Source organism: Dasypus novemcinctus, chromosome Y, assembly GCF_030445035.2.
Source record: "Dasypus novemcinctus isolate mDasNov1 chromosome Y, mDasNov1.1.hap2, whole genome shotgun sequence".
In the NCBI taxonomy this organism is placed as follows: domain Eukaryota; kingdom Metazoa; phylum Chordata; class Mammalia; order Cingulata; family Dasypodidae; genus Dasypus; species Dasypus novemcinctus.
The window spans coordinates 24493124-24565212 of record NC_092216.1 but is presented as its reverse complement, the minus strand read 5'-3'; the positions used below and the strand labels follow the sequence as shown (position 1 = coordinate 24565212).

At 41.5% G+C, this 72089-nt stretch overlaps 1 long non-coding RNA gene across 2 annotated transcripts; it reads left to right on the top strand.

Annotated features, from left to right (window-relative positions):
* The first annotated feature begins 35584 nt into the window (after nt 1-35584).
* On the top strand, nt 35585-41116 carry LOC139438404 (uncharacterized). 2 transcript variants are annotated; one of them, XR_011648066.1, is made up of 3 exons: nt 35585-36121; nt 37459-37543; nt 38998-41116. It is a non-coding gene; the product is annotated as an uncharacterized lncRNA (long non-coding RNA). The 2 variants fall into 2 exon arrangements; XR_011648065.1 differs by lacking the exon at nt 35585-36121 and having other exon boundaries at nt 37382-37543.
* The last annotated feature ends 30973 nt before the right edge of the window (nt 41117-72089 follow it).

The window sequence follows — 72089 nt, the reverse complement described above, 5'->3', positions numbered from 1 at the left end:
GCAGCAAGAGAAAAGAAAACCATCACATACAAGGGAAGCTCCATAAGATTAAGTGCTGATTTCTCATCTGAAACGATGGAGGAAAGAAGGCAGTGGTATGATACAGTCAAGGTACTAATGGAAAAAAATTTCCAACCAAGAATACTCTATCCAGCTAAACTAGCATTCAAAAATGATGGAGAGTTCAAAATATTCACAGATAAACAGAAACTGAAAGAGTATTTCAACAAGAAACCTCCCCTTCAAGAAACTCTTAAGGGAGTTCTGCAGGAAGAAAGGAAAAAAAAGGACAGTCAGAGATGGAAGAGAGTGTAAGAGCAACAAAAAAGACAAAAATAGAAGGGGAAAATAAAATAATACAAACAAAATATAACAAACACAAATCCAACCAAAATATGGCTACCATAAATAATTCTCTGAACGTAATAACACTGAATGTCAACGGCTTAAACTCACCTATCAAAAGATTCAGACTGGGACACTGGATAAGGAAATATAACCCATCTATATGCTGCCTACAAGAGACACAGCTTAGACCCAGAGACTCATGGAGGTTGAAAGTGAATGGCTGGAAAACAATCATACAAGCAAACAACAACCAAAAAAAGGCAGGAGTAGCTATATTAATATCAGACAAAATAGACTTTAAATGCGAAACAATTGTGAGAGACAAAGAAGGATACTATATTTTAGTGAAAGGGACAATCTGTCAAGAAGATCAAATGATCATAAATATTTATGCTCCTAATAAGGGTGCCTCTAAATATGTGAGACAAACACTGGATAAACTAAGTGAAAAAATAGATGCATCTACAATTATAGTGGGGGATTTTAATACACCACTATCAACTCTGGACAGAACATCTCAAAGAGAATCACTAAAGAAACAAAACATTTGAACAGTATATTAGAAGAGCTGGATCTAATAGACATATATAGATCATTACACCCAAACATAGCAGGATATACATTTTTTTCAAGTGCACATGGAACATTCTCCAAGATAGACCATATGCTAGGCCACAAAGAAAGGCTTAATGAATTCAGAAAGATCAAAATCATACAAAACAATATCTCTGACCACAGTGGAGTGAAGATGGAAATTTGCAAGGGAGGGAGGCCCAGACTTCACACAACAATTTGGAAATTAAACAGCACACTCTTAGAAAAACAGTGGGTCAAAGAGGAAGTCTCAAAAGAAATCAATGACTACCTTGAAACAAATGATAATGATAACGCAACATACCAAAATTTATGGGATGCAGCAAAAGCAGTACTGAGAGGGAAATTTATAGCCATAAATTCACATATCAAAAAAGAAGAGCAAAAATTGAAGAACTGCACTTTTGACAGAATTAGAAAAACAACAACAAAGTAACCCAACAGGAAGAAGAAGGAAGGAAATAACAAAGATAAGAGCAGAACTAAATGAAATAGAAAATAAGAAAACACTTGAAAAATAAGCAAGACCAAGAGCTGGTTTTTTGAGAAGATCAACAAAATTGACAAACCTTTAGCGAGACTAACAAAGAAAAAAAGAGACAAGATGCAAATACACAAAATAAGAAATGAGAAAGGTGATATCACCACTGACCCCACAGAAATAAAGACTATCATAAGAGGATACTTTGAAAAACTATATTCCACAAAAATGACAATCTAGAGGAAATGGACAAATTCCTAGAAACACATAAGCAGCCCATATTGACAAAAGAAGAAATTGATGATCTTAACAAACCAATCACAAAGCAAAGAGATAGAATCAGTTATTAAAAATCTACCAACTAACAAGAGCCCAGGGCCAGATGGCTTCACAGGTGAATTCTACAAAACATTCTGAAAAGAACTGACACCAATCCTGCTGAAACTATTCCAAAAAATCGAAACAGAAAGAACATTGCCCAACTCCTTCTATGATGCCAAAATTACCCTAGTACCAAAGCCAAGCAAAGACATCATAAGAAAGGAAAATTACAGACCAATTTGTCTAATGAACCTAGACCAAAAATACTTAACAAAATACCTGCTAATCGTATTCAACAACACATTAAATGAATTATACACCATGACCAAGTGGGATTTATTCCAGGTATGCAAGGATGGTTCAACATAAGAAATTCAATCCATGTGATACACCATATAAACAGATTGAAGGAAAAAAATCACATGATTATATCTATAGATGCAGAAAAGACATTTGACAAAATACAGCACCCCTTCTTGATAAAAACACTCCAAAAGATTGGAATACAAGGAAACTTTTTGAACATGATAAAGAGTATATATGAAAAACCTACAGCCAACATTGTTTACAATGGCGAAATCCTGAAATCCTTCCCTCTAAACTCAGGAACAAGACAAGGATGCCCATTGTCTCCGCTCCTATTTAACATTGTCTTGGAAGTACTTGCTCGAGCACTGAGGCAAGAACCAGATATAAAAGGCATTCAAATTGGAAGGGAAGAAGTCAAAATTTCATTATTTGCAGATGACATGATCCTATACATAGAAAACCCTGAGAGATCTACAACAAAGCTTCTAGAACTCATAAATGAGTTCAGCAAAGTCGCAGGTTATAAGATCAATGCACAAAAATCAGTACCATTTCTGTACACCAATAATGAGCAAGATCAGGAGGAAACCAAGAAACAAATACCATTCACAATAGTAAATTTAAAAAATCGAATACTTAGGAATAAATTTAACTAAAGAGGTAAAAAATTTATACACTGAGAACTATACAAGACTGTTCAAGGAAATCAAGGAAGACCTAAATAAATGGAAGAATGTTCCTTGTTCATGGATAGGAAGACTGAATATTATTAAGATGTCTATCCTACCAAAACTGATCTACACATTCAATGCAATCCCAATAAAAATCAACACAGCCTTCTTTAAGGAACTAGAAAAACTAACTATGAAATTTATGTGGAAAGGAAAGAGGCCCCGAATAGCCAAAGAAATATTGAAAAAGAAAAACCAAATTGGAGGAATCACACTTCCTGACTTCAAAACATACTACAAAGCTACAGTAGTGAAAACAGCATGGTATTGGCATAAGGAGAGACACACAGATCAATGGAATCAAATTGAAAGTTCAGATATACAACCTCAAGTATATAGCCACATAATATTCGATAAAGCCACCAAACCCTCTCAACTGGGAGAGAATGGCCTATTCAACAAATGGTGCCTGGAGAACTGGATAGCCATATGTAGAAGAATGAAAGAGGATTACCGTCTCACACCTTATACAAAGATCAACTCAAGATGGATCTAAGACCTAAATATAAGAGCCAAGACCATAAAGATCTTGGAAAGCAGTGTAGGGAAACATCTACAGGACCTTGTAATAGGAAATGGATTCATGAATATCACACCAAATGCACGAGCAGCAAAAGAACAAATAGATAAATGGGACTTCCTCAAAATTAAAGCCTTCTGCACCTCAAAGGAGTTTGTCAAGAAAGTAAAAAGGGAACCCACACAGTGGGAGAAAATATTTGGCAACCATATATCTGATAAGAGACTTATAACTTGCATATATAAAGAACTCATATACCTTGAGAACAAAAAGATAAACAACCCATTTTAAAAATGGGAAAAAGATTTAAACAGACACTTCTCCAAAGAAGAAATGGCTAAAAAGCACATGAAAAAATGCTCCAAATCTCTAGCTATCAGGGAAATGCAAATCAAAACCACAATGAGATACCATCTTACTCCCATAAGATTGGCAGCTATGAAAAAAACAGAAGAATACAAATGCTGGAGAGGATGTGAAGAAAGGGGAACACTCATCCACTGCTGGTGGGAATGCAGAAGGATCCAACCATTCTGGAGGACAGTTTGGCGGTTTCTCAAAAAACTAACCATAGATTTGCCATATTACCCAGCAATACCACTGCTACGTATATACCCATCCGAACTGAAAATAAGGACACAAACCGATATATGTACACCAGTGTTCATAGCAGCATTGTTCACTATTGCCAAAAGTTGGAATCAATCCAAATGTCCATCAACAGACGAGTGGATCAATAAAATGTGGTATATACACAAAATGGAATACTACTCGGCTGTAAGAACAAATACACTAAAATCACACATGATAACATGGATGAACCCTGAGAATCTTATGTTGAGTGAAGCAACCCAGGCATTGAAGGACAAATACTACATGATCTCAATATTATGAAATAAGCAAACTGCCTCAGAGAGCTAGAGTCTGGAAAAGAGGCTTACAGGAAATCGGGGGGTGGAGGAAGGATGTGAGTTAACGTCGGCAGGGGGGGAATCTGTGATGAGCTGGTGGTAAGTATGAGCACAAAGAAGGGACAAAATGGGGGCAAGGGGTTGCCTTTGGATGGGGCTTTGTGGGTTGGAGGGGGGCTGGGGATGGGCAGAGGGGTAATATTATCCAAAAAATGGGGGGAGGGAGGGGCAACATATGAACATGGGAGAGTGTCAGGTGTTCATTGAGAACAAAATGTTGAAAAACTCGTATCAAAGTATAAGTAGGAGGGTTACCTGTTTAGGATGCTCAGGGGGTTTGGTCTGATGTGGGACGGACTCTGGGGGAATAGCTGAAGGCTCATTATGCCAAGGTGGGTAGTACCATTGGGAAGAGACCCAATAAGTGAGAGTTGGAGTGGACCCACATCCTGGAGAAGACTAATGCCGTCAAATAGAGAGAACTGTATCTCTCGTGAGAAAGGATGGCTCCCAGGGCAACAGGACAGTTGAGAAAGTCAGGCCCTGTATACTGCTGCAAGTATATTGGGACATGGCTTCTTGGGAAATGGAGATTGGCTGGTGTTGTGGGCCCCAAGGGGAGGGGAAAATGGATGTGGAATGGATGGGACCAAGGTAAATATGGGGGCAAGAGAGGAGTTTTGTGAGAGTACACGAGGATGAATATAAAACATGTAATATTACACCAAAAACATATAGGGGATGACAGACTAATAATGTAAACCATAAGGCAAAACATAGGATAACTAAAAAATTTAGAAAACTGTACAACCTAAAGTATGGGCCACATAGTAAGTACAGCTGTCACCTTGTTTTAAAGCTATTGTCTCAGAATCTCTACATCAGTTTCGGGAAATATGATATGAATAAGTTAAAAGATTATCACTGAGGAAGGGAAAAGGTTTTATGGTGGATCTGAGGAAGTACTGTATATTGTATATATGAATTTCGGTGATCTAAGACTCTTGTGAAGCTGACAATATGTTGGGATTCACTTTACAGGAAGTATTGGATCACAGAGTGGTTCAACAATGGCAGCGGACGAATACTGGTATAGGATGTTATTGACAGGATATATAGGGTCGACAGGGAGTTATACAGGGCATGTGCCCAGGGTATATAGTAATGTCTAGATATACTCATAGTGGAAACAATTAAAAACAACAGCTGGGGGGGGTACTGGGCTGCTGGCCGGGGGGTCACTGTTGTGGACCTGGAGGAGCAGCAGCAGTCCCCCAGGTGCAATGGCAAGAACCAGGAAGGAAGGAGGGCCCAACAGTGGGCTCCTGATAACAATGGCTATGCTTTTGAGCCTGTACATCTGCAATAAGAACAAGGCCTAGAGTAGCACTGTGCCTGGGAGTTTCCTCCTGACAGCCTTCATGTTACTCAAATGTGGCCACTCTCACAGCCAAATTTAGCATGTAGATGCAGTGCATTCCCCCCAGCGAGGGACATGACACCCAGGGATGAGCCTCCCTGGCACCGAGGGACCACTACCACATATGAGCTGAAGATACAACTAGAAAATGACCTTGAATTAAAGGTTCAATATGGATCAGCAGAATATCCCTGTCTACATATAATAACATGACTTCAAAATGCTGATTGACCTAATGTAAGGGGGAAATGGATAGGAGAAATGAGATTATAAGGCTATGAGTCTCTAAAAAAGAGTCTGAAGGTTGTCAGAAGGAATGCCCTTATGCACAACTGAGCAGAGTCTGAGAGACAGATAAAGTAGATACAACCCCAGGTATTGGTTCTTTTGAGGGATAAAGAGACCCACGGGTTCTATGGTCATGGCAGATGGGGTTCACTGCCATGTCAGATGGCCCTTCTTTGGAGCTGGTGTTTCTGCATGATGGAATTGGACTCAGAGGGGATCTCTTTTCACAGGACTTCCATGCGACTTTACTGGAATTGTAATAGGTGCTGGGGTTTAAGATATATTTAGGGGATTTGAATGTCTGGACTGATAATATGACACCCAGGCCCAGAGCCTCAACAGACTTCAGCTCCTACACTTTGATTTATTGGACTTACCGCACTCAGCTAACATGGAGTTGAAGAAGGTCAACCACCACACCATGGAGCCTAGAGTGCCTACAACTGAAAGCAGGAGGAGTGCATCCAGTATCCATGTGGAATCTAAGCCCCCACTTGACATAGATGTGCAATAGACACAACTAATCCAATGTCCACAGAGAAAATGTGGAATGGGTGTGGGAAGGGTAGCCATGGTGGCTGCTGGGTTTGGGGAATGGGAGGAAGAGATGAGATGTGGAGCCAGTTTTGGGACGTCGAGTTGTCCTGGGTGGTGTTTCATGGATAATTACAGGACATTGTAGATCCCCCCAGGGCCCACTGGATGGAATGTGGGAGAGTGTGGGCTATGATGTGGATCATTGACTATGGGGTCCAGTGATGCTCAGAGATGTACTTACCAGGTGCAATGGATGTGTCACGATGATGGGAGCGAGTGTTGCTGTGGGGGGAGTGGAGGGTGGGGGCAGTGGGGTTAAATGGGACCTCATATTTTTTGAAAGTAATTTTTAAAAATAAATAAATAATTAAGAAAAAACAGAAAAAAAAAGAGTAATTTCTGAGGGCAGCAATGGAGAAGCAAACCACATACAAGGTATGCCCAGTAAGTTATATATGCAGAAAACTACACGGCAATGCTAAAAGAAATCAATGAAGACCTAAACAAACAGAAAGACATTTCACATTCCTGGGTTGGAAGACTATGATGTCAATCCTATCCACCTGATCTGTAGGTTCAATGCAATACCAATAAAAATTCCAACAACCTACTTTTACAGAAATAGAAAAGGCAAATACCAAATTCTTTTGGAAGGGAATAGCCAAAAGCACTCTAAAAAAGAAGAGCCACAGGGGAGGAATTTCACTGCTTAACATTGAAACTTACTACAAGGTTACAGTCTTCAAAACAGCTCAGTACTGGCATCGATCAGTGGAATAGAGAGTTCAGAAATAAATCCTCACCTCTACAGCCAAATTGTTTTTGACAAAACTACCAAAGCCATGTTAATGGGATGAAACAGTCTTTTCAACAAAAGATGCTGGGAAAACTTGAATATCCATAACCTGAAGAATGAAAGAGGACTCCTTTCTCACTCTCTGTACAAGAATCAACTCAAAATGGATCAAAGGCCTAAATATAAAAGCTGGGACCACAAAACTACTAGAAGAAAATGTAGGGTAGCATATTAGAGACCTTGTGGTAGGTGCTTTATCTTGGACCTTGCACCTGAAGCACACACAACAAAAGAAAAAATAGATGTGGGACCTCCTCAAAATTATTTTTAAACCTCACAGGGCTTTGTGGAGAGGGTGAAAGGCAACTATCTCAGTGGAAGAAAATATTTGGCTCTCAAGCATCTGGCAAGGGTTTAATATCCATGATATAACTCAACAACAAAAAGACAATGCAATTAAGAAATGGAAAGAAGCTTGAATAAATATTTGTCCAAAGAGGAAATATAAATGGAAAAAAAAACCAAGCCATATATGCAAAAATATTCAACAACAGTAACTATTAGGGAAATAAAAATCAAAATTACAATGAGATATCATTTCACACCTACTAGAATGGCCACTATTAAAAAGACAGGAAAACAAGTGGAGAGGATGTGGAGAGTTTGGGACACTTATTTACTCTTGGTGGGAATGTAGAATGGTACAGACCACAATGAAGAACTGTTTGGCAGTTCCTAAAGAAGTTGAATTTGCCATGGATGTGGAGAGTTTGGGACACTTATTTACTCTTGGTGGGAATGTAGAATGGTACAGACCACAATGAAGAACTGTTTGGCAGTTCCTAAAGAAGTTGAATTTGCCATGGATGTGGAGAGTTTGGGACACTTATTTACTCTTGGTGGGAATGTAGAATGGTACAGACCACAATGAAGAACTGTTTGGCAGTTCCTAAAGAAGTTGAATTTGCCATGTATCCCAGCAATATAATAGAACAACAGAAAGCAGATATTTGCACACCAATGTTCATAGCAGCATTATTCACAATTGCCAAAAGTTGGAAACAACCCAATGGATAAACTGGTGTATACACATAATGGAATATTATGCAGCTGTATGAAGAAATTAATTTAGAGGAACTGTGGGAACAGGCCATTGGATTAGGGAGATAAGACAGAGCTCTCACTAAAACAATGGGAAAAGAGCCAAAAGCTACCTTGAAGACAGCTTTGGGGTACCGCAGACCAGGATACTGCTTCACAACTCCCAGGAAAGTGGGTAACAGAAAGACAAAGAAGCCCAAATACCTCACTGTGAGTTATTAAACCTCCCAGTGGCTGAGAAAGGTTCCCCTCTCCCACCCCTGAAATATTAAGCAAGGATAAAACTCCTGGTGAATTGCATCTGAGAGGAGAGCAGACATCTTCCTCCCTTCCAGCTGCTTTGGATATATAGAGAATGGGAAGGTGCTCTAGGAGGGTGCAAAGCTTCCTGGAAGGAAAGGGGCCTGGAGTGTGGGGAGTGGTTTCTTGACAGTGAGTTTGGCCAGCTGAGTCCATCTTTGATTATTGGAAGGGATGCCAAATCAACAGGGAGAAGGGAGGGGGATCTCCTCAGGCAGGCTGTCATGCCCAGCTACCTAGGTAAAGAGAGGAATTAGATTAGAGAGGAGGCAGGGACAGACAGGTGCCTCATCAGCAGGACTCTGGCTAAACTGCAAGGAATCAACCTGCCCAAGGGAAAGGGGACAGCCTTGTGAAAAGCTAACTCCCTGAAGGAGACAGATTAGCTCACTGGAAGCATTCCTGCCTTAAATATATGAGGTCCCTGGTTTGAAACTCCACTGGGTTACCAGGTATCCAGCTGAAACTTCATGACAGGGATCCTACAGACATTCCTTTTATATTAGCTTTTCTTGGATCTCTCTCTCTCTCTTTTTAAGTTTTTTTAAAATTTTTCCTTTTATTCACTAAAACCTGGTTCAAAACTTACAGAGGGCTGATGGCAGGCTGATTAAATGATGAACACCAACAGCCTGAAAAATTCTTAGAGATTTAAGAGGGAAGGCTGTTTTTTTGTTAATTTTTGTTTCTTGTTCTTTTCCTTTCTTTTTAAAAATGTGTTGCTGTCGTGTTGTTTCTTGTTTGTTGTGTTTCTCCTGTTTCCATTTTTTTTGTTTACTGAATTTTTAAAACTACACTATTTCTTTTCTCTCCTGCATCTCCCTGTCTTCTGTTTTCTGTTGTTTCATTTGAATTCTTTTGTTTGGTCTTCAATTTTTCTTGTTTTGATTTCTCCTTTTTTGTTTTTTTTTCTTTTTTACTTTTTTATTTCTCTCTTTTCTTTATTCTTTTCCTCTCTTCTCATCCCAGCCTTTGACTTCCTTCTACATATTTTTCTCTATTCTGTTACTCATTTCATTGTTTCTATCCTAATTCTTTTCCCTCTGTACTTCTTACTCATGTTAATTACTCATTTTCCTAGGTCTTGTATGGTTCCTTTCTTACCTTTTACTATTATTAGTAGTATTATTTCTTTTTCTCTTCCTATCTCTTTCCTCTTCACTGGTCCTATTTTTTTCAAAGGAACATAGACAACAGCAAAGAAAGAGAATAAGAATGAAATGTCAAAGTGAAACCTTACAACACACACACAAACAAAATAAAACCCCAGATAAGAGAGAGAACCTAATCAACTGAATAAACCCATCAAAATAAACAGATGCCTAGATGACAACAAAAAATTACAAGCCATCATAAGAAACAGGAAGACATGGCCCAGTGAAATGAACAAACTAAAATGCAGAAGGAGATGCAGAACATGGAACAACAATCAGAAATATCCAAATAAGTATCACGAGCAGCTTAATGAAGGGAAGGAAGAGATTAAGAATATTAAGAGGACACTGGGAAAACATACTGAAGAAATTGTAAATACACATGAAATAGATAATGGATATGATGGTGATGAATGACACAACCCAAGAAATCAAACATACACTGGAAGCACATCAGATTTGAACAAGCAGAAGAAATGATCAATGATGTGGAACACAGTACATCTGAAATGAAGCAGATAGTAGAACAGATAGGTTAAAAAAATAGAAAAAAATCCAGCAGGGATGTAGGAATTTGAATGACAACATGTAATGCTCAAATATATGTATTATAGGCATCCCAGAGAGAGAAGAGAAAGGAAAGGGGACAGAAAGTGTATTGGAGGAAATGATGGCTGAAAACTTCCCACACCTATTGAGGGAGATGGATGTACATGTCCAGGAAGTGCAGCACACCCCAACTAGTATAAATCATAACAGTCCTACTCTAAGACATACACTTGTCAAATTGTCCAACAGTAAAGACAGAGAATACCTAAAGAAGCAAGAAAAAAGAGATCCATCACATACAAGGGAAGCTTGATAAGATTAAGTGCAAATTCTCATCTGAAACCATGGAGGCAAGAAGGCCATAGTATGGCATAGTTAACATGCTAAAAGAAAAAAGCTGTCAGCCAAAAATACTTTAAACAGCAAAACTGGCATTCAAAAATGAGGGAAAGTTCAAAATATTCACAGATAAACAGAAATTAAGACATTATGTCAATAAGAAACCTGTCTTTCAAGAAATACTAAAGGGAGTCCTCAGGCTGAAAGGGAAAAACAGGAGAGAGAGTTGGAGGAGAGTGTAAGAGCAATAATGTCTCATTTTAAAAAGAGAAATAAAAACAATATGTAGTACATATAAACTTAAAGAAAATATGGATAATGTAAGTAATTCCTTGAGAGTAATAAAATCGAACATGAATGGATTAAACTCACCTGTCAAGACACAGATTGGCAGAGTGAATAAGGAAATATGACCTCTCAATATGCTGTCTACAAGAAATGCACCTTAGACCCAGGGATGAAAGGAGGCTGAAAGTGAATGGTTGGAAAACAATTTTACAAGCAAATAATAACCAAAAAAACAGTGGAAATAGCTATACAAATATCTGACAATTAGACTTTAAATTCAAAGTATTGTAAGAGACAAAGAAGGACACTATATATTAATAAAAGGAACACTCTATCAAGAACAAAGAACAACCATAAACATTTAGGCATCTAACCAGGGTGCATCAAAATACATGGAAAAACTAAATGGAGAAATAGATGTCTTTACAATTATAGTGGGGGATTTTAATACACCATTATCACCATTAGACAGAACATCTTGACAGAGAATCAATAAAGAAACAAAGACTTTGAATTATACATTAGTGGATCTGGATCCAATACGCAATTACAGAACACTACACCCAAATACAGTGGGATATACATTCTTCTTAAGTACACATGGACCATTCTCCAGGATAGGCCACATGCTAGGTCACATAACAACTCTCAGTGAATTCAGAAAGATTTAAGTTATACATAATCATTTCCCTGACCACAATGGAATGATGGTGGAAATCAGTTAAGGGCAGACAACCAGAGTAGGCACAAAGATATACATTTTAAATGACACATTCTTAGACAAGGGGTGGATCAAGGAGGAAGTCACAAAAAATTAGTAACTACCTTGAAAGAATGAAAATAACAACACAATGTATCAAAACCTATGGTTTTGCAGCAAAAGGTGTACCAAGAGGGACATTCATAACCATAAATGCCCATATTAAGAAAGAAAAAACCATAAGTTGCAACACAACAGGAAAAAGCCTGAAGAGGTCTGAAAACCAGAGAATGGAGTTTGGACTTGATCCAATAAGCATGGATCAAGCTACTAACTAAAGATTTTGGGCTAAAAGGAAAGTCATGAGGAGTAAATGGTCCACACTGAATAAAACTGTTACAGACTGAAGAAGGAAGAAATGGAAAGTGAAACGATCACTTACTTTTGTTAATGTACAGTGGTGATGGTAACACAACATTGTGGATATAATTAACACCACTGTATTATATATCTAAATATGGATAGAAGGGGAAATTTGGGGTGGTACATACATTGACAGAATAAAAATTAAAAGTAAACAACCATAAGGTCACACAATACAGTGAACTGTAAAGGAAACTAGGGACTATACTTAATAGGACAATTAAAGTATTCACAATTGCTAAAAGATGGGAAAACCTAAGTATCCATCAACCAATGAATTGATAAGCAAAATCTGATATTTTCATACAGTGGAATATTATTCAGAAGTAAGAAAAAATCAATTGGGGAAGCAAAGACAATGTGGGGGAACATTGAAGATATTAGGTTGAGTAAAAGAACCAGAAACAAAAGGGCAAATATTTTATGGCCTCACTAATATGATCTAAATACAATGAGTAGACTTATGGAGTTGGGACTATGAAATGAATTTTGGTGGGAGATGGAATGTGGATGAAAGGGGAAGATGGTTCTGGGTATATATAGAATGCTTAATCAGGTAAAATGTAAATATATGATGCTTGAACTTGGTGGCAACACATTATAATGAATGTAACAAACACTGATGACTTATGAGCGAGAATGTGGCCAAAAACAGTGTCTAGGAAAATTAACATTAGTTGGAGGACAGCTGGAGGATAATATTGGCAATGTAGAACAATGATTTTGACAGGAGATTGTGGTTAATGAGATAGAAGAATGGACTTCTACTACATGTTAAGAATGTGCTGATACAATGGAAAAATATAAATTATTTGAAACTAAAATTAAGAACACCATTGTAATGATTTTCTAGCAAAAGCAAGATAGATACTACATTAATGCTCAGGGTGAAAAAAAGACAGGAGTTTGGTTTTGTGAAATCTGAATAGAATTAAGCAGTTTTTCTCTTCCTTATTTTTTCATTAATACTGCATAATTATGTTATTTAACTAATCTCTGTATCTTTATGAACACTACAGGAACAACTGAGTTAGAATTTGCAATTAGATGAGATAAAGATGAGAAAGAACTTTTTAGAAGGAATGTGTCCATAACTTGCTGAGCTGCATTCTTATTTTTTTCTGATTTGAAATAAGGTTATAAAAAATAGTACAATGATAATATTTACTCATTGATTGTAACAAAGGTACCACACTAATGTAAAATGTTTAAAATGGGGACCAGAAATAGGAACACTTTATGCACCTTTCTGGAAATCTACAACCTCTCTAATAAATAAATCTTGAAGGCAAAAGATAAAGACCTCTTAATACATGGGGCAATGAAGTGGTACTAAGAATTTTATAAAGGACAGAATTTGCAAAACGCAAGCAAATACTTACATTTTTCAAGGAAGGGATGAGGTGAAGGGTGACATATGAGTTTCCAATCCTAGAAAAGACTTCAAGATCAGTTTCAAAAGGGCAGATGGTTTCACAGAAAGATAAGAAATTACATTTTAGACACAGTACATCAGACCTGAAAAGGGGACATTCATGTAAAAGCTACCAACAAAAAAATGTGGATGCTGGATTCAAACAAATTGATGAAAAACCAATGCTTATGTTGCAGATTTGTGGGTAATTGTATAAAAAGCACAAGTAAATGTGGGTAAATAAGAGATCTGCAAAGGGAAAAAGAGTGGAGGGGATAAAAAGCAAAAATAAAAAGGCTTAAGTACTAATATGAAACTGAGAATATGAAGGAAGTGTAAAGGAGGGAGAAATAAGGTCCCAGGAGAATCTGAACAATGGGGTTGCAGAAATGAAGAAAGAGCAACGATTCAGGAAGAATCTATGTCATAGCAATGGAAGGGGCTTTTTATGACTTTGAAAGTCTGTGACTTTCTAACAACTTTGAGAAACAATGTGATACAGTAAGAAGAAACACTTGATTTTGAATCACTGTTTTGACCCTTAGTTCATTAGAACTATGGAATATTTTCACCAAAAAAAAAAAAAATGTAGGTAGATATAGATAAATGGATGACCACAACTTACAAGTGCATGTAGAAAGATTTACTGGATCATATCAAGGCTCAATATTGTAGCCAAGGGATACTTATTTCTTCTACCAAAATTTTTCCAATAGAAAAATTCCAAGTCCTCTAAATTCATTCTGAGCATTCAAGAAACAAAAACAGAAACAAAAAAACACCAACCACAAAATGCACATTACTTAGAAAGAATAAGAGAAGTGTGGTCCTTCAACTATAACAAAAGAAGGGTGTCATAATAAAATATACCACTAAATGAGAATTAAAAGCATTTCTTTGAAGGTATATAACTATAATTAGCATTATACTTTTAAGTATATGCCCCAGAGACTTAAATATTTGGTCTGTTCATGTGCTGGTTGAGCCCTGAATTTCAGCAGAGTTGAAACAACTACTCTCCAGTTCTCTGGACTCACCTAGGACAACTAACGAGGAGATGATGATGGATGACACCCAACCCAAGGAATAGAGAGTGTGTGCAGAGGCAAGCAAGATGGTTCCATCCATCTGCCCCCACAGGATCTAATCCCCTCTCAATTAGAAACAAGAGTGTGCATCACCATTCCCAAATCCTCAATATTGGGGAGTGAACAGTGGACTAAAGTAGACTTAGTAGTATACAATTAAAGACTTATTGCTATTTTATTCTAGCAATGGAATGACTTTTATCATTGTAAAGGCAGTGGCCACCAGAGATTCTGAGTGGGAGAGAAAGAGAAGAATAGTTTCAACATGGGTGCATTTTTAGGACATTGGAATTGTCCTGCATAACACTGCAATGACAGATACAGCCCTTTACACATTTTGTCATAACCTATAAAGTTGTGGGGAGCAGAGTGTAAACTATAGTCCATGCTTAGTAGCAATGCTTCAATATGTGTTCAACAATTGGAACCAATGTACCATACTAATGAAAGATTTTCTTAATGGAGAAAGTGGGGGAGAGTTTCAGACTCTTGCTGCAGTCAACGATGGCTCAAAATGGTGAGATGTACAATGATATCACCTCCAGACTGGCAAGGTTTCATGGTGCTGAAGGGCACTATGCACCAGGCTGGTGGAATACTGGAGCCTACCTTCCTAGCTTTTCTCTAGAGCCAACGGTGCTGCAACATGTTGGCTGTATAAAGGGCATACCAAGTGGAGCAATGATTACCAGAGATATATAAGTAGAACTGAAACACAATTGACACTATAGCCTTTTCCCATGTAGAGATAACATGTATAGTATTGTAAATCTGGAACTTAGATCTATTAATTGCCACTCCAAAAGAAATATGCATTAGTTGGTGCATTAATTAGTATTAAGTACAGTTCCTATAAGCCTAACAATTATAATGAGACATTTCTGTTCTAGATCATATGCAGAGGGATATTGAACATGTCAAAAGGTCCTGGTAAGCTTCATTTTCTAAGTAGTTAATGAAAGGTATGCTTAACCCAAGTCTCTTCCTAGCCCTTATTCCAAAACCTGTCCCACTCATATCCTGGGGCTGACTGGCAAACCAACATGCCATCCTACCAGGGCTAAGCATTTTCCCACCAGGAAGGAAATGGCAAACAGGTGGCTGCCACAGTGCGAATTTCACAGGGTACAGGTCAAAAGTCTATCTGAGGGCTCCTTTAGAGACACTGTGCCCACACTAACAAAACTGCTTCAGCTTTAAAGCAATTTCATGTTCCATCTATTCTTCCCTACTCCTCCTCTTATGACCTTTGGTAACTACTATTTTATATCAATTTTACAAGTTCTTCAGTAACACATGCTAATAACTACAATAGCAATAAATCTACAGTGGTCCATGGTTGCACTCCCCACTTAAATTTGTTTACCCCTCAGTCTTGAGGTATGGGGGATGACATCCACTCTGCTTAAGAATGAGAGGAGACTTAGATTTTATTTTTTAAAAATATTTTTTAAATTGATTTTGTGAAAATATTACATTAAAAAAATATATGAGGACCCATTCAACCCCACCACCCCCACCCCACCACTCCCCCCCCCCCCCCCAGCAACACTCATTCCCATCATCATGACACATCCATTGCATTTGGTAAGTACATCTCTGGGCACCTCTGCACCTTATGGTCAATGGTCCACATCATGGCCCATACTCTCCCCCATTCCAACTTAGATCTTATTTGGCAGATAGAAGGAATTGTCTTGCTTGAATTTGTATATACCCTTTGGGTTTTTTTGGATGGGGGTTGTCCATCCAAAATTTGAGATACCAAATTTGATAACTGTCATCTGTGTAGAAGTTCCATCACCCAAGTTAAAAATTTTTAAAGTTTCTTACTGACAGGACAAAACAACACCTGTATATGGTTTTATCCATTTCTAATCCTGGAAAGAATTCCTGTACTCTCAGTAGCCCATCCTTACTGAGAAAGCTGCACACTGACAGGTGCTCACTCTGCTCTCCAGCCCTAGCTGTGTACTCTGCTGGCTGTTCTGCAGCAGACTCTCTGGTGACTCTTGCCTCATGGGTTCACACGGAAGTCAGAGAAGGAGGGAAGCTCTCCATCCTGTCTGCCTTTATAACCCAATTTCTCCTCTTAGAACTGGAGGTATCTTCAAGGATACTATAATAGATGGACTATACATTCCATGTGATGTCACTACATCCAACACCACTTAAGAGATAACCTGATTCCTTCTTTTCCAATATCCTTTTGATGTATGGAGAGAAACCACTAGCTTTATCTTCCTATCTCCTATTGCCTCACTCAGCTCTAGTTACATTTCACACATTTATATAATTATATATAATATTTTACAAGCAAAAGCAACATGTCTGGCTTCCTATGGGTTGAGAGTTGCTCACAGTCATGCAATAAATTTAGGACCAGGTCCTAAATACTATCCCAGCATTCCAAACTTACAATCATGTCTTCCTTTTTGTTCAGGTTTCTCTCCAGTGCGTCTCAAAACATGTGCGAGGCTTCCTTTTGAATGAGGTAAGTGCTTGCAGAGCTTAGATGAAAATATACCAAAATGAATGCTCTTGAACAATCAGAAATGCAAAGAATCATAAATAGAAATTGAAATATTCAACCAATATTGTATGAAGAGTTACAAATAAACATAAACAACTGATCTACATATCATTCACTGGAAGGAATTTATATATTTTTATATATTTTATGACCTATGTATGTGGATTTGGGTACCTTGACATTACATGTCTAACATGAGTAAAAACTAAAATATAAAAAAATAAATGCACATCACTCCTTTATTTTTTAATTGACTTTGTAAAAATATTACATTAAAAATATATATGAGGTCCCATTCAACCCCACCATCCCCACCCCACCTCTCCCGCCCCCCAGCAACACTCATTCCCATCATCATGACACATCCATTGCATTTGGTAAGTACATCTCTGGGAACCTCTGCACCTCATGGTCAATGGTCCACATCATGGCCCATACTCTCCCCCATTCCATCCAGTGGGCCCTGGGAGGATTTACAATGTCTGGTGATTGCCCCTGAAGCACCATCCAGGGCAGCTCCATGTCCCAAAGATGCCTCCACCTCTCATCTCTTCCTGCCTTTCCCCATACCCATCAGCCACCATGTCCACTTTTCCCAATCCAATGCCACCTTTTCTATGTGGACATTGGATTGGTTGTGTCCATTGCACCTCTATGTCAAGAGGAGGCTCAGATTCCACATGGATGCTGGATGCAATCCTCCCACTTTCAGTTGTAATCACTCTAGGCTCCATGGTGTGGTGGTTGTCCTTCTTCAACTCCATCTTAGCTGAGTGTGGTAAGTCCAATAGATCAGATTGTAGGTGCTGGAGTCTGTTGAGGCTCAGGACCTGGCTATCACATTGTCAGTCCAGAGATTCAAATCCCCTAAATATATCTTAAACCCCAACATTAACTGCATCTCCAGCACATTAGCATGAAAGTCTTATGAAGGGAGATCCCATCTGAGTCCAGATTCATCACACATAAACACCATTTCCAAAGAGGGGCCATCTGACCTGATAGTTAACCCCATCGGCCATGACCATAACTCCCATGGGTCTCTTTAGCCCTCAAAGGAACCAATATCTGGGGGTTGTATCTGCTTTATCTGTCTCTCTGACTCTGCTCAGTTGTGCATGAGGGCAATCCTTCTGCCAGCCTCCAGACTCTTTTTTAGAAACTCGTAGCCATATAAACTCATTTCTCCTTTCCATTTCCCCCTTACTTTAGGTCAAACAGCATTTTAAAGTCATGGTATTTTATGTAGACAGGGATATTCTGCTGATCTGCATTGAACCTTCTGTACAAGGTCATTTTCCAGTTGCATCATCAGTTGGTAGTTGATAGTGATCCCTTGGTGCCAGGGAGGCTCATCCCCGGGTGTCATGTCCCACGCTGGGGGGAAGGCATTGCATTTACATGCTGAGTTTGGCTTCGAGACTGGCCACATTTGAGTAACATGAAGGCTGACAGGAGGAAATTCCCAGGCACAATGCTGCTCTAGGCCTTATTCTTATTTTAGGTTTATCAGCTCACAAGCATAGTCATTAGCGTCAGGGGCTCACTGTCAAACCCTCACTCCCTCCCGGTCCCCGCCGCTGCACCTGGAAGACTGTCACTGCTCCCCTAGGGACCACGACAGAGCACCACTGGCCAGGAACCCAGTACCCCCCCTGCTGTGGTTTTTAATTGTTGCCACTATGAGTATATCCAAACATTACCATGCACCCTGGACATATGTTCTGTACAGCTCCCTGTCAGCCATATATCACCTGTCAATGGTATCCTATACCAGTATTCCTCTGTTGCCATTGTTGAACCACTCTGTGATCCAGAACTCCCTGAAATTTGAAGCCCAATATAATGTCAGGGTCCCTTACTAGGAAATGGCATATAGCTATGGGTTTAAAGGTTAGATAAAGAATATGTGTTGACTTGGAAAAAATTCTACATCCTATCTTTTTCTTTTTTCTTTTTTCTTTTTTCTTTTTTTTCCCCTAATTATTGAACTTCTCTTCACAGGAGCCCTAGACCACAGCAATGCATATATATAATACACAGCACTCCCATACATCCACCACAAAACCTTTTTCCATCCACAGTGATACTCTTACACCCTATTCACATCATATTTACTTAACGTGATGTACAGAGTCTGAGACAATAGTTTTCAAACAAGGTGACATCTGTGCTTACATTGTGGTGCATACTTTAGGATACACAGTTTTTTAAATTCTTAGTTATCCTATGTTTTACATTATGGTTTACATTATCAGTCTGTCATCTCCTATATGTTATGGTGTAATATTACATGTTTTATATCCAACCTTGTGTACTCTCACGAAACTCCTCTCTTACCCCCCATTTACCTTGGTTCCACACATTTAACATCCATTTTCCCTTCCACCTTGGTGCCCACAGTGACAGCCAATCTCCATTTCCTGAGGAGCCACTTCTAGAGATAGATGGAATAGTGTTCAGGGCCTAACTTGCTTAACTGCTCCAATGCCCTGGGAGCCACCCTTTCTCTCGAGGGATACAGTTCCCTCTATTTGATGGCATTAGTCCTCCCCAGGATGTGGGTCCACCCCCACTCTCACTACTTGGGTTTCTACACCATGGTGTCACCCACCCTGGCAGAATGAGCATTTAGACATTCCCCAGGAGCCCATCCTGCATCAGACCCTCCCCTCTGAGCATTCTGAACAGGTAACCCTCTTAATTATATTTTGATATGATTTTCTTGGCATTTTACTCTCCACCAACACCTGACACTCTCCTGTGTTCATATGCTACCCCTCCCTTCCCCCACTTTTGGGTAATATTACCCATCCGCCCAACCCCAGGCACCCTCAAACCCGCAAAGCCCCAACCAAAGGCAACCCCTTGCCCCCATTTTATCTCTTCTTTGTGTTCATACTTACCACCATCTCGTCTTAAATTCCACCTCTTCAGACATCGGCTCACATCCTTCCTCCACCCTCCAATTTCCTGTAAGCCTATCATTCAGTCTCTTGCTATCTAGGGCAGCTTGGTTATTTCATATCATTGAGGTCATGTAGTATTTGTCCTTCAATGTCTGGGTTGCTTCACTCAACATAAGGTTCTCAAGATTCATCCATGTTATCACATGTGTTTGTAGTGTGTTTGTTCTTACAGCCGAGTAGTATTCCATAGGGAGTATATACCACATTTTATTGACCCACTCATCTGTTGATGGGCATTTGGGTTGATTCCAACTTTTGGCGATAGTGAACAATGCTGCTATGAACATTGGTGTACATATATCGGTTTGTGTCCTTGTTTTCAGTTCTGCTGGGTATATACCCAGCAGTGGTATTGCTGGGTCATATGGCAAATCTATGGCTAGTTTTTTGAGAAACCGCCATACTGTCCTCCAGAATGGTTGGATCCTTCTGCATTCCCACCAGCAGTGGATGAGTGTTCCCATTTCTTCACATCCTCTCCAGCACTTGTATTCTTCTGTTTTTTTTCATAGCTGCCAATCTTATGGGTGTAAGATGGTATCTCATTGTGGTTTTGATTTGCATTTCCCTGATAGCTAGAGATTTGGAACATTTTCTCATGTGCTTTTTAGCCATTTGTATTTTTTCTTTGGAGAAGTATCTGTTTAAGCCTTTTTCCCATTTTTTAAATGGGTTGTTTATCTTTTTATTTTCAAGATATAGGGGTTCTTTATATATGCAAGTTATAAGTTTCTTATCAGATATATGGTTGCCAAATATTTTCTCCCACTGTGTGGGCTCCCTTTTTACTTTCCTGACAAACTCCTTTGAGGTGCAGAAGGCTTTAATTTTGAGGAAGTCCCATTTTTCTATTAGTTCTTTTGCTGCTCATGCTTTTGGTGAGATATTAATAAATCCATTTCCTATTAAAAGGTCCTGTAGATGTTTCCCTACACTGCTTTCTAAGGTTTTTATGGTCTTGGCTCTTATATTTAGGTCTTTGATGCATCTTGAGTTGATCTTTGTATAAGGTGTGAGATGGTAATCCTCTTTCATTCTTCTACATATGGCTATCCAGTTCTCCAGGCACCATTTGTTGAATAGGCCACTCTCTCCCACTTGAGAGGGTTTGGTGGCTTTATTGAATATTATGTGGCTATATATGTGAGGTTCTATATCAGAGCTTTCAATTCAATTCCATTGGTCTGTGTGTCTCTCCTTATGCCAATACCACGCTCTTTTCACCACTGTAGCTTTGTACTATGTTTTGAAGTCAGGTAGTGTGATTCCTCCAATTTTGTTTTTCTTTTTCAGTATGTCTTTGGCTATTCGTGGTCTCTTTCCTTTCCAAATAAATTTCATAGTTAGTTTTTCTAGTTCCTTAAAGAAGGCTGTGTTGATTTTTATTGGGATTGCATTGAATGTGTAGATCAGTTTTGGTAGGATAGACATCTTAATAATATTCAGTCTTCCTATCCATGAACAAGGAATAGTCTTCCATTTATTTAGGTCTTCTTTGATTTCCTTGAACAATCTTGTATAGCTCTCGGTGTATAAGTTCTTTACCTCTTTAAATTTATTCCTAAGTATTTGATTTTTTATTTACTATTGTGAATGATATTTGTTTCTTGATTTCCTCCTGATCTTGCTCATTATTGGTGTACAGAAATGCTACTGATTTTTGCGCATTGATCTTATAACCTGCAACTTTACTAAACTCATTTATGAGTTCTAGAAGCTTTGTTGTAGATCTCTCAGGTTTTTCTATGTATAGGATCATGTCATCTGCAAATAATGAAATTTTGACTTCTTCCTTTCCAATTTGAATGCCTTTTATTTCTGGTTCTTGTCTCAGTGATCGAGCAAGTACTTCTAAGACAATGTTAAATAGGAGTGGGGGACAGTGGGCATCCTTGTCTTGTTCCTGAGTTTAGAGGGAAGGAGTCTAGGATTTCTCCATTGTAAACAATATTGGCTTTAGGTTTTTCATATATACTCTTTATCATGTCCAAAAAATTTCCTTGTATTCCAATCTTTTGGAGTGTTTTTATCAAGAAAGGGTGCTGTATTTTGTCAAATGCTTTTTCTGCATCTATAGATATAATCATGTTATTTTTTTCCTTCAATCTGTTTATATGGTGTATTACGTTGATTGATTTTCTTATGTTGAACCATCCTTGCATACCTGGGATGAATCCCACTTGGTCGTGGTGTATAATTCATTTAATGTGTTGTTGAATATGATTAGCAAGTATTTTGTTAAGTATTTTTGCGTCTAGGTTCATTAGAGAAATTGGTCTGTAATTTTCCTTTCTTGTGATGTCTTTGTTTGGCTTTGGTACTAGGGTAATGTTGGCATCATAGAAGGAGTTGGGCAATGTTCTTTCTGTTTCGATTTTTTGGAATAGTTTCAGCAGGATTGGTGTCAGTTCTTTCCAGAATGTTTTGTAGAATTCACCTGTGAAGCCATCTGGCCCTGGGCTCTTGTTAGTTGGTAGATTTTTAATAACTGATTCTATCTCTTTGCTTGTGATTGGTTTGTTACAATCATCAATTTCTTCTTTTGTCAATATGGGCTGCTTATGTGTTTCTAGGAATTTGTCCATTTCCTCTAGATTGTCATTTTTGTTGGAATATAGTTTTTCAAAGTATCCTCTTATGATAGTCTTTATTTCTGTGGGGTCAGTGGTGATATCGCCTTTCTCATTTCTTATTTTGTGTATTTGCATCTTCTCTCTTTTTTTCTTTGTTAGTCTCACTAAAGGTTTGTCAATTTTGTTGATCTTCTCAAAAAACCAGCTCTTGGTCTTCTTTATCTTTTCAAGTGCTTTCTTATTTTCTATTTCATTTAGTTCTGCTCTTATCTTTGTTATTTCTTTCCTTCTTCTTCCTGTTGGGTTACTTTGTTGTTGTTTTTCTAATTCCTTCAAATGTGCAGTTAGTTCTTCAATTTTTGCTCTTTCTTCTTTTTTGATATATGAATTTATGGGTATAAATTTTCCTCTCGATACTGCTTTTGCTGCATCCCATAAATTTTGGTATGTTGTGTTACCATTATCGTTTGATTCAAGGTAGTTATTGATTTCTTTTGAGATTTCCTCTTTGACCCACTGTTTTTCTAAGAGTGTGCTGTTTAATTTCCAAATCGTGGTGTGAAATCTGGGCTTCTGTCCGTTGCAAATTTCCAGCTTGACTCCACTGTGGTCAGAGATATTGTTTTTTATGATTTCAATCTTTCTGAAATCATTCAGCCTTTCTTTGTGACCTAGCATATGGTCTATTTTGGAGAATGATCCATGTGCACTTGAGAAAAATGTATATCCTGCTGTGTTTGGGTGTAGCGATCTATATATGTCTATTAGATCCAGCTCCCCTAATATACTGTTCAGATGTTTTGTTTCTTTGGTGATTCTCTTTTGAGATGTTCTGTCCAGAGTTGACAGTGGTGTATTAAAATCCCCCACTATAATTGTAGATGTATCTATTGTTTCACTTAGTTTTCCAGTGTTTGCCTCACATATTTAGAGGCACCCTTGTTAGGAGCATAAATATTTATGATTGTTCGATCTTCTTGACAGATTTTCCCTTTCACTAAAATGTAATATCCTTCTTTGTCTCTCACAATTGTTTCGCATTTAAAGTCTATTTTGTCTGATATTAATATAGCTACTCCTGCCTTTTTTTGGTTATTGTTAGCTTGTATGATTGTTTTCCAGCCATTCACTTTCAATCTCCATGTGTCTCTGGGTTTAAGATGTGTCTCTTGTAGACAGCATATGGATGGGTCATATTTCCTTATCCAATGTCCCAGTCTGAATCTTTTGATAAGTGAGTTTAATCCGTTGACATTCAGTGTTATTACTTTCAAGGAATTATTTGTGTTAGCCATATTTTGATTGGATTTGTTCTTGTCATATTTTGTTTGTATTTTTTTGTCTTTTTTGTTGTTGTTGTTGCTCTTATACTCTCCTCCAACTCTGCCTTTCCTGTTTTTTCCTTTCTTCCTGCAGAACTCCCTTTAGAATTTCTTGAAGGGGAGGTTTCTTGTTGGTATACTCTTTCAGTTTCTGTTTGTCTGTGAATATTTTGAACTCTCCATCATGTTTGAATGCTAGTTTAGCTGGATAGAGTATTCTTGGTTGGAAGTTTTTTTCCTTTAGTACCTTGACTATATCATACCACTGTCTTCTTGCCTCCATGGTTTCAGAAGAGAAATCAGCACTTAATCTAATTGAGCTTCCCTTGTATGTGATGGTTTTCTTTTCTCTTGCTGCTTTTAGGATTTTCTCTTTGTCTTGAGCCTTGGATAATTTGATAAGTATATGTCTTGGGGTGGGCCTGTTGGGGTTTATGACTTGTGGAGTGCGCTGTGCTTCTTGGATATGTACCTCTGTCTCTTTCAGTAGATTTGGGAAGTTTTCAGCCATTATTTCCTGCAACACTCCTTCTGACCCCTTTCCCTTCTCTTCACCTTCTGGAATGCCTATAATACGTATGTTTGAGCGTTTTGCATTGTCATTCAGGTCCCTAAATCCTAATTGGATTTTTTCTATCATCTTATTGACCCCTTCTACTATCTGTTTGATTTCTGATGTACTGTCTTCCACATCACTAATTCTCTGCTCTGTCTCTTCTAGTCTGCTGATATTTGCTGCAAGTGTATTTTTGATTTCTTGAACTGTGGTGTTCATTCCCATCATATCTGTTATGTTTTTGCATATGTCTGCAATTTCCCCTCCAAGTGAGGTCTTCATGTTGTTAACCTCTTTCATTACTTCGTCAAATTTGTCGGTGATAAATGTTCTGAGATCTTTCATTACTTGTGCCAAGTTTTGCTCCCCTTCATCGTTTTTGGTTTGTTGATTGAATTCAGCCATGTTTTCCTGATTACTGGTTTGGTTTTTAGACTTTTGTTGCTTTCTGGTCATCTCTTTATCTTGATGGATTTAATCAGTTCCTTAGCTTCTTTGTCTACTCCTGGAGGTTAATTAGCTGTTATTTTTGCATAGGTGTTATATCTTCTCTTTGTAACTTTTTTCTTCTTATTCTAATTTCTTGTTGTTGGTTAGTTCACTTTAAAGGAAAGTATTAGTGTTGGAGAAAGGCAATTGTGTAAGCAAGGGAAAAGTGTAAAGTAGTATTGGTGATATATGTTAACAAAGCAAGAATATGAGATCTGGGAGGATGGAGGTAAGATTCATGTAAATTGTGTAGAGTTATAGCAGTAGGTAGAGTACCTATTATGAGGTAGATGATTGAATATGGGAGGAATATGGTATGAGCTAAAAAGCTATTGCTTTCATGAGAGAGGGAAAGAGAAAAGAAAGGTAATAGTTTCAAGAGTGGATAACAGAAAACAAAACAAAGGTATTAGAAATTAAGACTTAGACCCTTCATGGATCGAAGAAAGGGAGGTGGGAGGTGGAATATAAGAGAGACAGTAGATGGTGGTGAATATCAAGATGTAGGGGAAAGAGGATAGTGTAGGTAGCCTAAATCAGTTCACACAGAAATGAGGCAGTGGAGGATGAGAAAACCCAGCAAATGTGAGGTGTTTCCTGCCGCACCTATTGTATAATTGAGTTAAAATAAACTAAGTAGAATATGAGGGACAAGAGGGAGAGAGACAACAGAAAAAAGAAAAAAGGGGGGGAAGTGACGAGAGGAAGAAAGGAAAAGGGGGTGGACAAAGGGTGGGGAACAGGTAGGGGAAAGAAAAAAAAAACAGATATACACAAACCAGAATTAAACACCCACTACACAACACCTACCACAAAAAAAAACCTTAAATAACTAAATAAAAAAAGACTTTGGGGGATACGCTGTGAGAGAAGACTAGGGGATAATGCGGTGTTAGCAATCAGGACATTGAAAAAATTAAAAAATAAGTCAATGAAAATAAAAACAAAACAAAATGAACCGATAAAGAAAAAATGCTAACGTTGAAGGGTAGGGCATTCAAGGATCTCAGATGGACCTCAGTGTGTGATGGATTCAGGGATGGAAAATCTGAGATATTGAGGACTCAAGAGGTGTGAGTCTCTGTGGTGTGGGCCACCAGAGTATAGGGAATTCAGACCTGGCAACCTCCAATCTGGTCAACAGGAAGCCTGGGAGCCCCACAGTGTAACACAGCCCTCAGGGATCCCCACAGCTGGGTGCCAACCCTATGGGGGAAGAGATCCGCAAACTCTATATTATGCCTGAACCCTGCAATTCACTTACTTAGTAGGGCTCATTAGTGTGGGTATATATCACTTCACCTTTTGGACAGCTCCTGCCCTGTGATTCCAAAACACTGCCACTAGAGGGCGCCTCTACACCGCAGCCACTTTACTGGTACAGATCCAAAGCCCGGCCTGTGACGCCAAAAACAGATTCCAAAACCAGAATTCTCAAGCTTCGCAAAATATTCCCTAATCGGTTTCCAGATGTGTCCCCCTCCTTTGCTGCAGCCTAAAACAACTTTCCGATTATGTCCCTTTATTGCCTACAGCCTATTTGGGTTGGAGATTGGCTGCCGGGCTTTTGGGGGTGGGACTTCAGGCAGAAGCGCTTTTGTTTGTGTCCGCAATCAAAAGTTTCTCCCGCTTCACAACAAAACACTGTCTATCTTCCCAAATCGATCCACAAAGATGACCCGTCGCATCAACCCGCCAACAGCCCGCCCAGGACTCGCGAACTCCTTAGCACCGCAGAGCCATCTAAAAGAGGAGCTGCCGGGCAGGATCACGGCTCCCCCCACCCCCAATAGGGAGGAACCTGTGTGCGGGTCTCACCTGTGGGCAATAGAACCCAAATTATATCTTCTAGACCAATCCTCTCCATTACCTTTCCACCCAATTGATGTCCAGGCACTTCTGCCCTGCAAAAATCCCGAAAAAGCCCCGCCTTGGAGAACCAGCAGCTGCGCCCAGCCATCTCTTTCCGGGACAGACTGCAAAGGCAAGTTCACTCAGTGACCATCTTGCCTCACTCCACATCACTCCTTTAATGATACCAAATGAACCAGTCACATCTGAGACATACATATAAAGAATTACATTAAAAAATCCAATATTAATTGGGTAAAAATAAAAAGATATATGCAGAACTTTAAGAGACTCATATATAGCCATTTTTCCCAACTATTTAAAACATTTACTAGAAAATAAGTTATTTCTTAGTAAATTGTGTTAGTTTGATATAAAAATAGGTATTTATAGTAGCAGTGAATATTATATACTACAAGGTACTTGCTGTCCAAGGAAATTTCCTTATTAAAACTTATTAAAGGCAAAAGATTTATCCCTTTTGTTCCCATGAAACTCTGGTCAGTGTTCCAAGACTACAGGCTAGATTTGTACAAAGTCACTTCAAAATGATACCAAGCAGTGGTTTAAATTGCTTGAGGCATTTTCTTTGGTCACACTCCTTACTCACACCTTCCTCCAAAGCCAGAGATATATTTATATGAGTAAAAGCTTATATCATGGAAAACCATCATACAAATAGCTTATAGATACTTGTAAGTGTCGACTGTGACCAAAAATAATCAGACTATTTGTAGTATGCAAAATAAATTCAGTAAAAGATAAATCCACTTAAAAGTATTCACAATTTTTAAAAGTTTAGAAGTCAGATCACATGTTACTAGATCTACCATTCTATTTTATTCTGGTAAAAATAGTTATGGTAGGACCATGAAGACTTAAATATAAGGATCACAGAACTATGAACTAGTTACTGTGGCAGATAAGATCAAAGGACATTTCAAAAGTTTCATCCCTAGATATGAAAACTAAACATAGAAATGACATAAATAATTCTGTAAAAAATAAGATTTAACATAAATTAGTATAGTATAGCTTTAAAATAGTTTGCTTAAATAAAAAATATTGATTGGGATAGCATTGGTTAGAATGTTTCTTGAATATTGTCTTCTTTAAAAGAGTTTTCATGGGAAAATTGATGTAGGGAACTTGCCTCAATTTGAACATTTTATGAGTTTAATACAATACATAATAAAAATGTAGGAAAAATGGGAGCTTTGGGACACATATCTCCTCTTAAAATGTTTCTCTGTTTCTGAAAATAGTGGAATAAAATGTATTACTTCAACACAAATTCTGACCAGTTTCTGGAAATAATCTTTCACTTAACATCCTATTATTTGAGAGTGCACGCATCACGTTTTATATTGCAAATACCTATGAGTCTATTTAACAATTCAATATTCCGGCATCTTTTTGAGAGTCATGGTTACTCTATTAGTCAGGGTTCTCTAGGGAAATAGAATCAATAGATGATATCTGTCAATACTAAGAGATTTTATAAGTCTCTCACATGACCATGGGTGTCGCAGTGTGGGCTCACCCAGAGGGCCGCTACAGGGGCAGTGTGGGCTCGGGCGGAGGGCTGCAACACATGGAGGGGCCTTCTGAGAAGGCACTCCAGGGCTGGCAAGGTGCAGAGGACACACGGTAGGAAGAAGACTACTGAGGAGACCAGGATCTGTGCGCAAGTCTGATTTATTCAGGAAGTACAGTGGTTAATATAGGGTGAAGATGGGGGAGGGGCAGGGGGCATGGCCGGGGGGGCGGCAGATGGCTGATAGGTTCATGCAGGGGTGCATCACTGGTTGCAGGCAGAAGACGGGGTAGCCAGGGTTCTCGGCGGGAGCAAGGCGGGGCTGTCATGGCGTGGCGGTGGCCCTCAGGGGATAGGCAGGGTTAGGCCACCGAGGGGGAAGCGGGTGCAGCTGGGCAGAGAGGCGGGCAGTACACCTGAACCCCAAGCGGAGGGCCTTAATGCCCGTTCCCGCCACCTGGGTCCGACTCACACCAGCGCCTGGAGACGAGCCAACACTTGCTGTCGCCGCGCTCCCACACGGTGCCACCCTACATTTCCCCCTTTTCTTTTATTAAGTGCCGAAGAAGGTGGAAGAGGAAGGGCCAGCACTCATTTTGTTGGGGGTGGGCCTTGCCAGGCAGCACGTTTGAGAAGCCTGTCTCGGGGTGGGTGAAGGTGGGTGGTGGTGGCCGCCGGGCCCTTTCAGCTTGGGCTAGGTGGAATAGCCGCAGAACTTGTTGGCAGAGAGGGTTGGGCTCGGCATTCAGGGTCATCATGGCCATCCGAGGGGCGAGGTGTCGCTGGTGACATTTCTCTCTCCGGGTCAGGTGGTTCAGCAGTGGCGGGCCGGATGAGGCATCCTGGGATCCAGATGGGCTGGGCGGCATCATCTGGAAAGACACAAGCAAAACCCCTTCCCTGGGCAAGGAGGGGGGCAGGCCCTGACCAGATGTTAGTCTTGGGGTCTTTCCACTGAACAAGGGGGGCCTGTGTGGGCTGGTAGGACAGGCCCCAATGAGCATGTACTGGGGAAAGGCCATCCTCATCGTTGAGATGGCGCAGTAATGCCGTGACGATGGCTTGGAGGCCTCCGGGCATTTCATGTGTCACGAGAAGGTCGTCCATGTAATGAACAATGTATGCAAAGTTCTTTAATGGCTGAATTGCCTTATTGACATAAAGCTGGCAGATGGCCGGGCTGTTTCACATTCCTTGCGGGAGGACTCACCATTGGTAATGCTCAGCTACTTCTTGGTGATTGGTGTACGGGAGTGTGAAGGCGAATTTTGGACGGTCTTTTGGGTGCAGTGGAATGGAGAAGAAACAGTCCTTGATGTCGATGGTGGTGGCGCACCAGTGTCTAGGTATAGCCGTGGGGTGCGGGCACCCCGTTTGGGGGGAGCCCATTGGGCGGATGTGCTTGTTGATCTCACGCAGGTCGTGGAGGAGCCAGTACTTGCCTGACTTCTGAATGACGAACGGGTGAGTTGTACCGACTGGTGGGTGGCTCAATGTGTCCTGCGTCGAGCTGGTCATAGACAAGAGCTTGGAGAACTAACAGTTTCTGGGATGAGATGGGCCACTGCTCCACCCAAATGGGCTCCTCAGTATCCCATTCAAGAGGAGTGGGTGCTGGAGGTGTAATGCGAGCAGTGGCGTATATCATTGGGGGGGAGCCGTGGATAGAATGGCTCCGCAGTTCAAGAGGACATCCCGGCCCCAGAGGATATTGTCGATGCCGGGCAGGACAAGGGGGAAGAAGGTGCCTTGGCGGCCTTCCTTGTCCTTCCAAATAAGATCTCAGCTGGTTTGGAATGAGGGAGCTGTTCTGGTGGCTCCAATGATGCGGGGACTGGGGAGCACACCCCAGTTGTGTGCGGCTGTTTCTGGGAAGCAGGATATTTCTGCCCTGGTGTCAAGGATTCCCTCGAACCATTGGCCTTCAACCTCTAACTCCATTATTGGTTTCTTGGGTCCTAGTGGAACGGTCCACATTACGGCAGGGGGTGGCGGCGTGGATGAGCGGCCTCTTGCTGGCGGGGCTGAGGCCTGCCCCCTCTCACACTTAAAGGCTGCCGTTGGCTGTTGGCGGTGTGGCAGTCACGGGCCCAATGGTATCCTTTGCCACAGCGGGGACATGGGGTGGGAGGCGCGCGTGGTCTGGCTCCTCCGGTGTCTTGAGGCGTGTTCGTGGATGTCATGCTCGGGCGGCATGAGGGCATTTGTTGGCAAAATGTCCAGTTTCTCTGCATTTGAAGCAGTCGGAGGAGAGGGACATGGCCATGGCTATGGCCTGAGCCAGCGCGGTGGCCTGCGGGTCTATGTGGGAGCAGGCCAGGATCCAGTCGTGTACTCCCCTTTCCTTCATTGGTAGGATGGCTTGTCGGCAGGCATTGGTGGCCCCTTCCAGAATGAGTTTCTGGGCAAGGGCTTGTTGAGCACACTCGCCCGGACCTTGCGCTTGCAGGCCTCCTGAACCCGGGATATGAAGTCGGCGAAGTCTTCGTCTTTTCGTTGGACAAGCTTGGCAAGTGGTTCAGGTCTGGTGGCGGAGCAGCTGCGGAAAGCGCATAAAGCCAGCTTGCGAAGTTGGAGCCAGAACTCGGGGGGGGGGGGGCATTGTGATATTGGGCCGGATTGGCGAATTGGCCCGTGCCTGTGTAAGCGTCTGGGGGATGGCAAGCCCCGACACGGGTGTCGTGTGCCACTTGCTTTTCTGACTCTGATGTAAAGTGAGCACGCCAATCAATGAATTGGCTGGGGATTAGGATGGCCCGAGCGAGGGAAACCCAGTCATACGGAACCGCGAGCTGAGTGCTAAGCTCCTCAAGCAAATGTTGGGCGTACGGGCTACCGAGGCCATCCTCTTTAACAGCCTTGCGGAGGTTTTTTATTTTGTCGGTTATAAAGGGGTACCAATCCTGCGGACGGTGACGCGAGGGGGCGGCATTTAGCGGGTATAAGAGTGGTGTCTTATGTGCGGGGGCCTCTGCCCATGGGGGCCAAGTACCCATGGGCCCTCTGGCAGATGAGGGATCCACGGCGTGGGGTGCCCAGGGTGTGGGGCGAGAACATGGTTCGTCCCAAGAAGGTGGCGCCTCACAAGATGGCGGACTGCCCCAGGGGGTAGACGGCTTGTAAGATGGCGGCCGCTCCTCTTCCGGCGGGGGCCAAGATGGCACCGTGGCCGGAGGGGGCAGGTATAGGGGGAGGGACTTCCCTTTATCCTCCCAAGAAGAAGGCGGAATTTCGCCATCTTGGGGCGAGGTAGGCGCGTCCGGTTTGGGCGGGCAAGAGTCCAGGGCGTTGTTGAGGCAGCTGGACAAGGACTTGGTGTCAGAATCACTGTCTGACTGAGACCCCTCTCCCTTGCTCTTACCGCAGGTGCAGTGGAAAGCGTCCCGATTGACGGGGGTGCCCTGGAGGCACGAGCGAATGGCAATGAGCGTGGGGAGAATGTTGGGGGGAAAACGCTTGTTCTCATACTCCATAGCCACCGTGATGCAGTCAATGAGGTTAGTGTACATGTCCCGGTCCCACAGCTGGCAAGTGGAGAGCCAGGGGTTGAAAGACAGCAAAAGGTCCCAGTACGTTTGGAGCTGCTTTACTGAGACATTCATATGATTGGTGTCTAAAAGGCCGGCAAGGGCCCTAACCTGAGGTGCCTGGCAGGAGGAAAGATGGCCACCCATGGCACCGACGGCGGGGCCTAGCTAAGACGGGGGTCCTTACCTTGTGGGCGAGGCGGGTGGGGGTCCAGCCGGGAAGTTGTTGTCCCCACGTTGGATGCCAAATGTCGCAGTGTGGGCTCACCCAGAGGGCCACTGCAGTGGCGGTGTGTGCTTGGGCGGAGGGCTGCAACACACAGAGGGGCCTTCCAAGAAGGTGCTCCAGGGCCGGCAAGGTGCGGAGGATGTGCAGTAGGAAGAAGACTACCGAGGAGACCAGGATCTGTGCGCAAGTCTGATTTATTCAGGAAGTACAGCGGTTAATATAGGGCGAAGATGGGGGAGGAACAGGGGGCGTGGCTGGGGGGTGGCAGATGGCTGATAGGTTCGTGCAGGGGTGCATCACTGGTTGCAGGCAGAAGACGGGGTAGCAGGGTTCTCGGCGGCAGCGAGGCGGGGCTGTCATGGTGTGGCAGTGGCCCTCGGGGGAGAGGCGGGGTTAGGCCACCTAGGGGGAAACGGGTGCAGCTGGGCAGGGGGCGGGCAGTACGCCCAAACCCCAAGCCGAGGGCCTTAATGCCCATTACCGCCACCCGGGTCCGACTCACACCGGCGCCTGGAGACGAGCCGACCCTTGCTGTCGCCGTGCTCCCACACGGTGCCACCCTACACATGGGGATGCATAAGTCCAGGTTCCACAGGCAGGCTGCAAACCAAGGGCTCTGATGAAAGTCCAATGAAGGTCCTTGATGAGTTTCTAGGAGACAGTGGTTGTCCAAAGAGGAGCTGGGAAATTCTCCCAGAATGCTGGAATCACTTCCCCTTTGAAGACATTCAACTGATTGGATAAAGCATTACTCATTGCTGATGGCAATCTCCCTGATTGACATAGATGCAATCAGCAGTAAAGTCACTGGTGACTAAAGTCCATAAATGTCCTTGTATTACAATTAGCTCAGTGCTTGCTTGACCAAACAACTGGGCAGAATTACCTGGCTGTGTTGACACATTAGCCTAACTTTCACAGTTACTCCATTCATTTTGAATTGTGCGTCTTTACAACCAGAAGTTTTTTTCTAATGATTCTCACCGTATCTATGGTCCATCATACATGGGAGCCACTTATATATTTTAATGTAACATTTATTGTGATCTATGTATTTAAAAAAAAAACAAAAAACAAAAAAAATTAAAAGAAGAGGTTCTGATTACCCCACACCCAACCCCACCCCACTCCTCCCACATCAACAACCTCTTTCATCATTGTGACACATTCATTGCATTTGGCGAATACATCTTGGAGCACTGCTATACCTCCTGGATTATAGTCCACATTGAAGATTACACTCTCCCCCAGTCCATTTCATGGGTTATGGCAGGATATTTAATGTCCTGCATCTGTCCCTGCAATATCATTCAGGACAACTCCAAGTCCTGAAAATGCCCCCATATCACACCACTTCCTCCCTCTCCCTGCACTGAGCAACTTCCCTGTACACTATTTCCACATCAATGATACAGTTTCTTCCATTGCTAGAGTCACAACAGTTCTATAGAACACCAATAAGCCCACTCTAACCTATATTTTATTCCACCATCCTGTGGATGCTGGGATAGTGATGTCCACTCCACCTCTAAATCAAGTGGGGGCTTAGATCCCACATGGCTGATGGATGTGGTTCTCCTGCTTGCAGTGTAGATACTCTCAGTTCCCTGGTATGTTGTTTGACCATCCTCATCTCCCTATTAGCTAACCTGGGTAAGCCCAATGAACAAGAGAGTAGGTACTGCAACTCTCTTGAGGCTCAAGGCCCAGCTGGTACTTATTCTAGAGATTCAAGTCTCCTGAGCATACACCAACCCCAGCACCAACCACAGGTTCAGTAAGTGACAGAAGAGGCATGTGTAGAGAGATCACATCTGAGCCCAACTCTATCACACTCAGGAGCACAAATTCCAAAGTAGGGCCCACTGGCAAAGCACTGCCATGACTGTAGAACATGTGTGCCTCTGTAGCCCTCAGGAACACTACTACCTGGGGTTGTATCTACTTTAGCTATCTCTGGGATCCTGCTGAGTTGTATATAAGCGTGACCCCTCTGATGACCTCCCAACTCATTTTGAAGTCTCTTAGCCATATAAACTCATCTGTCTTTACCATTTCCCCCTTTCATTCAAGGTCTTTTTCTACTTGCATCACAAGCTGCTGCTTGGGAGTAATTCCTCAGCACAAGGAAGGCTCATCCCTGGGAGTCATGTCCCACACTGAAGGGAAGGTAACACATTTACATGCTATGTTTGGCTTAGGGAGAGGCCACATTTGAGCAACATGGAGGCTCTCAGGAGGTAACTCTTACCCACCCTGCAGCTCTAGGCCTAGGTGGAATTTCAAACACAGAGGTTCATAAGCTTAGTCATCAGTACCAAGGGCCCATCATTGGACCATCCTTCTTCACTGGTCTTTGCTCATGCATGAGGCCAACTGTTGCTGTTCCACTGGGGAATGTGACAGTGCTCCCCTAGCTAGGAACTCCACAATCCCTCAGTTATTTGGAGAGTTACCTACTATGACAATACCCAATGAATATCCAAACATTTTAATATACCCTATATACATGCCCTGGAGAACTCCCTCCCAACCATCAATGACACCCCATACCACTGTTCCTCCCCTGTAATAGTTGAACCCCACTGTGATTCAAAACTTTCTCAAAAATGAAGCCTAATACATTGCCAAATTTGATTAGTATTGCGACGGTTTGCTCGGTCGGTAGAGGTGGGGTCTGGCTGCGGACGAGGGGTCGGTCCCACTTGGGATGAGGGGTTGGTCCCACTTGGGACGAGCGGTCGGTCTCACAGGGGTTGTGCGGTTCGGCTGACGGGGTCGCCCGGCAAAGCCGGTGATGAAGGGGTCACCAGGAGAAGCAGGCGACGAACTGGGGACAAGGGAGGCCAGGCCCTTGTCGGGGGCTCTCAGGACTGGAGGGCACACGGCAGAAGAACTACCGCGGAGACAAGGTAAACACACAAGTCCACTTTATTGAGGGAGAGGCAACAGTTTTATAGGGGCTGGGGAAGGCTGATTGGTTGAAGCCACACCCTGTTCTGATTGGTTGCTGGTGAAAGGTCAGTGGGAGGTACTGGATGGGGGAGGGGTGGTGATTAGGGATTGGCTGTTGCTGTTGCTGGGGGAAGTGGCAGGGCTTAGTGATTGGTGGCTGCTGTTGCTGGGGTAGAGGGCAGACTTGAGTTTCCCGCCCACGCCTGGCTGTTGCTGCTGTCGGGGGAAGGGAAAAGGGCAGACTGGGTTTTTCCGCCCTGCGCCTGCGCAGGGAGAAAGAAGAAGGGTGTTGCCTCAAAGGCATCATGTGGTGTTATCTGGGAGGAGGGGCGACCATGGAAGCATGGCTGCCAAGAAGGGGAGACCCGAGGGCACTCTGCGCCCATGCTGAGCTCCCTTCAGTGGTGGCGGTGAGTCCGACCAGTGTGGGAAACAAAGGCATGTTGTTTCCATGGAAGCAAGTTACTTCCTTGACCACTGAGTCAAGCTGTCCCTTATGATTATCGGTGCGGAGCACAGTCTTGGCTGGGTAAGCACACCTGCAGGCAGAACAATACATATAGAACAGAACAACCTGGGTAACAGGATTTATGAGTATAGTTACTGATTCTTATAATAATAGTTCCAGTAAAGTTTGTTGGGTTTTCATCAATCACTAGTTAATATAGTATGAGGTAAGGGTAATAGGTAACTTGATTTTGTGCTGAATGTCACGTAGGTTAGGGGTATATATACTAGCCCCTCGACTCAATAAAGTTGTCTGATGAGCTTGAGAAATCAATGCTCTCAGATCCCCTGAACCCAATCTTTCTTTGTCTTTCATTCCCGATACCTCGGGTCACCGAACAAGACTCCGACAGGTGGCGCCCAGACGAGGGGCTCGAGGCAGAGGATTCATCAAAGTACGGCAGCGTGGGATCTTCCACCTCTGGATCGGGAACGCGGAAAGCTGAAAAGCCTTTTTTAAGGTAAGGAGCGTCAAAATTAATTAACCCGGGTAAATTGCTGCTTCATATTATTAAGTTTTGCTTTCCGTTAGCATCAGGGTATGGGTAATCAACCAGGACGCTTGGAAGAATATTCACAGGTTTTGAAAACACTGTTGCACAGTGTAGGCGTCACAGTTAAGACTGCAGATTTGTTAGAATTGTTTGCTTTGGTTCAAAAGCATTGTTATTGGTTTCAACTGCAAGGAAAGAATTTGATGAATGTTAAGCAGTGGAGGCAAGTAATGAAAGAATTGAGGAGAGCATATCAGAAAGGAGAGAATATACCTGTATCAGTTTGGGCCTTAGGACAGCATATTGCTGCTGCATTAGATCCTTTGCAGTCTGATGAAGAGGAAGAGATTGTTCTTTTCTCAAGGGAGGAAATGGCTATGAATGATGCAGGTAAAGATAGGAATTTGGAGGAGGATCAGGAAGAAGAGGAGTTATTTGAAGTTAGAGACACAAATCCGTTCTTAACTAAATCTATGTCAGAGCTAAATATTTCTAAGGTAAACATATATCCTAATTTGACTCATGAGGTTCCTTCTGCACCTCCAGAACCTGGAAAAGTACCTAGTGGACTTTTCTCTACAGACCTGCCTTATGTTCGTAGCAGCTTTAAGCCAAATCCTGTGCCTGTTACTCCATTAATGAAATGTCTTTTACTGGGATCTAGTCAAGGTGAGCCTCTGGCTATGCAAGCTGTAGTCGTTTTTCCTGTAACTATTCAACAAATTCCTCCTGATGCTGGACACTCACAAGGGGGTGTCAAGTTTCATCCTGAGCAGAAAACTTTTAAACTATTGAAAGATTTAAAATGGGCAAAGATACTGAATAATGTCCTTGTTAGTGAAATCAGGCTTGTAAGAAAACTCTCTGCTAAAGTGTTAACTAAGATAAGGAAACTGTTCTGGCAGCAACTCTGCAACCCCCCTGCTGTCTACATGACAATGTAGCTGTGGGCTAGTGGGGGTTAATAGAGTTAAGCCACTGAAAAAAGAGGAAAACATGGCAACATTGGTGTTCTGTTTTATTTCCATGCTAATTCTAATTGGGCTTATTTAACCAAGATAATAAAATTAGTACAAAATTTTTATCAAGGTTTAAAAAGGAATTTTCAGTTTTAAATCAATAGTTTACTCCTGAACTTCAAGTCTCAGTATAGTCTTACAGAGTAATAATCCAAAAATGTGTGTTAACGGTCTGTCTAAACTGCTAAATTACAGTTTTACATTACATTTATGCTGCTCAAGTTATCTTAACTGATTGCTGATAACTAATAAAAATATTTCCAAGCACAAGCTTGCATGTTACAGGTAACATGGATTCCAGAAGAAATCTGAAGAAGTGATATTTAAAATGTGATATAATGGAGAGTTTAAAAGCAGCTATACCAAGAAAGTAAGAATTTTGAGTTAACTGTAAACTGTATGTTTCTGTTACTGTGTTGTGATTGTTCTGTGTTTGTTCATTCAATGTCAGTGTATATTTTGATACCTCCGGATGGTAATATAAATTAATAAAAATTTATAAAAGAGCTCTATTCAAATGGCCAAAAATTAAATAAGCGCTTATATTAATACATAAGTTTAAATGTTAATAAGATCTCTACAATGATAAAAATTGTGAGTCTTGATTAACAAAATTACTATAAGTCTTTATAAAAGGTTGTTCTTGCCTAGATTGAAATGAATAGCTTATTTTTCTTCACAGGATAATATGAAGGATGTAAAACTTAAATGAATATTAAAAAGGTTAAAAGTTTGTGAGAATGCTAATTGAAATTTAATAAGTTTTTGCAAAAAAGTGTGTTTTGCCCTAAAGTAGGATGGCTAATTTTCATAAACTCTTGGAACTTAAATGTATGTGGCAAGTTATAGAAAAAAAAAATTTATAAGTTGAATAAAAGGTGTTTTAAAGTGTTATAAAATTAACAAGTTTTTTCTTTCCTTAATCCCTCTGTTAATTAAAGTTGTATGAGTAAAAGGTTTCTATAAATGCTTAAAAGTGTATAAAGTTACCAGTATTTCAGCACAATATTAGAAAGAAAAGTACAATGTGGTTAATTATGGTTTTAATTATTATAAAAGAGTGTGTGTCACAGAAACAACCTCTTATCATAGATTAAAGTAAGACTGTAGTATGCAGAAATCCCAAACACTGCTAGTTGCAAAAAGTTAATGTCCAGCTGTATTGCTATCACTTTGTTTTAAAACTTGCTAAGACTTTCTTTAGTGTCTTCTTAGACAGATCAAGCCGGCTGCATTCCTCTATCTGTAAAAAATGCAACAATAAACTTTTGCAGTGCTTTTCAGGGCTATGTGCATAGCCCAACTATCTTGTACAGTATTTAATATAGTAATAGTAATAAAAAAGCAGCATACGTTACTTCTTGAAAAGAACAGGCTTGGCAGACTCCATTCACGTCTGCTCAGCGTACTGAACTTGCTGCCATCATTAAGGTGTTAACAATATTTAAGGAACCTTTGAATATTGTCTCTGATTCTGAATATGTATGCCTTACTGTTAAGCATATTGAAATGGCTCATATCTTTGTTACTGATGAATTATCTCAACTTTTTGCTGATTTGCAACATCTCATTAGATTACGACAGCATCCTATTTACATTACACATATACGTTCTCATACATCTTTGCCTGGTCCTATGACAGCAAGTAATGCTCGAGCTGATTTATTAGTGGGGTGTTTACAAAGTGCTCATGATTACCATGCTTTAACTCACATTAATGCTAAAGGCCTGCGAGATAAATATCAAAAGTTAACAAGACTACAAGCACAGGAAATTATCCGTATTTATTCTACCTGTGGACCACTGACAGCAGTGCCTTTTCAGGCTGGAACTAATCCCAGAGGCCTGACTCCTAATCAGTTATGGCAGATGGATGTTACTCACATTCCATCCTTTGGAAAACTACAATATGTTCATGTTTGTACTGACACTTATTCTCACTTCATTTGGGCTACTGCTCAAAGTGGGGAACGGTTTCATCATGTTCGCTCACATCTCTGGTCTGCTTTTGCTGTGATGGGATGTCCTCTAAAAATTAAAACTGATAATGGACCTTCTTACATTAGTAAATCCTTTGCTTCCTTTTGTAAAAATTATGCTATTGAACATGTAACCAGCATTCCCCATAATCCTACAGGTCAAGCTATTGTTGAAAGATGCCATCATACTCTCAAGATTATGCTTTTAAAACAAAAAGGGGGAGATGATGGTATGATATCACCTAAAGATCAATTGGCTAAAGCTTTATTTACCTTCAATTTTCTTAACGTTTATGATTCTATGACACCGGCTGAATGTCATTTTGGACATTCTCAAACATCCACAGAAATTGCAGACTCTGAGAATCAACCAGTATTTTGGAAAGATGTTTTAAGTAATGAATGGAAGAAAGGCAGGGTAAAAGTATGGGGGCGAGGTTATGCTCTTATCATTTCAGAAAATGGAGAAGAAATCTGGCTTCCGGCAAAAAGGATTAAACCTAGGACTGAAGAAGTGGAGTCTTCTACACATATGGATCCTACTGATAGTGAGTGAAACCGGCAATGGTAATTACACATATTGGCCTTATATCCCTAATCCCCCATTACTTTGAGTGTTAACCTGGAAAGATCCTTCTTTTCCTGTCTATTTGAATAAAACTATTATATTTCCTGGACCCATGGATGATAGGTTACCACTTAAGCCACGAGAAGAAGGACAAAGGATTTATAATCTCCTTCCATTTGATTTCTGACCTCTTTGCATTGGCAATTGCCTACCATGTATGGCTGTGAAAAATAGAACTATGATCAATTTTAGCCATAATAATACGAAATCTTTGGTAACTTTATTCCCATCTTATCAATACCAAGAATATAAGTATCCAAGTTATAGTTGTCCTAAGAGGAATGCTGATGATATGCAAAGATGGTATGAATGCCATATGGGAAGAGGATCTGTCATTTTTAATGATTCCTATGGAATAGTTTGGGAAAGTGCCCCTAAGGGGAATCCCAACAAATATAAAGGCAGATTTATTTGGTATGGTATAAATAGCTTGGGACAACAAATTAGTAATATGCAGTATCCTTTTCATGATTCTCTTGATATGGATGAGAAAGTAATCTTTACCAAAAATAATAGTGATTGGAAAAATATAGGGAAATGGGTTCCTTTGCCATGGTGCAATAGCACTGGAATCCATGATCAAAAACAAATATGGAAAGTCTTCTTAGGAGTGGCATCTACTTCTGTATGGAAAGGTAATAAAAGTATGGATGGACAATATTTACAATTAGATCAAATTCATCATTTTCAATCATGTGTCAGAGATCCATATGTGTTTGTGGTAGGGAAGGCTACCATTACTGAAAATGCTTTGTTCTATAAGGATGGCACTTTGTATACTTGCTTGTCTGAGAATATTTTACAGAATGGAGATATTATCACCATGGCTCGCCGAAGATGAGGAGTGTGGATCCCGGTGAAAATGAATCAGATGTGGCAGTCATCACCTGAAAGTCATCTTCTTTTCCACCTGGCTCAAGGACTGTTGAAATGATCTAAGAGATTTTTGGGACTTCTCATAGCTGGCATTCTTGGCCTCATTGGTGTCATCACTGCCACTGCCACTGCTGCTGTTGCATTGCATGAGATGGTGCAGACCCAGCAATACGTGCATGATTGGCACAAGAATGCAAGTGACTTATGGCATAGTCAAGAGCACATTGAGAAGGACTTAATAACAGAGTTAGTGATTTGGAATCTGCTGTTTTACACTTAGGAGATCAAGTTTATAATTTGAATTTGTTAAGAGGATTGAAATGTGATTGGAATGAAAGTAATTTTTGTATTACTCCTTTGGATTATAACATGTCTATGTTTCAATGGAATAAGATCAGAAATCATTTGTTAGGACATAAAGGAAATATGTCATTAGAAATTGAGGAATTGCAGAAAAAGATTTTAGAAATGTCTCATAATCAGATATACGTAGATAGTGATAAGGATATCTTTAATGATTTGATTTCACATTTGAATAAGTTTAATCCTGTTGATTGGTGGAAATCTCAACATTTCTTATCTGCCTTAGGAATAGGGATATGTGTATTAATCCTGGTGCTCATGGTTGTCGCTTGCCTGGGAAAAGGTGTTTGCAAGAGATTGCACCGTGTGGACACCATGGGACAAGCAAACAACATAGTACTTGCTAAAACTCTACAATAGTACCCCGAAGTCAGTGCGCTTGGCTGGTAGTCAGTGACGGGCAACTTGGCTAGCCTTTCAGTCAACCTAAGACAGGGATGTGGCCTTTCACTGCCACACTTCCCCATGACGGGTAAGGCTGATTGCGCGTAGCCTCGACCTAAGACAGACACAGTCACCCTGACTAAAACAAAAAGGGGGAAATGTGGGAAACAAAGGCATGTTGTTTCCATGGAAGCAAGTTACTTCCTTGACCACTGAGTCAAGCTGTCCCTTATGATTATCGGTGCGGAGCACAGTCTTGGCTGGGTAAGCACACCTGCAGGCAGAACAATACATATAGAACAGAACAACCTGGGTAACAGGATTTATGAGTATAGTTACTGATTCTTATAATAATAGTTCCAGTAAAGTTTGTTGGGTTTTCATCAATCACTAGTTAATATAGTATGAGGTAAGGGTAATAGGTAACTTGATTTTGTGCTGAATGTCACGTAGGTTAGGGGTATATATACTAGCCCCTCGACTCAATAAAGTTGTCTGATGAGCTTGAGAAATCAATGCTCTCAGATCCCCTGAACCCAATCTTTCTTTGTCTTTCATTCCTGATACCTCGGGTCACCAAACAAGACTCCGACAGACCAGCCACCCTATTATAGGGGCAGCGGCTTGGCCTGCTGTGGATGCTCCCCCGCCAGGCCAGCAAACCACACTTCAGCCCAAGGGGTGACCGCAAGTATGAAAATGAAATAGTGAGGAGACTTCCGGCAAGATGGTGGCTGAGTGAGCTTGCCTTGCCGTCTCTCCTGGGAAGAGGCAGCTGGGCACCGCTGGAGGTTCTCCGGGACCAGGCTTTTTCAGGATTTTTTCAGGGCAGGAAGTGTCTGGACATCGATTTGGTGGGAAGGTAACAGAAAGGACTGGTCTATAAGATATAAATTGGGACTTTTCAGGAGGGGGAGGCAAGATGGCGGCTGAGTGAACTTCCCGGTTACTAGCTCCTGGGGGGAATTGGTTGGGAGGCATCGGAGACTTTGGGACTGGCTGTTTTGGGATTTTTCCTGGTCCGGAGGTGTCTGGACATTGATTTGGAGGGAAGGTAACAGAGAGGATCCATCTGTGAAATATACACGGAGATCCCAGCTACGTGTGGAGGATTCCCTCCTTGGGTAGGCGGAGCCGAGACAGCTAGCACTGCGCGGAGCCCCGGCGGGCGGCAGCCAGGGTAGCCGATTCCAGCCGAGCCCGGCTGAGCCACGGCGGGTGGGGGGGCGGAGCCCGGCTGAGCTCGGCCGAGCCCAGCCGCGCCACGCCGGTGGCGAGCGGGAGAGCCGCGCCGCGCCGCGAGCGGGAGAGCCGAGCTGCGCTGCGCCGCGGCGGGCGGCGGGCGGGAAAGCCGAGCCTGGCCAAGCCCAGCTGAGCCCAGCTGAGCCGCGGCGGGCAGCGGGCGGGGGACCGGAGCCCAGCTGAGCCCAGCCGAGCCTGGCAACGGGGTTTCTGTTCGTTGTTTTTTTTTAATTTTTTATTTTTTGTTGTTGTTGTTGTTCTTGTTGTTCTTTTTTTTTTTTTTCAATCCTCTCTTTCTTGTCCCCAATATTCTTCTTATACTATTTTACCTTAACAATACAATAGGTCCTACAGGAAATACCTCACATTTGCTGGGTTTCCTCACCCTGCACTGCCTCATTTCTCTGTGAATAGATTTAGCCTATCTACACTATCCCCTTTCCCCTACAACTTGATATCCTCCACCATCTGCTATCTCTCCTATTCTCCATCTCCCTTTCTTTGATCCACAAAGTGTCTAACTCTTAATTTCTAATACCTTTGTTTAGTTTTCCATCTGGTATTCGTCCCTGAAACTATTACCTTTCTTTTCTCTTTCCCTCTCTCACGAAAACAATAGCCTCTTAGTACGTACCACATTCCTCCCATATTCAGTCGTCTACCTCATTATAGGTACTTTCCTACTACTATAACTCTACACAATTTACATGACCTAACCTCCATCCTCCCAGAACTCATATTGTTGCTTTGTAAACATATATCACCAATACTACTTCACACTTTTTCCTTCCTTACACAATTGACTTTCCCCAGCACTAATACTTTCCTTTAAAGTGAGCTTAACTAGCAATAAGAAATTGGAATAAGAAGAACAAAGTGACAAAGAGAAGATATAACACTTACGCAAAAACAACAGCTAATTAATCTCCAAGACTAGACAAAGAAGCTAAGGAACTGATTAAACCCGTCAAGAAAAAATGTTGACAAGACAGCAACAAAAATCTACAAACCAAACCAGTAATCAGGAAAACATGGCTGAATCCAATCAACAAACTGAAAATCAGGAAGGGGGGCAGGACTTCGCACAAGCAATGAAAGATCTCAGAACATTTATCACTGACAAATTTGATGAAGTAATGAAAGAGGTTAACAGCGTGAAGACAACACTCGGAGGGGAAATTGAAGACATGCGCAAAAAAATAACAGATATGATGGAAATGAACACCACAATTCAAGAAATCAAAAATACACTTGCAGCAAATATTAGCAGACTAGAAGAGGCAGAGCAGAGAATTAGTGATGTGGAAGACAGTGCATTGGAAATCAAACAGATAGTAGAAGTGGTCAATAAAAAGGTAGAAAAAATCCAGATAGGACTTAGGGACCTGAATGATAACGCAAAACGCTCAAACATACGTATTATAGGCATTCCAGAAGGAGAAGAGAAGGGAAAGGGGTCAGAAGGAGTGTTGCAGGAAATAATGAATGAAAACTTCCCAAATCTACTGAAAGAGACAGATGTACATATCCAAGAAGCACAGCGCACTCCACTGGTCATAAACCCCAACAGGCCCACCCCAAGACATATACTTGTCAAATTATCCAATGCTCAAGACAAAGAAAAAATTCTAAAAGCAGCAAGAGAAAAGAAAACCATCACAAAGAAGGGAAACTCCATAAGATTAAGTGCTGATTTCTCATCTGAAACGATGGAGGCAAGAAGGCAGTGGTATGATATAGTCAAGGTACTAAAGGAAAAAAATTTCCAACCAAGAATACTCTATCCAGCTAAACTAGCATTCAAAAATGATGGAGAGTTCAAAATATTCACAGATAAACAGAAACTGAAAGAGTATATCAACAAGAAACCTCCCCTTCAAGAAATTCTTAAGGGAATTCTGCAGGAAGAAAGGAAAAAACAGGACAGTCAGAGATGGAGGAGAGTGTAAAAGCAACAAGAAAGACAAAAAAAGAAGGGGAAAATAAAATAATACAAACAAAATATAACAAACACAAATCCAACCAAAATATGGCTACCATAAATAACTCTCTAAACGTAATAACACTGAATGTCAATGGATTAAACTCACCTATCAAAAGATTCAGACTGGGACACTGGATAAGGAAATACGAGCCATCTATATGCTGCCTACAAGAGACACATCTTAGACCCAGAGACTCATGGAGGTTGAAAGTGAATGGCTGGAAAACAATCATACAAGCAAACAACAACCAAAAAAAGGCAGGAGTAGCTATATTAATATCAGACAAAATAGACTTTAAATGCGAAACAATTGTGAGAGACAAAGAAGGATACTATATTTTAGTAAAAGGGACAATTTGTCAAGAAGATCGAACAATCATAAATATTTATGCTCCTAACAAGGGTGCCTCTAAATATGTGAGGCAAACGCTGGAAAAACTAAGTGAAAGAATAGATGCATCTACAATTATAGTGGGGGATTTTAATACACCACTACCAACTCTGGACAGAACATCTCAAAAGAGAATCACTAAAGAAACAAAACATTTGAACAGTATATTAGAAGAGCTGGATCTAATAGACATATATAGATCATTACACCCAAACACAGCAGGATATACATTTTTCTCAAGCGCACATGGAACATTCTCCAAGATTGACCATATGCTAGGCCACAAAGAAAGGCTTAATGAATTCAGAAAGATCGAAATCATACAAAACAATATCTCTGACCACAGTGGAGTCAAGCTGGAAATTTGCAAGGGACAGAGACCCAGACTTCACACGACAATTTGGAAATTAAACAGCACACTCTTAGAAAAACAGTGGGTAAAAGAGGAAATCTCAAGAAATCAATGACTACCTTGAAACAAATGATAATGATAACACAACATACCAAAATTTATGGGATGCAGCAAAAGCGGTACTGAGAGGGAAATTTATAGCCATAAATTCATATATCAAAAAAGAAGAAAGAGCAGAAATTGAAGAATTAACTGCACATTTGAAGGAATTAGAAAAACAACAACAAAGTAACCCAACAGGAAGAAGAAGGAAGGAAATAACAAAGATAAGAGCAGAACTAAATGAAATAGAAAATAAGAAAGCACTTGAAAAAATAAACAAGACCAAGAGCTGGTTTTTTGAGAAGATCAACAAAATTGACAAACCTTTAGTGAGACTAACAAAGAAAAAAAGAGAAAAGATGCAAATACACAAAATAAGAAATGAGAAAGGTGAAATCACCACTGACCCCACAGAAATAAAGACTATCATAAGAGGATGCTTTGAAAAACTATATTCCAACAAAAATGACAATTTAGAGGAAATGGACAAATTCCTAGAAATACATAAGCAGCCCATACTGACAAAAGAAGAAATTGATGATCTTAACAAACCAATCACAAGCAAAGAGATAGAATCAGTCATTAAAAATCTCCCAACTAAGAAGAGCCCAGGGCCAGACGGCTTCACAGGTGAATTCTACAAAATATTCCGGAAAGAACTAACACCAATCCTGTTGAAACTATTCCAAAAAATCGAAACAGAAGGAACACTGCCTAATTCCTTCTATGATGCCAACATTACCCTAGTACCAAAGCCAAACAAAGACACCACAGGAAAGGAAAATTACAGACCAATTTCTCTAATGAACCTAGACGCAAAAATACTTAACAAAATACTTGCTAATCGTATTCAACAACACATTAAACGAATTATACACCATGACCAAGTGGGATTTATTCCATGTATGCAAGGATGGTTCAACATAAGAAAATCAATCAATGTAATACACCATATAAACAGATTGAGAGAAAAAAACCACATGATTATATCTATAGATGCAGAAAAGGCATTTGACAAAATACAGCACACCTTCCTGATAAAAACACTCCAAAAGATCGGAATACAAGGAAACTTTTTGAACATGATAAAGAGTATATATGAAAAACCGAAAGCCAACATTGTTTACAATGGCGAAATCCTGAAATCCTTCCCTCTAAAATCAGGAACAAGACAAGGATGCCCATTGTCTCCGCTCCTATTTAACATTGTCTTGGAAGTACTGGCTCGAGCACTGAGACAAGAACCAGATATAAAAGGCATTCAAATTGGAAAGGAAGAAGTCAAAATCTCGTTATTTGCAGTGACATGATCCTATACATAGAAAACTCTGAGAGGTTTACAATAAAACTTCTAGAACTCCTAAATGAGTTTAGCAAAGTCGCAGGTTATAAGATCAATGCGCAAAAATCAGTAGCATTTCTATACACCAATAATGAGCAAGATCAGGAGGAAATCAAGAAACAAATACCATTCACAATAGTAAATAAAAAAATCAAATACTTAGGAATAAATTTAAATAAAGATGTAAAAAACTTATACATCGAGAACTATACAAGATTGTTGAAGGAAATCAAAGAAGACCTAAATAAATGGAAGAATATTCCCTGTTCATGGATAGGAAGACTGAATATTATTAAGATGTCTATCCTACCAAAACTGATCTACACATTCAATGCAATCCCAATAAAAATCAACACAGCCTTCTTTAAGGAACTAGAAAAACTAACTATGAAATTTATTTGGAATAAAAAGAGGCCCCGAATAGCCAAAGACATATTGAAAAAGAAAAACGAAATAGGAGGAATCACACTTCCTGACTTCAAAACATACTACAAAGCTACAGTAGTGAAAACAGCATGGTACTGGCATAAGGAGAGACACACAGACCAATGGAATCGAATTGAAAGTTCAGATATAGAACCTCATGTATATAGCCATATAATATTTGATAAAGCCACCAAACCCTCTCAACTGGGAGAGAATGGCCTATTCAACAAATGGTGCCTGGAGAACTGGATAGCTATATGTAGAAGAATGAAAGAGGATTACCATCTCACACCTTATACAAAGATCAACTTAAGATGGATCAAAGACCTAAATATAAGAGCCAAGACCATAAAGACCTTGGAAAGCAGTGTAGGGAAACACCTACAGGACCTTGTAATAGGAAATGGCTTCATGAATATCACACCAAAAGCACGAGCAGCAAAAGAACAAATAGATAAATGGGACTCCCTCAAAATTAAAGCCTTCTGCACCTCAAAGGAGTTTGTCAAGAAAGTAAAAAGGGAACCCACACAATGGGAGAAAATATTTGGCAACCATATATCTGATAAGAGACTTATAACTTGCATATATAAAGAACTCATAGATCTCGAAAACAAAAAGATAAACAACCCATTTAAAAAATGGGAAAAAGATTTAAACAGACACTTCTCCAAAGAAGAAATACAAATGGCTAAAAAGCACATGAAAAAATGCTCCAAATCCCTAGCTATCAGGGAAATGCAAATCAAAACTACAATGAGATACCATCTTACTCCCATAAGATTGGCAGCCATGAAAAAAACAGTAGAATACAAATGCTGGAGAGGATGTGAAGAAAGGGGAACATTCCCATCCATTGCTGGTGGGAATGCAGAAGGATCCAACCATTCTGGAGGACAGTTTGGCAGTTTCTCAAAAAATTATCCATAGATTTGTCATATGACCCAGCAATACCACTGCTGGGTATATACCCATCAGATCTGAAAACAAGGACACAAACCGATATATGTACACCAATGTTCATAGCAGCATTGTTCACCATCGCCAAAAGTTGGAATCAATCCAAAAGTCCATCAAAGGATGAGTGGATCAATAAAATGTGGTATATACACACAATGGAATACTACTCAGCTGTAAGAACCAATACACTACAATCGCACGTGATAACATGGATGAACCTTGAGAATCTTATGTTGAGTGAAGCAACCCAGGCATTGAAGGACAAATACTATATGACCTCAATGATATGAAATAAGTTAACTGCCTCAGAGAGCTAGAGTCTGGAAAAGTGGCTTACTGGAAATCGGGGGGTGGAGGAAGGATGTGAGTTAATGTCTGTAGGGGTGGAATCTGTGATGAGCTGGGGGTAAGTATGAGCACAAAGAAGGGACAAAATGGGGGCAAGGGGTTACCTTCGGGTGGGGTTTTCTGGGTTTGAGGGGGGCTGGGGATGGGAAGAGTGGAAATATGGTCCAAGAAATAGGTGGGAGGGAGGGGCAACATACAAACATGGGAGAGTGCCAGAAGTTCATTGAGAACTAAATGTTGAGTAAAACGTATCAAAGTATAAGTAGGAGGGTTACCTGGTTAGGACGCTCAGGGGGTATGGTCTGATGCGGGAGGACTCCGGAGGGAATAGCTGAAGGCTCATTTTGCCAAGGTGGGTTCTACCATTGGGTGGGGTGGACCCATATCCTGGGGAAGACTAATGCCGTCGAATAGAGAGAACTGTATCTCTCGTGAGAAAGGACGGCTCCCAGGGCATTAGATTGGCAGGCGTTGTGGGCCCTAAGGGGAGGGGAAAATGGACGTGCAATGGATGGAACAAAGGTAAATAAGGGGGCAAAAGAGGAGTTATGTGAGAGTACACGAGGATGAATATAAAACAGCTAATATTACACCAAAAACATATAGGGGACGACAGACTAATAATGTAAACCATAAGGCAAAACATAGGATAACTAAAAAATTTAGAAAACTGTATAACCTAAAGTATGGACCACATAGTAAGCACAAATGTTACCTTGTTTGAAAACTATAGTTTCAGAATCTGTACATCAGTTTCAGGAAATATGATATGAATAAGTTAAAAGATTATTGCTGTGGAAGGGAAAAGGTTTTATGGTGGATCTGGGGAAATACTGTATATTGTATATATGAATTTTGGTGATCTAAGACTCTTCTGAAGCTGACATTATGTTGGGATTCACTTTACGGGAAGTTTTGGATCACAGAGTGGTTCAACAATGGCAGCGGAGGAATACTGATATGGGATGTTATTGACAGGATATATATGGTTGACAGGGAGTTATACAGGGCATATGCCCAGGGTATATGGTAATATCTATATATACTCATAGTGGAAACAATTAAAAACAACAGCTGGGGGGGTACTGGGCTCCTGGCTTGGGGGGTCACTGTTGTGGGCCCTGGGAGAGCAGCGGCAATCCTCCAGGTGCAACGGCAAGAACCAGGAAGGAAGGAGGGCCCAACAGTGGGCTCTTGATACTAATGGCTACACTTTTGAGCCTATGCACCTGCAATAAGAACAAGGCCTAGAGTAGCATTGTGCCTGGGGGGTTCCTCCTGACAGCCTTCATGTTACTCAAATGTGGCCACTCTCACAACCAAACTCAGCGTGTAGATGTGATGCATTCCCCCCAGCGTGGGACACGACACTCAGGGATGAGCCTCCCTGGCACCGAGGGATCACTACCACATACCAGCTGAAGAAGCAACTAGAAAATGACCTTGAACTAAAGATTCAATGCGGAACAGCAGAATATACCTATCTACATATAATAACATGACTTCGGGAAGCGGTTTGACCTAATGTAAGGGGGAAATGGAAAAGAGAAATGAGATTATAAGGCTGTGAGTCTCTAAAAAAGAGTCTGGAGGTTGTCAGAAGGAATACCCCTATGTACAACTGAACAGAGTCTAAGAGACAGATAAGGTATACAACCCCAGGTATTGGTTCTTTTGAGGGATAAAGAGACCCACGGGTTCTATGGTCATGACAGAAGGGGTTCACTGCCATGACAGATGGCCCTTCTTTGGAGCTGGTGTTTCTGCGTGATGGAAATGGACTCAGAGGGGATCTCTTTTCACAAGACTTGCATGCTACTTTATTGGAATTGTAGTTGGTGCTGGGTTTAAGATATATGTAGGGGATTTGAATCTCTGGACTGATAATATGACACCCAGGCCCAGAGCCTCAACAGACTTCAGCTCCTACACTTTGACTTATTGGACTTACTCCACTCAGCTAACATGGAGTTGAAGAAGGTCAACCACCACAACATGGAGCCTAGAGTGTCTACAACTAGAAGCGGGAAGAGTGCATCCAGTACCCATGTGCAATCTAAGCCCTCACTTGACATAGGTGTGCAATGGACACAACCAATCCAATGTCCACAGAGAAAATGTGGAATGGGTGTGGGAACGGTAGCCATGGGGGCTGCTGGGTGTGGGGAACGGGAGGAAGAGATGAGATGTGGAGGCGTTTTTGGGACGTGGAGTTGTCCTGGATAGTGCTTCATGGACAATTACGGGACACTGTAGATCCCCCCAGGGCCCACTGGATGGAACGTGAGAGAGTCTGGGCTATGATGTGGACCATTGACTATGGGGTGCAGTGATGTTCAGAGATGAACTTACCAGGTGCAATGGATGTATCACGATGATGGGAGAGAGTGTTGCTGTGGGGGGAGTGGGGGGCGGGGGCGGTGGGGTTGAATGGGACCTCATATATATTTTTTTAATGTAATTAAAAAAATAATAATAATAAATAAATATTAAAAAAAAAAGTCCAAAAAAAAAAAAAAAAGAAAATGAAATAGTAATGACAGGTTTCAAGATTAGAAGCAAAATTCATACTAATTGAGAAAAACTAAAATAAAGTAAAAAATAAACAGATACTAAAAAATGAAAAAAATCATAAAATTTTGGTTTTGATGTTTTGCCTTTCATCATTGTAATAGGTGTTGCCCTGTATGTACAGTGGCAAGGCAATCTCTTCCATTCCTTCCTTAGTACCTATACCCTTTTTTTTTTTAATTTTCAATTTTGTCTTCACAAGACACCTTGATTCTTACTGAGTATCTTGAAAACATGGACATTACTAGGAATTGTGTGAATTGAAACCACGAAAATGTTGGTCTCCTAATGGGGTAACATTCTGGGATTTCATAATTGCACATCCAGGCTTCCTGTACTCTAGGGACATTCTGCTGCTAAGTGGACTATCATTTGTGGAAGTCACTAAACCCTATTCACAGGTCCATATGTAACACCTATTGTGGAATCTCTCTTTTTTCTTTCTTTCTTTTTTAGTCAGGCCAGGAAAAAGATTTTAGTTAGAAATGGGAGGAAGAAGAGAACTTGCTGAGAAATGGAGAGGATGGAAATAAGCACCAATATTGGTGTCAGCTCCTCTAGGCAGAGAAAGTGAGTTCTGGCTTGTGTGGTCACCTTCAAAGCTTTTAATTATTCCTCCCCTTACAAATGCAAATGGGAGGGGCCCAAGCTACTATTGGGTTATCCCACCAATAGTGGGGGCCAAAGTTGGGTAGTTTTTGGAATATGCAGTGCCTCCCCTCAGCCCAGGAGAGAGTCCCAACTGGAACCTGAAAGTCAAGTTCAAGGACTCAGTAGGGTCTCATGGCCACATAGTCTGTTGGCCATGTTGTGACTCATCTCATTTCCCTATACTAAACTGTCTCAACTTGTCCTCAGAGAGTTCATGCCATTATTCTTAAAGGGGTGCTTAGGGGCCAAGGTCATTCTTCTGTAGTTTCTTCCTGCTGGTTAGGGCAGTAGTCTCTGCCTGACAGGGCATGAACCTCTCTCACTAGTCTATTGTGTATGAGGGAAGATGGGTCTGCATCCTGGTTGGAACTGGATGAAATCCCCACATGATTAATAAGCCACTGGTTTATAAGAAATAGACTAAATTCAAAATTTGAAAATCCATGGTCCCAATAAAGAGATAAAGAGGATGGTGGCAAACAGACCCAAAAAGGGGTGTAGTCATGACATACTAGACCACAAGAGTGAGAAAGGTCAGGTACCTTCAGAGGCTGCTCCCTCCCAAAGTTGATGGAAACAGCATTCTTCCTTGAATTTTTATGCTGCTGGTTAACTCCAGGGAGAGACTGTAATAGACCTGCTAGGTTTCAGTATGAACTTCAATCCCAGTTCCTACAGCAGTGGTTATGCTTAGGACAGCTAGGAGAGGTGTGAAGGACTGCCCTAGACATAAATGCAAAGAAACAGTATAGGCAGCAAGATAAGCATATGGCAAAGAAAATAAAGATGGTACTTGAGAAAGCCATTCATTTATCTTACAGCTACATTCCTTACCTACTTATAAAATGAATTAAGTTTACCAAGATTTTTAACATGCTCAAAACCCTTCTGCATATGATCTAGAGTTGAAGATATTATCATATTCATCAGTATGTAGGTAAGTACTTAATACTAATCAATGCACAAATTCCTCTTTGAGCTGTAGTTAATAGATCTAAGCTTCAGGCTTACAAGACCATACATGTTATCTCTCCATGGGAGCAGGCCATAATGCCAATTGTGTTTAAGTTCTACTTACAGTACTCTGATAATTGTTGCTCCACATGGTGAGTCCTTCACACAGCCAGCATGCTGCAGTACAGTTGATCTGAGACTAGGAAGGTAAGGCTCCAGTGTTTCACAAACCTGGTGCACAGTGCCCTTTGACACTATGAAACAGAGCCACTATGGAGGCAATATCCATTGTATATCTCACTATTATCAATCCATCACTGGCTGATACAGGAGTCTGAAGCTGCAAAGTACTCTTCATCCACTTCAGGAGCATAACCAGAGATCAGGTAGTTACCTTTATTTTGTAGAGGTCAGTGACCAACTTGGCCAACAACGCAAATGGAAAGGCAACATGCAGGGTATTTCAGCCAGGTTTGGATACATAAGAGAGTTTAAAAGAGATAGGCTTCAGTATTGTCAATCTTTATATATTTTCTAAATACTTTCAATATAATATATAACATATTAAATGATATTACTTTTACCACAATAATGTAAATGAACAGGTATTTTACTTTAGCAGTATAGGAGAAACTACTTTCTCCAGTATTTTATGAAAACTAAGGGTTCGCAATGCAATCAAGATTATCTTTCCATACCACCACTTTAACATGCAGATTGAGGTGGCCTCTGACAGGTTTCCCTGCTATCAAGTTACCTTTCATTATTAATATCAATTTACATTTCTAATAATGGGTTCCTGGAATTAGTCATTTTTAAATGCTTCAGTTTAGAAGATGTTTTTTCAAACTCCATATAATTTACCATAACCACATGGAATGATATTTTACATTAAAACAAAGCTTATTAAATTACAATTAGGGAGGTATATGTAGCTCAAGTGACCAGGTTCCCATCTACCATATAGGAGGCCCAGTTTCAATTCCCAGGGCCTCCTGATAAAGGCAAACTGGCCTGAGCACCATAGAGAGTTGAAAGTCCATTGACATGGAGAGCTGATAGCCCACATGGCAGAGAGCTGACAGCCCATGCTGCACACAGCTGGTGCAGCAAGGTGACACAACAAAGTGAGACACAGAGGAGAGACACTGAGAGATGCAGCAGACTGGAGAGATGACACAGTGTGTGCAACTGAATGACTCCCACATCAGAGGTCATGGGATGGGTTCCTGGAGCCCCTTAAAGAAAAGCCCCTTAAAGAAAAGACAGCAGATTTGGCCCAGTGGTTAGGGCATCTGTTTACCACATGTGAGGTCTGCAGTTCAAACCCCGGGCCTCCTTGACCCATGTGGAGTTGGCCCATGTGCAGTGGTGATGTGGGCAAGGAGTGCCATGCCACACAGGGGTGTCCCCCATGTAGGGGAGCCCCATGCACAAGGAATGCATCCCTTAAGAAGAGCTGCCAAGCATGAAAGTGCAGCCTGCCCAAGAATGGCACCACACACATGGAGTGCTGACACAGCAAGATGACACAACAAAAAGAAACACAGATTCCTGTGCCGCTGACAAAAACAGAAGTGGACAAAGAAGACGATGCAGTGAATGGACACAGAGAGCAAACAACCAGTGTGGGTGGATGGGCAGGGGAAGGGGAGAGAAATAAATAAATAAATCTTAAAAAAAAAAAAAAAAAGACATGACACGGGAAGCAGATGCGAGTGCAAAAACAAAAAAGGTGGGGGGAATATAGAAATCTTTTTTTAAAAAATTACAATTACCAACCAATGAAGTTTACTTTATTCATTGAAAAGAGGGCAGATCTACATTTCCTCCCTTTAACTTAATCCCATTAAACATGAATTTAGAATTTCATTGTCTTAAAGATAATATAATATTAATTTATTTGTCATTCTATAAATGTAGGGAGATTACACCTAAATTAAATAAAATTGAAATCATTATAGTTTATCCCAGGAATGTTCTTTTTCCTTTCTTTACATAAGGTTTAAAACTTCTCTTCTTTAATAAAATTCTAAAACTGTGAATAATCATAAAAGCATACTGAATGCTAGTCCTGCCATATATAATTGTTTAATTTGTTTTAATTATAATTTAGAAAAGATCTTCCACAGCTTTCAAGGTCTTTTCATTTGCTTCCTGAAATTCATTGATAGGCTTATTTATTTATTTATTTTGTCTTTATTTTTTTAACATTACATTTAAAAAATGAGGTCCCCATATACCCCCACCCCCTCACCAGACTCCTCCCCCCATAACAACCTCCTCAATCATTATGAGACATTAATTGCATTTGGTGAATACATCTCTGAGCACCACTGCACCTCATGGTCAATGGTCCACATCATAGCCACACTCCCACAGTCCACCCAGTGGGCCATGGGAGGACATACAATGTCCAGTAACTGTCCCTGCAGCACTACCCAGGACAATTCTAAGTCCCAAAAATGCCCCTACATCACATCTTTTCCTCCCACTCCCTACCCCCAGCCACCACCATGGCCACTTTCTCCACACCAATGCCACATTTTCTTCAATTACTAATCACAATAGTTCATGAATAGAATACACTAAGCCCACTCTAATCCTTACTCTATTCCTCCATCCTGTGGACCTTAGAATGGTTGTGTCCACTCCACATTTATATCAAGAGGGGGCTTAGATTTCACAAGGATGCTGTGTGCAATTCTGCTTTCAGTTGTAGGCACTCTTGGCTCCATGGTGTGGAGGTTGACCTTTTTCATTTCCATGGTAGATGAGTGGGGTAAGTCCAATAAGCCAGAGTGTAGGAGTTGCAAGTCTGTTGAGGCTCAGGGCCTGGCTATCACATGGTCAGCCCAGAAATTCAGGTCCCCTGGGTATACATAAAACCCCGGCACCAACTTCAATTCCGGTAAAAGTAACAGGAGAGACTTGTGGACAAAGATCACATCTGAGTCCAGCTCCATCACACAGAAACACAAACTCCAAAGTAGCACCAACTGAGATGGCACTGAACTCCATCTGCCATGACCATAGAACCTGTGGGTCTCTGTAGCCCTCAGAAGAACCAATACCTGGGGTTGTATCTACTTTATCTGTCTCTGGGATAATAGGATTATTAACCACCCTTAATTTAAGGCTATTAAAAGGTTTAAATTAGGGAACCATAGGACAAAAATATTTTTAATTCTACAGCCTAGATGATTGTTTTAATCTGCCACACCTAGCTCCTCACTCAGAGCTCTGGCAAAGAGAAGGCCCAGGGGGCTGGGAAGGGTAAAGGGCTCAGGAAAACCTTTCCCTTTCCCAATTACCAAATGTCCCACTCCCTTCCCTTCCCACACTTCCCCACATTAACAACATCCCTCATTAGTGTGGTACATTTGTTACAATTGATGACCACATATTGGAGCACTGCCACTAAGTGGGGATTATACTTTACATTATAGTTTAAATACTCTCCCATACAATTTTATAAGTATGACAAGATATATAAAGGACTGTACCTGACACTACCACATCACTGAGCACAATTCCAATGTCCTGAAAATGCCCCCTTATTATGCCTATACCCTCTCCCTCCCCTCAGAAATTCTGGTGGCCACTGCTTCCTCATCAATGATAAAAGTTCTTCCATTACTAGAATCACAATAAGTCTGTAACAGAATAACAGTAAGTCTACTGTAGTCCATCATTCCTTCCCCATTTGCAAGGATTCTGGAATGGTGATGCCCAGTCTGTCTCTAACTGAGAGGAGGCTTAGATCCCAAGGGGCAGGCGGATGGGACTATCTTCTTGTAGTTGCAGACTCTGTTCTTTGGAATGGCTTTGTCCATTCTCATCTCCTTGTGAGATGTCCTTGGTGAGTTCCATGAACAGGAGAGGTGTTGCAAATTTCTTGAGTTTCAGAGTCCAACTGGCACATAGAAAGCCCAAAACTATAAGTCTCTTGGACATAAACTTATTGATTCTATTACTAACTATAGGTTCAAATACAATGGCAGAAGAGCCATGTGTTTGGAAACCACAACTGAGTCCAACTGTGTCACACTGGGGAGCATAAATTCCAAAGTAGGACCCAATGGTGGGGTGCCAACCTCCTCAAACGTTGACTCAGCCTATAGTGTCTGGCTGTCTCCAGAGCCCTCAGGAACCCAGCTATTGAGGCAATTATTTACTATGGCAGTCAATCAGATCCTGCTAGAATGACCTCCTCACTCACTTTGAAGTCTCTTAACCATATAAACTCATTTGTCTTTACTCTTTCCTCCTTTTGATCAATGTCCAGTTGCATTGCTACTTGGTGCTTGGTAGTAATCCCTCAGTGCAAGGGAGCCTCATATTTGGGCATTATGTCCCATGCCAGGGGGAAGATAGTGCATTTATATGCTGAATTTGGCTAAGAGGCCACACTTGAGCAACAAGGACACTCTCAGGAGGTAACTCTTAGGCAGCTTATAACACTAAGCTTGTTTTCAATTTCAAAAGTAAAGGTTCAAAAGTAAAGTCATCAATATCAAGGGCCCATCAATGGTCCATCCTTTTACTAGTCACTGCCTGTATAATCAGGGGATTCTTGCTGTCCCATTAAGGAATATGGCAAAACTGGAAATTTAATGTTTTTCTGGTTATTGTGTGAATCTTCACCCACTGTGTCCCATGAACATCTGACCACATGCCTTACACATATGCCCCAGGTGAACCTCTTCCCATGAATCCCCCATCACTGACACCCCACACCAATGATCCTCCCCTGCCACAGGTGGAAAAAATAAGGTACAGAATTCTATGTGCAACAATGACAAAAAATAGAAGTGAACTTCATCAGAAGTCAAAAGTTTTGTCAGTCAAAGGACGTTATCAAGAAAGTGAAAAGACCCTACAGAAGTAGATGCAAATCTTATTTCTAGTATGGGTTTAAATAGCCAGTATGTATAAAAGAACACCTACAACTCGACAACAAAAAGAAAAGCAGCCCAATTAAAAATGGGCAAAGGACTTGAATAGATAATTCTCCAGAGGATATATTAAGATTCAATAAGCACATGAAAAGATATTCAAAGTCATTATTCACTAGGAAAATTCCCACAGAACATACAGTATCTGCAGGGTCAGCATTTGTGGATCCATGGAGATTGAAATAATCTGGAAGATGTCAAGAAGACACTGCCAATTTTGGAAATTTAGGTGAGATACAGAACAAATGGGAGGCACCATGGGAACCTGTCATTGAATTTTAGAACCATTTGTAGGCTGATTATTACAAGGTATTTTAGGTTGCCCTTAACTACAATTCTTTTCTTCTATTGTCTTTGCTATTCTTCTTCCAGTAAGAAGGATGGCCCAGCAGCAACTCATACTGTACTTGTTAATCCACAAACTCCACTCTACCTTCCTGCCCAAGGCTAGAATACTACTTGAGTAATTCATGGTTACACATTAGTGTGCTCGCAGATACTCTGTGTCATCCAAGCTCCCAAGGAATAAATGATAGTGGAGCTTCCCAAAGACCAAGAAGATGAGGTAGCCCATCTAATGCTGAGGTGAGGTCACTATTCTTTGTCTAAGATATAAATATAACCCTTTTTGTTTCTTTCTCTTTCCATTGACTTCAGATAAGGATATCTAATTATGTATAATATATTTGATACATACAATTTCCTAGGAGAGGAAAGTATCAAGTGGGGTCCTCTTCAAACTGGCCCCTTCTTTAAAAGGGCATCCACAAAAGGCAGTAGATTATAAACTATGTAGTTGGGGTCTTTACCTCAGCAAAATTTTTCCCTCAACTGATTAAGAATTTTGTAATCACAAAGCAAAATAGGCTTGAGAGATTTATGTTCAAGCTAAGCATGTGCCCTACCACAGATGTCCCTCCACTTGCTTATGGAGTCTTTGACTTGACCACAGTTTCCCATCTGTTCTTCTAAAGCAACAAGGGAACAAAGTACCTGAGGAAACACTACACAGCATGATCCACTATGGAGTTTTCATTTCTGTAATTGGGAATGATGCTAAATGGAAGCAAAAACAGCACATATTCTGGAAGCACTCATGCTTGAGGAAATATCTGCATAAGAAAATCAGAGCATTCTTGCTGGCTTTGTCTGGAGAGTCATTCTGTTTCCATATCCTGGAAGAAATGAGGATTGGGGTATGGTTAATGGGGTATGGTTAATGGGGTCCAGGTAATGAACTAGGTCTTACAAGCATCAGTGTTCCCTTAGGTGGCATGGACTCTGTATACAGGGACTGGGGACTGTCTATGTGCAAGTCTGAGTGGTGTGCTTGTGAATGTGGAGGCAGGGGAGGGGGTGTCAGTGTGTGTCCTGGAGAGGGACAGTGGGATGCATATCCTTGAACACACTTCTAGCCTCCACTCTACACTCAGATCCAACATTCAAGGATTAGGAATAAAACCTGAACTTGCTCTCATTTGAGAGGGATTGCTTTCCAGCTGCTCCTCAATACTTCCCAAGGCCTGGCAGGCTTTTTGGAGGACTTGTGTGAAGGGGCTACTGCCTTGCTTGTTCCACATACTGGCTCTCATACTCCTGCTGAGCTGGTCTCCTGGAATGAACCAGGCCCACCACAGAATCTTTGGACCACAGGGCCCAGGGCTCCCTGTTCTTCTCAGAACCCACAGTTCTGGTGAGATAGGTCAGCCCTGTCCCCCAGACTCTATCAATGCCCCTCCTTATGAACTTTCCTCAGGCCACACAGTTTTCCTGTACTGGGTCACTCCAACATGCATAAATGTTTTCTTCCCTCCCCCAGCTGTCAACACTGTTCCAGAACAAGTCTGGTTCCAAAAATTATTCTGCACTGGTTCAAGAGAAGAGACTTGGGAAGAAAGAAGAGTTGAAGAGAAAGGAGAGGAGATGTGGAGCAGGTCAGAAGAGGGAAAGGGAAAAAAGTGCATATGGAATCCACTGCTTTTCTAGCTTTCCTTTTGGCATTTCAGGAAATTCAGCAAAACTGAGGGGAACACTAGGTAACTGCGATTAACATTTTATGTGAACATGCAAGTGGAGCTAGGAACTAGCTGGTAAAAATAGGCACAGGAGGTAAAGATGCCCTGACAACTTCTACCCAGGGGACAGAAACGCTTTCAATAAAAGTTCTTTAGTTGCACGGCCATCCATCCAATGGCTCCTTAATTTGGGCAAGAGGGCTTTAGGTGCCCATAAGGTCACGGTATACAGCTTTGTCTTCCATTAATTTGTGCCTTTCCAGTTTCTGGAACTTGTGTTTGTGTTCCAGATCCTAGTATCAACAACTATGAAGACCATGCATGAACTGAAGGTCTTTGCCAGACCCTCAGAGGAGCTGGTGTTTGCAGACTGAAAGGCATATTCCATGAAATGGAGAAACCTCAGTACTCAACCCCTTATACCCATTCTGTAATCAGCCAATTTAGTGAAAGTACGGTTTTTAGTTTGACAGATTTAAAGTGAGGTTTAGAGACTTTGCTTTTAATGTTAGGTTGCGGTCACCCCTCGGGCTGAAGTGTGGTTTGCTGGCCTGGCGGGGGAGCAGCCACGGCAGGCCAAGCCGCTGCCCCCATAATAGGGTGGCTGGTCGGACTCACCGCCACCCCTGAAGGAAGCTCGGCATGGGCACAGAGTGCCCGTGGGTCTCCCCTTCTCGGCAACCATGCTTCCGTGGCCGCCCCTCCTCCCGGATGGCACCACACGATGCCTTGTGGGGTGGCACCCTTCTTCTTCTTTCTCCCTGCGCAGGCACAGGGCGGAAAATTCCAGTCTGCCCTTTCCCCTCCCCTGACAGCAACAACAGCCAGGTGTGGGCAGAAAAATCCAGTCTGCCCTTTTCCCTTCCCCCGACAGCAGCAACAGCCAGGCGTGGGCAGGAGACTCAAGTCTGCCCTCCACCCCAGCAACAGCAGCCACCAATTACTAAACCCTGCCCCTTCCCCCAGCAACAGTGACAGCCAATCCCTAACCACCACACCTCCCCCATCCAGTACCGCCCACTGACCTTTCTCCGGCAACCAATCAGAACAGGGCGTGGCTTCGACCAATCAGCCTTCCCCAGCCTCTATAAAACTGTTGCCTCTCCCTCAAGAAAGTGGACTTGCGTGTTTACCTTGTCTCCGCGGTAGTTCTTCTGCCATGCGCCCTCCAGTCCTGAGAGCCCCCGACAAGGGCCTGGCCTCCCTTGTCCCCAGTTCATCGCCTGCTTCTCCGGGCAACCCCTTCATCGCCGGCTTTGCCGGACGACCCCGTCAGCCGCACCGCGCAACCCCTGTGAGACCGACCCCTCGTCTGCTGCCGGACCGACCCCTCGTCCCAAGTGGGACCGACCCCTCATCCCAAGCGGGACTGACCCCTCGTCCAGAGCTGGACCGACCCCTCGTCTGCAGCCAGACCCCACCTCTACCGACCGAGCAAGCCGCCGCAGCTGGCGCCCAACGTGGGGCAAGGCAACCCCAGCACAGCACAACGTGGGGCAAGGCAACTCCACCACAGCCTCAATCCATAACCTGACAGCCCCCCCCCCTCTCTTCTCACCTTGGGACTTCTCTCGTGCAACATTGCTGCTACCTGAGCCTTGGCTACCTCATACGATCCACGGCAGTCTGGGAGAATCGCTGGATGGCTTTCTCCTTCCATGATGGGGGCTTATACCGAACCGCTATGATTAAGAGGAGCCTTGGATTTCTCGGGAGCGCGCGCTTGCACGTCTGAAGTAACCCTACCATAGCCCTACGCTCTCCTCTCTTCTCACCCCTATCTTTTCACTCTGCATTGCTGCTCCTGAACCTTGGTGACCTCATATGATCCACAGTGGTCTGGGAGAATCGCTGGATGGCTTTCTCCTTCCATGTCGGGGGCTTATACCAACCCGCTATGATTAAGAGGCGCCAATAAAACTCTCAGGAGTGCGTGCCTGAGCACCTCCACCCCTGCCTTCACCTCTGCCTCCTCCCCTCTGCGCTTGCTCTCTTTTGCCTTGCTCCACTGCTCATCGTTCCATCCTCCCCTTGCTGGGGCCTCCTCTTGGCCCACGACCACCGTCGGAGCCCCACCGGCTCCGACCCCTCGTCTCACCGCGCACCTCGGCTCCCATCGCCGTGCTCTCAAGGTAAGGGCCCCTTTTCTTATCGGCTCCAAAAGGCCATTAGCAATAGCTAACATCCTATCTGCTAAGCAAGCCCCGCAAGTTCGGGCCCTCGCTGGTCTCCTAGACACTCACCGGTGTAAGATCTCTTTGAAACAGCTCCAAGTATATTGGGACCTTCTTCTCCCCTTTAATCCGTGGCTTACCACGTGTCAGCTTTGGAACCCGGACACCTATACTCACCTTATAGATAGGGTCACTTCTGCTGTGGAGCAGGAAGGTAAAAGATTCTCTCCTGTCTTATTAGAGGCAACACGAAGTCCAGAAGAAATCTTGAAGGGTATAATCTATGATATGCTATATAAAAAAGGATTTAAAAGCAGCTATACCAGAAAGTAAGAATTATGAGTCAACTGTAAATAAATTATATATTTCTGTTAATGTGTTGTGATTGTTCTGTGTTTGTCTATCTGTTCGTTCAATGTCAACATATGTTGTGATACCTCTGGATGGTAAATATAAATTACTAGAAATCTTTAAAAGAGCTCTATTCAAATGGCCAAAAATTAAATAAGCGCTTATATTAATACTTAAGTTTATTATATTAATACATAAGTTTAAATGTTAATAAGATATCTACAATTAAAAAAATTGTAAATCTTAATTAACAAAATTAACTCTACGTCTTCATGGAAAGTTGTTCTTGCCTAGATTAAAATGAATAACTTATTTTTCTTCACAGAAAATATAGAGAATGTAAAACTTATATGAATATTAAAAAGGTTAAAAGTTTGTAAAAATGCTAACGGAAATGTAATAAGATTTGCAAAAAGACGTATTTTGTCCTAAAGTAGGATGGCTAATTTTTCATAAACTCTTGAAACTTAATTTGCATGCGGCAAGTGTAAAAGGTATTGTGATAACTTCACGTAAGGGATGTGTTCTGTAGAGATAAAATTTATCTTCAATAGTTTACATTAAGGTATTAAATGGCTAATTCCAAAAGGTCATTCTTAAATATATATATATAAAACTGAATTGATGATAATAATAATAAAAGGTAATTTTATAACAGGAAAGATTAACAGCAACCAAGCTCCCCTGCCAACTTGCTTTTAGGAAACGGTTTCTAATATTGCATGCTACTAAGTTATTTAAAGAAAAGTTATTCTTAAGGAAACAGAAGATGATTTTGTCTTTGCAGCCATTGTCTATTTAGCAACACCCCTCGCTATGGGCCTAGCCACTGTTGCGCCGGACGATTGGAACCTTAAACAAAGACTCCTCCTTACTGTCACCTTCCTATCTATCGTTACTATATTTACTGCCCTCATTCTCCTTCGTTTATAAAGCAGTCTCCTACAAACCACAAAGCTTCTGTCTTAAACATACCATTCTCAACCCTATCCTCTAAATGATCTTCTCACTTCCCCCACAGCCTTTAATACTTTATTTCTTCCTCATAACCTTTGCTTTCTTGATAAAATTTTCCGCCATCTGTCTAGCCACTACCACCCCAGAAGATTGGAACCTCGGCCAACGAATTCTACTCTCCATCGCCTTTCTCTTTATTATCCTCTTTTATGCTTTACTCCTTATCTCCCTCCCATAATGACTTCACCAAGCCTCCTCTTGTCCAAAACCATCACCCTTCTTTTCCTCACACTCCCCATGGGGTTGCACTCACCAACCCCAGCCATCAGCCTTTTAATTGAACAGTAAGCCTCTGGCAGGAAAAAGTAATCTCTCCTACAATGTCTTCACTGCCAAGGAGAGATCAACTACCTGCAATGCACTGTCATCCTGGACTTTTAACAACAGATGGATCTTATAGCCGCCGAGATCAACAAGAATTGGACATTGGCCACCCTTGCTTGCAATGGCAAGATACCACCCCCTAAATTGTACATTTATATCCCCGACATACTCACCTCCCTCTTCAGCCCCGCTTCCCTCATTGCTTACTGCCTTGGGCCTCGGCTACTTGTTGCTGCTGCCATCCTGGCCCTTATTTGAAAAGAAGGGGGAAATGCGGTCACCCTTTGGGCTGAACTGTGGTTTGCTGGCCTGGCAAGGGAGCAGCCGTGGCAGGCCAAGCCACTGCCCCATAATAGGGTGGCTGGTCGGACTCACCGCCACCCCTGAAGGAAGCTTGGCATGGGTGCAGAGTGCCCGCGGGTCTCCCCTTCTCGGCAGCCATGCTTCCGTGGCCGCCCCTCCTCCCGGATGGCACCACACGATGCCTTGTGGGGCGGCACCCTTCTTCTTCTTTCTCCCTGCGCAGGCACAGGGCGGAAAATTCCAGTCTGCCCTTTTCCCCTCCCCCGACAGCAGCAACAGCCAGACGTGGGCGGAGAAATCCTGTCTGCCCTTTTCCCCTCCCCCGACAGCAGCAACAGCCAGGTGTGGGCAGGAAACTCAAGTCTGCCCTCCACCCCAGCAACAGCAGCCACCAATTCCTAAACCCTGCCCCTTCCCCCAGCAACAGTGACAGCCAATCCCTAACCACCACACCTCCCCCATCCAGTACCGCCCACTGACCTTTCTCCGGCAACCAATCAGAACAGGGCGTGGCTTCGACCAATCAGCCTTCCCCAGCCCCTATAAAACTGTTGCCTCTCCCTCAATAAAGTGGACTTGCGTGTTTACCTTGTCTCTGCGGTAGTTCTTCTGCCGTGCGCCCTCCAGTCCTGAGAGCCCCCGACAAGGGCCTGGCCTCCCTTGTCCCCAGTTCATCGCCTGTTTCGCGGGGCGACCCCGTCAGCCGAACCGTGCAACCACTGTGAGACCAACCCCTCGTCTGCTGCCGGACCGACCCCTCGTCCCAAGTGGGACCGACCCCTCATCCCAAGTGGGACCGACCCCTCGTCCAGAGCTGGACCGACCCCTCATCCGCAGCCAGACCCCACCTCTACCGACCGAGCAAGCCGCCGCATTAGGTATTATTATATTAAACAATATTTATCTCCTACAATTTTTTTTTAATGTTTATTAAGCACCCTAAAGAGAGTTAGAACTTCCTGAATTATCCTATGTCTGTCTCCCTAGTAGCTTTCACCAAAGACATTCTCTCTCATACAACCCTCATTTAGTCATAGTGGAACAAGTGTAAATGAAATACTTAGTTAGCATCTGTCCTCAGGTCAATGTTTTTCTAAACACTACTTTTACTGAACTTTGTTCACTCACCTGGAAGTGAATGTGGGAACAATATTACCAAGGGTCTAACAGTATAACTTGGGCTTCCTGTCTTTTATACTTTCAAATTAATTTTGCTGGGTATAAAATTAATGGCTCCATTTTCTTCTGACACAATGCACTTTCTTAAAAAATCTTGATGAGGATCTAATTTTCTATCTATTGTGCTAAATGCAGAAATGATTTTTCTTTTTCTGTAAAGCCCATCAATTCTACTACACTATATACTGTCATTATATCCATTCTTATTCAGTGCTCAGTATGTAATTTTAATAAGAAACTTCAAAGCGTTCCTTCTATTTACAGACAAATATGATATCTTAAAATTTGTTTCAGGTCTCTGCTTTGGTTTTGTCTTTTCATGCACTCCAGTTATTCACATACTGGCTCTTCTGTACCTATCATTAGCTTTAGACAATTTTTCTCAAATCTTTAAAAAAATTTTTATTTCTCTTGAATATTTTTTCTCTCCATCAATTTCTATTTCTTATAAGGCATTATCATTCACTGTGTTTCTTCTAGCTTGCATTATATTTTGAAGTGATTTTTCCTTCTTTTTCATATTCTTTCCACATTTATGTTCCTTCATTATTTATTTCTTTTTCTAATTATTTATTTTAAAAAATTACATTAAAAAAATATAAGGTCCCATTCAACCCCACCGCCCCCATAGCAACACTCTCTCCCATCATCGTGACACATCCATTGCACCTGGTAAGTACATCTCTGAGCATCACTGCACCCCATAGTGAATGGTCCACATCATAGCCCACACTCTCCCACATTCCATCTAGTGGGCCCTAGGGGGATCTACAATGTCCTGTAATTGTCCATGAAGCACCACCCAGGACAACTCCACGTCCTGAAATGCCTCCACATCTCATCTCTTCCTCCCATTCCCCACACCCAGCAGCCACCATGGCTACTGTTCCCACACCCATTCCACATTTTCTCTGTGGACATTGGATTGGTTGTGTCCATTGCACATCTATGTCAAGTGGGTGCTTAGATTCCACATGGATACTGGATGCAATCCTCCTGCTTTCAGTTGTAGGCACTCTAGGCTCCATGGTGTGGTGGTTGACCTTCTTCAACTCCATGTTAGCTGAGTGCGGTAAGTCCAATAAATCAAAGTGTAGGAGCTGAAGTCTGTTGAGGCTCTGGGCCTGGGTGTCATATTATCAGTCCAGAGATTCAAATCCCCTAAATATATCCTAAACCCCAGCACCAACTACAATTCCAATAAAGTAGCATGCAAGTCTTGAGAAAAGAGATCCCCTCTGAGTCCAATTCCATCATGCAGAAACACCAGCTCCAAAGAAGGGCCATCTGACATGGCAGTGAACCCCATCTGCCATGACCATAGAACCCATGGGTCTCTTTATCCCTCAAAAGAACCAATACCTGGGGTTGTATCTACTTTATCTGTATCTCAGACTCTGCTCAGTTGTGCATAAGGGCATTCCTTCTGACAACCTTCAGACTCTTTTTTAGAGACTCATAGCCTTATAATCTCATTTCTCCTTTCCATTTCCCCCTTCCATTATGTCAAACAGCATTTTGAAGTCATGTTATTATATGCAGACAGGGATATTCTGCTGATCCGCATTGAACCTTTAATTCAAGGTCATTTTCTAGTTGCATCTTCAGCTGGTATGTGGTAGTGATCCCTCGGTGCCAGGGAGGCTCATTCCCGGGTGTCATGTCCCTCGCTGGGGGGAATGCACTGCATCTACATGCTGAGTTTGGCTGTGAGAGTGGCCACATTTGAGTAACATGAAGGCTGTCAGGAGGAAACTCCCAGGCACAGTGCTACTCTAGGCCTTGTTCTTATTGCAGGTGTATAGGCTCAAAAGCATAGCCATTAGTATCAGGAGCCCACTGTTGGGCCCTCCTTCCTTCCTGGTTCTTGCCGTTGCACCTGGGGGACTGCCGCTGCTCCCCCAGGGACCACGACAGTGACCCCCTGGCCAGGAGCCCAGTACCCCCCAGCTGTTGTTTTTAATTGTTTCCACTCAGAGTATATCTAGACATTACTATATACCTTGGGCATATGCCCTGTATAACTCCCTGTCAACCATATATATCCTGTCAATAACATCCTATATCAGTATTCTTCGGCTGCCATTGTTGAACCACTCTGTGATCCAAAACTTCCTGTAAAGTCAATCTCAACATAATGTCAGCTTCAGAAGAGTCTTAGATCACCAAAATTCATATATACAATATACAGTACTTCCCCAGATCCACCATAAAACCTTTTCCCTTCCACAGCGATAATCTTTTAACTTATTAATATCATATTTCCTGAAACTGATGTACAGATTCTGAAACAATAGCTTTCAAACAAGATGACATCTGTGCTTACTATGTGGTCCATACTTTAGGTTGTACAGTTTTCTAGATTTTTTAGTTATCCTATGTTTTGCCTTATGGTTTACATTATTAGTCTGTCGTCCCCTATATGTTTTTGGTGTAATATTAGCTGTTTTATATTCATCCTCGTGTACTCTCACAAAACTCCTCTCTTGCCCCCGTACTTACCTTGGTTCCATCCATTCCACATCCATTTTCCCCTCCCCTTGGGGCCCACAACGCCAGCCACTCTCTATTTCCCAAGAAGCCATGTCCAGAGATACTTGCAGCAGTATTCAGGGCCTGACTTTCTCAACTGCCCTAATGCCCTGGGAGCCATCCTTTCTCACGATAGATACAGTTCTCTCTATTTGACGACATTAGTCCTCCCCAGGATGTGGGTCCACCCCAACTCTCACTTCTTGGGTCTCTTCCCAATGGTACAACCCACCTTGGCAAAATGAGCCTTCAGCTATTCCCCCGGAGTCTGTCCCACATCAGACCGTACCCCCTGAGCATCCTAAACAGATAACCCTCCTACTTATACTTTGATACAATTTTCTCAACATTTTGTTTTCAACGAACACCTGACACTCTCCCATGTTTGTATGTTGCCACTCCCTCCCCCCAATTTTTGGACAATATTACCCCTCTGCCCATCCCCAGCCCCCCTCAAACCCACAAAGCCTCACCCAAAGGCAACCCCTTGCCCCCATTTTGTCCCTTCTTTGTGCTCACATTTACCACCAGCTCATCACAGATTCCACCCCTGCAGATGTTAACTCACATCCTTCCTCCACCCCCTGATTTCCTGTAAGCTTCTTTTCCAGATTCTAGCTCTCTGAGGCAGTTTGCTTATTTCATAATATTGAGGTCATGTAGTATTTGTCCTTCAATGCCTGGGCTGCTTCACTCAACGTAAGATTCTCAAGGTTCATCCATGTTATCATGTGTGATTGTAGTGTATTTGTTCTTACAGCCAAGTAGTATTCCATTGTGTGTATATACCACATTTTATTGATCCACTCATCTGCTGATGGACATTTGGATTGATTCCAACTTTTGGCGATAGTGAACAATGCTGCTATGAACATTGGTGTACATATATCGGTTTGTGTCCTTATTTTCAGTTCTGATGGGTATATACCCAGCAGTGGTATTGCTGGGTCATATGGCTAATCTATGGTTAGTTTTTTGAGAAACCGCCAAACTGTCCTCCAGAATGGTTGGATCCTTCTGCATCCCCACCAGCAGTGGATGAGTGTTCCCCTTTCTTCACATCCTCTCCAGCATTTGTATTCTTTTGTTTTTTTCATAGCTGCTAATCTTATGGGAGTAAGATGGTATCTCATTGTAGTTTTGATTTGCATTTCCCTGATAGCTAGAGATTGGGAGCATTTTTTCATGTGCTTTTTAGCCATTTGTATTTCTTCTTTGAAGAAGTGTCTGTTTAAATCTTTTTCCCATTTTTTAAATGGGTTGTTTATCTTTTTGTTCTCAAGGTATATGAGTTCTTTATATAGGCAAGTTATAAGTCTCTTATCAGATATATGGTTGCCAAATATTTTCTCCCATTGTGTGGGTTCCCTTTTTACTTTCTTGACAAACTCCTTTGAGGTGCAGAAGGTTTTAATTTTGAGGAAGTCCCATTTATCTATTTGTTCTTTTGCTGCTCATGCATTTGGTGTGATATTCATGAAGCCATTTCCTATTACAAGGTCCTGTAGATGTTTCCCTACACTGCTTTCCAAGATCTTTATGGTCTTGGCTCTTATATTTAGGTCTTTGATCCATCTTGAGTTGATCATTGTATAAGGTGTGAGATGGCAATCCTCTTTCAATCTTCTACATATGGCTATCCAGTTCTCCAGGCACCATTTGTTGAATAGGCCATTCTCTCCCAGTTGAGAGGGTTTTGGCTTTATCGAATATTATATGGCTATATACATGAGGTTCTATATCTGAACTTTCAATTCGATTCCATTGGTCTGTGTGTCTCTCCTTATGCCAGTACCATGCTGTTTTCACTACTCTAGTTTTGTAGTATGTTTTGAAGTCAGGAAGTGTGATTCCTCCTATTTCATTTTTCTTTTTCAATATGTCTTTGGCTATTCAGGGCCTCTTTTCTTTCCAAATAAATTTCATAGTTAGTTTTTCTAGTTCCTTAAAGAAGGCTGTGTTGATTTTTATTGGGATTGCATTGAATGTGTAGATCAGTTTTGGTAGGACAGACATCTTAATAATATTCAGTCTTCCTATCCATGAACAAGGAATATTCTTCCATTTATTTAGGTCTTCCTTGATTTCCTTGAACAGTCTTGTATAGTTCTCATTGTATAAATTTTTTACCTCTTTAGTTAAATTTATTCCTAAGTATTCAATTTTTTAAATTTACTATTGTGAATGGTATTTGTTTCTTGGTTTCCTCCTGATCTTGCTCATTATTGGTGTACAGAAATGGTACTGATTTTTGTGCATTGATCTTATAACCTGCGACTTTGCTGAACTCATTTATGAGTTCTAGAAGCTTTGTTGTAGATCTCTCAGGGTTTTCTATGTATAGGATCATGTCATCTGCAAATAATGAAATTTTGACTTCTTCCCTTCCAATTTGAATGCCTTTTATATCTGGTTCTTGCCTCAGTGCTCGAGCAAGTACTTCCAAGACAATGTTAAATAGGAGCGGAGACAATGGGCATCCTTGTCTTGTTCCTGAGTTTAGAGGGAAGGATTTCAGGATTTCGCCATTGTAAACAATGTTGGCTGTAGGTTTTTCATATATACTCTTTATCATGTTCAAAAAGTTTCCTTGTATTCCAATCTTTTGGAGTGTTTTTATCAAGAAGGGGTGCTGTATTTTGTCAAATGTCTTTTCTGCATCTATAGATATAATCATGTGATTTTTTTCCTTCAATCTGTTTATATGGTGTGTCACATGGATTGAATTTCTTATGTTGAACCATCCTTGCATATCTGGAATAAATCCCATTTGGTCATGGTGTATAATTCATTTAATGTGTTGTTGAATACGATTAGCAAGTATTTTGTTAAGTATTTTTGCGTCTAGGTTCATTAGAGGAATTGGTCTGTAATTTTCCTTTCTTGTGGTGTCTTTGTTTGCTTTGGTACTAGGATAATGTTGGCATCATAAAAGGAGTTTGGCAATGTTCCCTCTGTTTCAATTTTTTGGAATAGTTTCAGCAGGTTTGGTGTTAGTTCTTTCCAGAATGTTTTGTAGATTTCACCTGTGAAGCCATCTGGCCCTGGGCTCTTTTTAGTTGGGAGATTTTTAATGACTGATTCTGTCTCTTTGCTTGTGATTGGTTTGTTACGATCATCAATTTCTTCTTTTGTCAGTATGGGCTGCTTATGTGTTTCTAGGAATTTGTCCATTTCCTCTAAATTATCATTTTTGTTGGAATATAGTTTTTCTAAGTATCCTCTTATGATAGTCTTTATTTCAGTGGGGTCAGTGGTGATATCACCTTTCTCTTTTCTTATTTTGTGTATTTGCTTCTCTTTTTTTCTTTGTTAGTCTCGCTAAAGGTTTGTCAATTTTGTTGATCTTCTCAAAAAACCAGCTCTTGGTCTTGTTTATTTTTCAAGTGCTTTCTTATTTTCTATTTCATTTACTTTTGCTCTTATCTTTGTTATTTCCTTCCTTCTTCTTCCTGTTGGGTTACTTTGTTGTTGTTTTTCTAATTCCGTCAAAAGTGCAGTTAGTTCTTCAATTTTTGCTCTTTCTTCTTTTTTGATATGTGAATTTATGGCTATAAATTTCCCTCTCAGTACTGCTTTTGCTGCATCCCATAAATTTTGGTATGTTGTGTTATCATTATCATTTGTTTCAAGGTAGTCATTGATTTCTTTTGAGATTTCCTCTTTGACCCATTGTTTTTCTAAGAGTGTGCTGTTTAATTCTAAATTGTGGTGTGAAGTCTGGGCCTCCATCCCTTGCAAATTTCCAGCTTCACTCCACTGTGGTCAGAGATATTGTTTTGTATGTTTTCAATCTTTCTGAATTCATTAAGCCTTCTTTGTGGCCTAGTATATGGTCTATCTTGGAGAATGTTCCATGTGTGCTTGAGAAAAATGTATATCCTGCTGTGTTTGGGTGTAATGATCTATATATGTCTATTAGATCCAGCTCTTCCAATATATATTTTTTATTCTTATCTGATGTCTTTTCATATCTTGCTTCATTTTCTTAATGTCTTATGCCATGTATTTTGAAAACAATATAAAGGACTCCGAAATCAAGATTTTTCATTTCATTCTACACTGGTACTCTGCATTTATTCCTTTTATTGCCCTCTATTACCTTTGTATGTCAATTGTTATGAGTATTTTTTCTATTTGTCATTTTATATTTTTTCCCCTTGAATTTGTAGGCAGTATTATGATTCAGAATCCTTTCCCAAACTCACAGAGCTGTCTCTCCTGTAGTTTCTGTAAAATGCTCAAAAATATGGCAGCTTAATTCTGAGTATTTCCTGTTTCCATATTTCTCCCACTCTTAAATATAGGTCTTTGTTCTCTCTGCCTCTATCATACCCTGTCATTTCCATTCTGCATCTGATTATTGCTTTTTTTTAGATTTATTTTTTAAATTTATTTCTCTGCCTCCCCACATTTTCTGTTCTGTTTCTATTTGCTGCATGTTCTTCTTTGTCAGCTTCTATTTTATCAGTGGCACAGGAATCTGTGTTTCTTTTTTTGTGTCATCTTG